Genomic DNA, 72,089 nt, shown 5'->3' with positions numbered 1-72,089 from the left:
GTGCCAACTGGGGGAAAAGGTTTGTGCAGATTCTGTTCTGACTGGTAATGCGCAAATGTCTGTTTACTTGAGGTGGAGAAGTACTTTGGCTCTTGGTGCTTTCAAGACAACTTGGAACTCTGAAAAATAAAAGGTAAAATCATTATGTCAATGATCTTTAGGTCGGAAAGTGGGAGCTCTAGAGCGAGGCCAGAGTTTAGGAGTTGGATGACCATTAAAAACAATTTTTCCCAGTCAGACCTAATTTTTTTCAGAGTTCAGTTGTCTTGAACACTCTGAAGTTGGAGATTTCCGAGTTCCGAGTTTCCAGTTGATTTGAACACGGCATCTCATCGAAGAGAGAAGTTTGTCCAGCAAATCTTAATGACTCAAATGTAAATTGTCTGCCATAGTGAAATTGATTACTTCTATGTGAATTACTGATGAAACTAACAAACCTCAATTCAAACTGTTGTTAAATAAATATTGTTGGAAAATAATTGAAACATAGCCTATTAATAATTAGCAGGCAGCGTGCCTTGGTTTGAGGGCAGCGCGGGTTAACTGTCCTGTTGCGTAACAATCACATTTTGGAACAGTGAGTACATTATGGCATCACATGCATAAAAAACTCATGCTGGGGGGACCATTAGAGATATTTGGAACTAGTGTGTGAAAAGGTTGACCCATGTTTGTGTAATAGGGTTATTTTCAGGAGGCGTGGCCAGGTGGGGGCGTGATTTTCAGCTACTTCTTTTTGGCCAACCGTTAAAAGTAAATGTACATTAGAAATGTAAATGTTTTATTTTCATTCAATATTTTTGCATATTACACATTTTAATATAAATGTAATAACATTATTATTTAAATATTACAACAAAGTGGTAACCATACCAACATTGGGAGATCAGTAGGCTGTTGAGGAACTCAGACTCTTGTGTAAACTTCATAAAGGCTACAAAAGTGTGACGCAGTCTTCTGTGGAGTTTATCTGCGGTTGGCATCCAACGTGTTGCATTATCACCCTCCAAGTGCACTATAGAACAAAGCCATTACACTTTGTGATAAAAATGGTGATTAGAAAAAGTTCAATACATTTTAAATGACCCTACCAACTAACCCTACACTCATTAAAACCCACCACCTTATTCCACTACCAACCCTATCTGATAACTTTGACATGTGATGACAATACAATAGAATATGAACTGGAATGTAATTTACCCTCACGGGTGGCCAAAAATAACTATTTCACACCCACGTACCTACTAAGCCACACCTACAGTCTACGGGTCAGACCAAAATAAAAGCCTAAAACTAGATCCCCTGTATACTGGTCTTGACAAGAGGAAAATAGGGGAGGTTCTCTTCTGCTTTGTTCAACCAATCCATTAAATGTGGAGGAGGAGTTTCCCCTGAGAACTGGAACATCCCGGTGCTGTGGACTCGGCAGAGGTTGATTAACCCAACAACACAACTAAGTGACCCTACTGGCTTGGACAAAATAACCTAACGTGTTCTGTCCAATATGTACCCAAATTGGGTTGTTTTTAACCCAGCATTTTGTTTGTGTACGCTAGGCAAGGCAACTACGCTAGGCAAAGTCTACATCCCAAATGGCACCCTATTCACCATATATAGTCTACTACTTTTTACCAGAGCCCTATGGACCATGTTCAAAAGCAAGGCACTAAATTTGGAATCATGTGCCATTTGGGATGCACACGAAGTCACCTGTTACTGTCTACATGCCCTAACAACAGGACACTATCTACTTACACAAAGAGGTGTTATTAGCTGTCAGCAGTCACCTGGCAAAAACAAGAAGTGAGCTAGGCTAGGAATGCACTGTGAGAAGAACATGACCTTTGGGAAGGTAGGCTTTGTCATGAGGGTTCCCTCTCTCGCTCCTGTGTTTGGAGAGAGATAGAGAGAGAGAGAGAGAGAGAGAGAGAGAGATAGAGAGATATAGAGAGATATAGAGAGAGAGAGATATAGAGAGATAGAGAGATATAGAGAGAGAGAGAGAGAGAGAGAGAGAGAGAGAGAGAGATAGAGAGAGATAGAGAGAGAGATAGAGAGAGATAGAGAGAGAGATAGAGATAGAGAGATAGAGATAGAGAGAGAGATAGAGAGATAGAGAGATAGAGAGAGATAGAGAGAGAAAATGGTGGGGGGAAAGCAGAGGATGTGAACCAGAATAAACTGTTCTTCCAATGCTTTGCAAAACAATCCCTTTTAATTTGACTACAATGTCCCTATATACGTAGATTCAATGTTTATAATCCACTCTGTCAAATAATCCTCTTGCAAGAATAGATAACACGTACACACACACACACATGACATGCGTGCAGGCTTTTCTCTCTCTGAGAATAATACAGTCCATATTGTAAGTAAAAGTAAAGAAGCTTGGCTGACCCGGTGTGTGTCACTAACTAATCCTGTAATACTGAGGGTTTAAACCAGGGTCGACCGATTACCAACCAGTATCACTGGGATAGGGTGTGTGTGTCTCAGCGTGTCGGTGAATAACAGCTTGTATCATTGGGAGTGTGTCCACAGTCACTCACAGTTCCCCGCCCTCAGCCCCAGTCACAATACTGACTGGACACTGATAGGCTGTTGGTCACCAATACATATTAAGATGCGTTATTAGGTTCGTTTTAGATTCCAGGCATCACAGATCTGAATCATTCTTACCAGACTTACACTAGAATAAATGTTTGTCTGTCTGGGTGGATTTGGACATTTGTTCAGCTGGAGCTATTCCAGGAGATGGGAGGAGAGAGGCAGGATGGTGCAGACAGTGAGGTCTGGATGTCATGTTTTCTACAGTCCTTAGTTCCAGCTGCAACTTCTACCTCTACCACACCCCAACCTCCATACTAGTCCTTACCCTAACGCCTATTCCCCTACCTTAGTCCTACAACGCTAACCCCAACCCCCACCTTAATTAAACTTAACCCCTACCCATTGTCTAAACCCTAACACCCACAGGCAATAACTATGCCTTTTGACCTCTGTGTGTTTGATACATGACCGACCTAGCTTGCTGGCTGTTGTAGCTGGATACTTCAGTGGTGGGATGGGGCTGAGTTGGAGAGGCTGGTATTCCCCCTTTCACCAGCAGAGGGCATCTTCAGTCCTCTGAGCTGAGCTGTGCAATATAGTGTATTTGCAGACTGTAATTCGGGGTGTTTCTTGATGTGGGTGTTCCTTTATATCAGGAAACGCCCTTTGATGTCTGCCATTGGTAAGTTCCGGTGTTACGCTACTAATGGTTTCTCAACACAGACGATTTGTTTGCCTAGCAGATTAGGATAACTAACATTTCAGGTTTGGATAATTAACGTGGCAGGTTAGGAGAATGTGGTTAAGGTCATGAAAATGATTAGGGTTAGGCTTAGCTACAATGCTACATGTTGTCCCTGACGCGAAAGAAACATCCACAGACCAATGTTAATCCTCAGTGGGTGTAATTTGACATCGAGAAACATACAGTAGATGTCAGAAAACACCCCTAACTGCGGCCTTCAATTACACCCTTCTCGAGGAGCATTTAGGAGGGGTGCGGCTCCTTACTGAATCAGGTCAATGAGTTTCTTGTTGTGATGAACAGAGCAGTTCTTCTCTTCCAGAGGAAAAGGGACACACACAGAGACATGGACCGGGCACACAGATGCAGGGAGAAACGCATGCATGTGCAAGAATGCACACGCACAGATGCAGGCACACACACGCACAAATGCACGTACGCCTGCACGTCCGTGCGCGCACACACAATTCTCTCATTATTAACATCCCCTGCATTTACAGAGCAGACCCCTCACAGTTCCTAATAGAATCAACACGGCTCTGAATGAGTGTGTAGCCAGAGGGTGTCATGCTACCTTTAGGAATTTATTTTACTGACAGCCAAGTGATCTCGAAGCCCACTGTGTTTTAATACACACACACACACACACACACACACACACACACACACACACACACACACACACACACGGCATACATGCTTGAACGCAGATATGCACACACGCAAAGACACACACACACACACAAAGACACACAGTGATTTGAAGAGAACAAGCAATGCTGCATTGGTGGAAAAACTGCACATCCTCCACGTGAGTGATGGTGGCTCAGTGTAAACGAGTGGGTTTGCGAGGTCCCCAGCCCCCCTGATTCGCTACAGTTAGGGAGAGTGAAAAGGGCTCATACTCTCTCACCATTGACTCTATGTGTTTGATTAAAAAGTGTTGAGGTGGCTCTGTCTGCGCCCCCTTTCCCCCCTACAGACTCCCTCAGGCACAGATTCCAAGTGTGCATGTGAGTGTGTGTGCATGCCGGTGCGTTTGTGCATGCAAGTGTGTATATGTGCATGCTTGCCTGTGTGTGTGCCTCCATGCCTGTGTGAGTCTATGTGGGGTGCGGGCATTTGATCCGGGGTGTCGCCTCCACTCAGCCACGCCAACAGAATTGTGTTACATGATTAAAGAGCTGCTGCTCTGCTCTGGCTACTATGCTGAGGTTGCAGAATGGAGCCGGGTGAAACGGGCCGTGCTGGCCCAGAGTCTGCTACACTATGCTAGCTAATGCTACCACTCTGCTCTACTCTGTGAGGCTCAGTGCAGCAGCAGCCCTGTACTGTACTACAGACTGGCTGAGGCAGCTCAAGATAGTACACTAGGCTATATTACGCAAGGAGTACATTTTATACTGTACAGTCGTGGCCAAACGTTTTGAGAATGACAGAAATATAAATTTTCGCAAAGTTTGCTGCTTCAGTGTGTTTAGATATTTTTGTCAGATGTTACTATGGAATGCTGAAGTATAATTACAAGCATTTCATAAGTGTCAAAGGCTTTTATTGACAATTACATGAAGTTGATGAAAAGAGTCAATATTTGCAGTGTTGACCCTTCTTTTTCAAGACCTCTGCAATCCACCCTGGCATGATGTCAATTAACTTCTGGACCACGTGGCAGCCCATTCTTGCATAATCAATGTTTGGAGTTTGTCAGAATTTGTGGGTTTTTGTTTGTCCACCCACCTCCTGAGGACTGACCACAAGTTCTCAATGGGATTAAGGTCTGGGGAGTTTCCTGGCCATGGACCCAAAATATCAATGTTTTGTTCCCTGAGCCACTTAGTTATCACATTTGCCTTATGGCAAGGTGCTCCATCATGCTGGAAAAGGCATTGTTCATCACCAAACTGTTCCTGGATGGTTGGGAGAAGTTGCTCTCGGAGGATGTGTTGGTACCATTCTTTATTCATGGCTGTGTTCTTAGGCAAAATTGTGAGTGAGCCCACTCCCTTGGCTGAGAAGCAACCCCACACATGAATGGTCTCAGGATGCTTTACTGTTGGCATGACACAGGACTGATGGTAGCGCTCACCTTGTCTTCTCCAGACAAGCCTTTTTCCGGATGCCCCAAACAATCGGAAAGGGGATTCATCAGAGAAAATGACTTTACCCCAGTCCTCAGCAGTCCAATCCCTGTACCTTTTGAAGAATATCAGTCTGTCCCTGATGTTTTTCCTGGAGAGAAGTGGCTTCTTTGCTGCCCTTCTTGACACCAGGCCATCCTCCAAAAGTCTTCGCCTCACTGTGCGTGCAGATGCACTCACACCTGCCTGCTGCCATTCCTGAGCAAGCTCTGTACTGGTGGTGCCCCAATCCCTCAGCTGAATCAACATTAGGAGACAGTCCTGGCGCTTGCTGGACTTTCTTGGGCGCCCTGAAGCCTTTTTCACAACAATTGAACCTCACTCCTTGAAGTTCTTGATGATCCGATAAATGGTTGATTTAGGTGCAATCTTACTGGCAGCAATATCCTTGCCTGTGAAGCCCTTTTTGTGCAAAGCAATGATGACGGCATGCGTTTCCTTGCAGTTAACCATGATTGACAGAGGAAGAACAATGATTCCAAGCACCACCCTCCTTTTGAAGCTTCCAGACTGTTATTCGAACTCAATCAGCATGACAAAGTGATCTCCAGCCTTGTCCTCGTCAACACTCACACCGGTGTTAACGTGAGAATCACTGACATGATGTCGGCTGGTCCTTTTGTGGCAGGGCCGAAATGCAGTGGAAATGTTTTTGGGGGATTCAGTTAATTTGCATGGCAAAGAGGGACTTTGCAATTAATTGCAATTCATCTGATCACTCTTCATAACATTCTGGAGTATATGCAAATGCCATCATACAAATTGGGGCAGCAGACTTTGTGAAAATTAATATTTCTGTCATTCTCAAAACTTTTGGCCACGATTGAACACATGGTGATGGATGACTTACACACGGACATGGATGACGTGCACACATGCAGACGCACACACACGTACAGTAAATGCACAAACATTATGAACGCATGCAAGCACACAGACGTCTGTCCACACACGCACACGCATTACTGATCCCCATTCCACTACAGTCTGCCAGCACATGCCTTAGAGTAGTAATCCAGTAAACATGTCCACGTTGGCACGATGTGGACCCAATGCGGGCTAAAATATCAACAAGTTCTCAAAGTCTCACTGCAGAATTCATCCACGTTCTCCAAACATCATCCACGGTCTCCAAAAGTCATTTACATTCTCCAAACGTCATATTTTTAAGTGTTTTTATTGCTCCTGCTACTCTGTATTGTTCCAAGTTTAGGCACTCATTAAGTTAAGGGTTAAGGTTTGGGATAGGCTTAAAACCAAAAATTAAAAACTAATGCTCACAACTGGGATTAAAAACGCAACCTTCAGAGCCAGAGTCATGAGATTACACCTATCCACCACCTCTGTCCACAACACTACCAAAACCCAAGCCTACTTATTAGTAATAGTGTTCACTGTTGCCCCTAGTGGACGGTTTTCCTTCGGACATGGATAGACGTCCAATTTCGACTTCAATCTTGAACGACCTGGCTGAAAATATTGGCCCCGCGTAGGCCTCCCCCAATGTCTCTATGAAATATGATCTATAATTACTAACAATGTGAGTGAAATAGTTTTCCTTCCAAAATGGTAATTAAGGATTCTGTTTTGGAATGTCGTGGGTGTACCCCAAAAACAGAATGGTGTGGGTGTATACCAGTCATTGAAAATATTCATGTGAGTAGACTGCTGATTGGCCAGCACATCCTCTTCTAGACCGCTGATTGGCCTGCTCATTCTTGTATTTGTAAAGTTAAATTATAAAGTAATTCTCAAAGTGACTTGGATTTGAAAGTAATAGCATCGAGGACTACTGCAAAACATATGAGGTGGCTTGCATACAGCAATTGGTTGAAATTAACCCATGTTAACACCAATCCATTGATTTCTAACTTTAGTAGTACATGTAAGAAGAATCAAGTTAGCAAGCTTTTACCTGTTAGCCAGTGATAGCTAGTGATAGTGATGGACAAACTAGGCCTTCTGAAAATCACCATCTCCTGACAACATTTACCAGTTATATTCAGTAGCATGTAGCTTGAAAACCAAATTTGATTTTTGCCCAGAAAACTAAACATAAATCGTGATGGACTTTATTTTATTTTAGTTAGTTTTGACTGTGTCAAAGATGATATTTCATTATAGTCTTACAAACAGGTTAATTAATTATGATTTTCAGTTAATTATTTTATTACTAAATCATTTTTTCATAATTAGTTTTAATTTACAGTAACTACCAAAACCTTGACACACACACACACACACACACACACACACACACACGTGCTGCTTAATATTAATTCCATAGTTATTCCTCGCTGTTTTCTCTGTGTGCGTGGCGGAGGGGGCTATATTTAGGGTAACTGGGCTAATAAACCAAGATTAGTAGACATAGTTGTGTTGTTATAGATTGAAAAGCGTTAGATGTCAGTGATATGTCAAGAGAGAGCAAGAGAGATTGCGAGCGAGAGTGAGAGAAAGAGAGATCACTTATGTATGGATCACGGCAGTCACCTGCCCTCACCAACCTTTCAGCAGAAAGACAACAGTGAAGTCCATTGTTAAGAATAGCATGCTCATGTTACGCTATGTTTGTGAAATTCTACGCAATCAGACATTTGTGTGAATCATAAAAATTTGCCACAGGAAATCCGGTTTCTAAATGGCCACAGATCTCTATCGTTCTTTGTTGTATGAATCTACGTTTGTGATATTAAATGTCATCAGATGCCTGTGATGACTCATCTAAACCTGCCCACTAGAACTCAGATGCCACAAATCAATCTTTGGCGTAACAGTTTTGTTGTTTGTGGCATAGAAGTCCCATCAGCCTCTCTTTGATCATAATGTTATACTTTATGAATAGAATCTGGAGATGGTGCACAGCAAATTGGCCAGTGTTACCTAATGTTGATTTTTCAGTGTAACATTTCTAGTGTCGATTCAGGTGCTGAATGAAATCTGTAAGTGTTAAATTAAGTCATTGGTGTAAAAGAACCCCAGTGTTGGTGTTAATAACCACGCCTATTAATATCATATTTCCCAGAATGTTCTGTTGCAGCTTGACTTTAATTGTTTGCTTCAATATCTACACTACCGTTCAAAAGTTTGGGGTCACTTAGAAATGTACTTGTTTTTGAAAGAAACATTTTTTTTTGTCCATTAAAATAATATCAAATTGATCAGAAATACAGTGTAGACATTGTTAATGTTGTACAGTTGAAGTCGGAAGTTTACATACACCCAAGCCAAATACATTTAAACTCATTTTTTCACAATTCCTGACATTTAATCCAAGTAAAAATTCCCTGTTTTTTGTCAGTTAGGATCACCACTGTATTTAAAGAATGTGAAATGTCAGAATAATAGTAGAGAGAATGATTTATTTCAGCTTTTATTTCTTTCATCACATTCCCAGTGGGTCAGAAGTTTACGTACACTCAGTTAGTGTTTGGTAGCATTGCCTTTAAATTGTTTAACTTGGGTCAAACGGTTCGGGTAGCTTTCCACAAGCTTCCCACAATAAGTTGGGTGAATTTTGGCCCATTCCTCCTGACAGAGCTGGTGTAACTGAGTCAGGTTTGTAGGCCTCCTTGCTCGCACATGCTTTTTCAGTTCTCCCCACAAATGTTCTATAGGATTGAGGTCAGGGCTTTGTGATGACCACTCCAATACCTTGACTTTGTTGACTTTAAGCCATTTTGTCGCAACATTGGAAGTATGCTTGGGGTCATTGACCATTTTGAAGACCCATTTGTGACCAAGCTTTAACTTCCTCACTGATGTCTTGAGATGTTGCCTCAGTATATCCAAATAATTGTCCTACCTCATGATGCCATCTATTTTGTGATGTGCACCAGTCCCTCCTGCAGCAAAGCACCCCCACAACATGATGCTGCCACCCCCGTGCTTCACGATTGGGATGGTGTTCTTCAGCTTGCAAGCATCCCCCTTTTTCCTCCAAACATAAGGATGGTCATTATGGCCAAACAGTTCTATTTTTGTTTCATCAGACCAGAGGAAATTTCTCCAAAAAGTACAATCTTTGTCCCCATGTGCAGTTGCAAACCGTAGTCTGGCTTTTTTATGGCGGTTTTGGAGCAGTGGCTTCTTCCTTGCTGAGCGGCCTTTCAGGTTAATGTCAAACCCTAATCTAGCACACCTGATTCTAATGATTAGCTAGTTGATAAGATTAATCAGGTTAGTTACAACTGAAGTTGGAGCGAACATAGTTGGAGAGCCTTACTCTAGGCTACATCACTACATTACTCTCATGATCCATTGAATATGCATAGCGTCATCCGGGTTAGGGTTTGAATATGCATATCGTCATCCGGGTTAGGGTTTGGCTGGGGTAGAATGTCATTGTAAATAAGAATGTTAAATAAAGGTTAATTCAAATAAAAAAAGAGCCCTCAAACTCAACTCTGGACCCCTAAGTCAGTTCCACTCCTTTTTTTCAATGTTCCCCTCTAATCAAGGACTGATTTAGTCCTGGGACTACAGGTGGGTGCAACTAATGATCAGGTAGAACAGAAAACCAGCAGGCTCTGGACCTCGTAGGGTAAGAGTTGAATACTCCTGGTATAGAGGTTACTGTAGGGCTTGGGTAGGGGTGTCAAACTCATTCCACATAGGGCAGAGTGTTTGCGGGTTTTGTTTTTTTCTTTCAATTTATCACGTCCTGACCATAATAAGATGTTATTTTCTATGGTAGAGTAGGTCAGGGCGTGACAGGGGGTGTTTTGTGTTTTTTTTCTATGTTTTCTATATCTATGTTTAGTTCTAGTTTTCTATGTTGTTGTTTTTTGCATTGATCTCCAATTGGAGGCAGCTGGTCCTCGTTGTCTCTAATTGGAGATTATATTTAAGTAAGGGGTTTTCTTCCTGGGTTTTGTGGGTTATTATATTTTGAGTAGTGTTTGTTTCTCTCTGCGCCACGGTTTGTTTTGTCGATTCAGTTATTTATGTATTGCGAAGTTTCACGGATTTAATCAAATGTGGAACTACAACCACGCTGTACTTTGGTCCGCTCCTTTCGACAGCCGTGACACAATTAAGGCCTAGATAACCAGGTGAGGGGAGTTCCTTAGTAATTAGTGACCTTAATTCATCAATCAAGTACAAGGGTGGAGCAAAAAACCCATAGGCACTGCCCTATGTGGAATGAGTCTGACACGTGTGGGCTAAGGGGTTCTATTAGGCAAAAACTATATTACCCTATTCGCCTTATGTAGCTCCGTCCACTTGACCCAGTTCCATTTGAGCAAGTTTGTGTTTCAGTTTTACAACTTCTGTCAACGCTACCTAATTACCTCAGAGCGGTGGCTAGCTAATAATAAAAAAACACGCATCATTAACACATCTTATAACAAATAAACAAAAACAAAACATGGCTCACATTTGGGAACACACACAAATAGCTTCAGCAGGAGGAGGGAAAAGGATTGGTATTTTTGAAGGCCGATGTTCAGCCCAGCCAATCAAGCAGCACTTACCACTCTGCATGGGCACTTATATCCAACAACGGATTATGTACCTGCATGTACATAATTACCTCGACACCAGTGCCCCCGCACATTGACTCTGAAGCAGTACCCCTTATATATAGCCCCGCTATTGTTATTTACTGCTGCTCTTTAATTATATGTTTTTCTTATCTTATTTCTTAGATTTAATTTAGAGACAGGTGGATGCACTTGCATCGCTGGCCTTGGAAAGTCATGCAGCCTCAATTTTGTGGCAGGTAGGCTAATAAGCAAAGTCACTTGCATTTCTATGTCTAACATTACTTAACATTACAGCATACAAGTTGCCTACATGTGTTGAGTTCTCAGATGATATCTAGGATCAATCTCCATATTACTTAGTCTTGTAATTGATGTTTATAGCGTTCCAATATCTTAAATATGCGCCTTGTAGCCTGTGAGAAAGACCCAATCATGTGACGGGCATTGGCTAATAGGAATTGAGCTATCTGAGAGAGCCATGTGAGTGAGAGGTGATTCGGAGCATGCAGCTGGGAGAAGGGATTGATAATTATTATATTCAGCCCAAGAGCAGAAAGGCCACTGTTTTTTAGGGGGCATTACAGCCACACAAAGTGGATGCTGCTGGGAAATTCGAGGCATTATCAATTGCTTGTCAAATTGTGAATGAGAGACTGATGAAGGGTGTGCAGCCTGTGCAAATAACGTTTTTTTCAAATCATCATTAGTCTTATCATGCAGCCGTAGAATGTATTAAAAATCCAAACATATAGCCCAATATTTGTATCACAACTAAAGACGCATAAATAACTGATGGCGCCGGAGGGTAGGGCTGCCGTCTTATCGGCTCTCAACCAATCATGCTATTTTGTTTGTTTTTTCGCGTTGTTCATAACTTGTTTTGCACATAATGTTGCTGCTACCGTCTCTTATGACTGAAAAGAGCTTCTGGACATCAGAACTGGGATTATTCACCTCAAATTGGATGAGGCATTCTTCTTCGATGAATTGGACGCGAGGGATATAATGCAGACACCTGACCAGGCCTCGATCCCTGTGATTCGCTGGGTGAAAGAAACTGAGATTTCGAGGCAAAAGATCAGGGTGCCTTGCGAGGATCAGGCGACGAGTGGCTAATCTGCCCTTGCCTTCCGTTCTGCTAGCTAACGTTCAATCAATGGAAAATAAATGGGGCGAACTGAAAGCACGTATATCCTACCAATGGGACATTAAAAACTGTTGTATCTTTTGTTTCACCGAGTCGTGGCTGAATGACGACAAAGAACATACAGCTGGCGGGTTATACATTTTATCGGCAAGACAGAACAGCAGTCTCTGGTAAGACACGGGGCGGAGGCCTATGCATTTATGTAAACAACAGCTGGTGCACGATATCTAAGGAAGTCTCAAGGTTTTGATAGCCTGAGGTAGAGTATCTCATGACAAGCTATAGACCACACTATCTACCTAGAGAGTTTCTGTAATTTTCGTAGCTGTCTACATATCACGGTTGGCATTAAAACCGCACTAAATGAGCTGTATTCCGCAAACATGAAAACGCTCATCCAGAGGCGGCGCTCCTGTTGGCCGGTGACTTTAATGCAGGGAAACTTAAATCAGTTTTACCAAATTTCTATCAGCATGTTAAATGTGCAACCAGAGGGAAAATAATTCTACACCACCTTTACTCCACACACAGAGACGCATACAAAGCTCTCCCTCACCCTCCATTTGGCAAATCTGACCATAACTCTATCCTCCTGATTCCTGCTTACAAGCAAAATTAAAGCAGGAAGAACCAGTGACTCGGGCTATAAAAAAGTGGTCAGATGAAGCAGATGCTAAGCTACAGGACTGTTTTGCTAGTACAGACTGGAATATGTTCCGGGATTCTTCCGATGGCATTGAGGAGTACACCACATAAGTCACTGGCTTAATAATAAGTGCATTGAGGACATCACCCTCACAGTGACTGTACGTACATACCCCAACCAGAAGCCATGGATTACAGGCCACATTCCCACTGAGCTAAAGGGTAGAGCTGCCGCTTTCAAGGAGCTGGACTCTAACACAGAAACATATAAGAAATCCCGCTATGCCCTTCAACAAACCATCAAACAGGCAAAGTGTCAATACAAGACTAAGATCAAATCGTACTACACCGGCTCCGACGCTTGTCAGATGTGACAGGGCTTGCAAACTATTACAGAATACAAAGGGAAGCACAGCCGAAAGCTGCCCAGTGACACAAGCCTACCAGACGAGCTAAATAACTTCTATGCTCGCGTCGAGGCAAGTAACATGCATGACAGCATCAGCTGTTCCGGATGACAGTGTGATCACGCTCTCCGCAGCCGATGTGGGTAAGACCTTTAAACAGGTCAACATTCACAAGGCCGCTGGGCCAGACAGATTACCAGGACGTGTATTCCGAGTATGCGCTGACCAACTGGCAAGTGTAGTCACTAATATTTTCAACCTGTTCCTGTCTGAGTCTGTAATACCAACATGTTTCAAGCAGACCACCATAGTCTCTGTGCCCAAAAACACTAAGGTAACCTGCCTAAATGACTACTGACCCGTAGCACTCACATCTGTACCCATGAAATGCTTTGAAAGGCTGGTCATGGCTCACATCAACACCATTATCCCAGAGACCCTAGACCCACTCCAATTTGCATACCGCGCCAACAGATCCAAAGATAATGCAATCTCTATTGCACTCCACACTGCCCTTTCCCACCTGGATAAAAGGAACACCTATGTGAGAATGCTATTCATTGACTGCAGCTCAGCGTTCAACACCATTTTGCCCTCAAAGCTCATCACTAAGCTAAGGACCCTGGGACAAAACACCTCCCTCTGCAACTAGATCCTAGACTTCCTGATGGGGCACCCCCAGGTGGTAAGGGTAGGTAACAACAAATCCTCCACTCTGATCTTCAACACGGGGGCCCTTCAGGGGTGTGTGCCCAGTCCCCTACTGTACTCCCACACCATCCTTAAGGTCAGAGACCTGACCGTGTGGTGCAAGGACAACAACCTCTTCTTCAACGTGATCAAGACTAAGGAGATGATTGTGGACTACAGGAAAAGGAGGACCAAGCATGCCCCCATTCTCTTCGACGGGGCTGAAGTAGAGCAGGTTGAGAGCTTCAAGTTCCTTGGCGTCCACATCACCAACAAACTAACATGGTCCAAGCACACCATAACAGTCGTGAAGAGGGCACTACAAAAACTATTCCCCCTCAGGAGACTGAAAAGATTTGGCATGTGTCCTCAGATCCTCAAAAGGTTTTACAGCTGCACCATTGAGAGCATCCTGATGGTTACAATTCAAATACAATTACAATAATACAATTATAGTGATGGTGTAAGCTATATTATATGGACTTATTAGACTTTTTGGAGATGTTCCAAAGGTCTGCATCAGTGGCTTGTAGGCTATAAGTGGAAGCCAGGAGATGCTAAATGTGTTTATGTTAGTTAATGTTAAATTACTGTGAGACCAGCAGTTATTTGCTTGACAATCACCCCGCTGACAAAATTTAATGACCGCCACAGCCCTAGTCCCAAAAAGTTTGGTCAGAAACAATCAAAATCAGCTCAAAGCTGATCGAACAACCATGGTGACATTGGTTGATAGCTTCCCACATGCTGTCTCACTCCTCTGCTTTTTCCTCTTCCAGGAAAAGCAAAAAGATGGATACATAATCTTTTAAATGCCATGATCATATTCTTAGAAACATTGTGATAATGAAGATTATGAATTTGTTGCCATTTACCAGATATCATGGTACTGCCCCCTCCCATCCTTTCTCTACCATAGTATCACTCCCGTGCCTGCGTAGCTGCCTGCCTGCGTAGCTGCCTGCGTCAATACTCTGTCTGGCTCTGATGCCACACAGTGAATAGCTGCTTAGGATTGTGGTTGCATCAGGGTTGAAAAAGTATGGATTCCAGGACTTGTAGAAGGAAAGAGAGAGCAGGAGAGAAGAGGCAAAGGATCCATGGAAAGAAGGTGTAGGGGTGGGGCGGACGTGATGATTATGGCGGGGGGGGTGTGTAGGTGGGGCTGGAAGGAGAGCGGGAAAGCCCTGCTGCTGACTTGCATGCCGTGCGTGTGTGTGTACGTGAGGAGACACCACACCCCCAGAAGTGCCCTGCAGAAACACCCGGTGAATACTAAGCAGGAGGGGACTCCTACCACACATACACACCAGTAAAACTAAACTAAGAATCAAATATTAAAGACAGAGAAAAATAGGAAAGAGAGTAAGGAAGAAATGAAAGAAAGACCTTTGAAAAAGAGAGGATGAAAAACGTTCTAGAGGTGTAGGAATTGTGAGCATCAGTACGGATGGGGGCAGTGGTGCAGAGAGCAGAGTAGCGGTGGAAAAACCTGCAGTGCAACACTGAATAATTAATGGGTGTCTGAGTATGGAGCCTCAGACAGAGACAGAGACAGAGAGACAGAGAGACAGAGAGAGAGAGGCAGAAGGAGAAAGAGAGCGCAGCAGCAATCAGACAGAGATGGAAGGAGGTGAAAACAGAGTGAGACACTGCAGCAGCAGACAGACAGAGAGAGAGAAAGAGAGCTAGAGGGAGAGCTTAGAGAGTGAAACAGTACTAGTCTGCAGCAGTCTGAACTCTTTGTCCCCTACTCTCATCACGTTCACACCGTCTCCTTTTCTCTACCGCCCCCCTCCAGAGCATGGCGGGAGACTCTCACCTCAAACGCGCACACACACACACACGCACGCACGCACAGATAGACATGGTGAAGCCATGGAGTCATCACTCCAGAGAACGCGTTTCCACTGCTCCAGAGTCCAATGGCGGGGAGCTTTACACCACTCCAGCCGACACTTGGCATTGCGCATGGTGATCTTAGGCTTGTGTGCGGCTGCTCGGCCATTTCATGAAGCACCCGTCGAACAGTTCTTATGCTGATATGGCTTCCAGAGGCAGTTTGGAACTCGCTAGTGAGTGTATCAACCGAGGACAGAAAATTTTACGCCCTACGTACTTCAGCGGTCCCATTCAGTGAACTTGTGTGGCCTACCTCTTCGTGGCTGAAATGCTGTTGCTCTTAGACATTTCCACTTCACAATAACAGCACTTATAGTTGACCGGGGCAGCTCTAGTAGGGCAGAAATCTGACAAACTGACTTGTTGGAAAGGTGGCATCCTATGATTGTGCCATGTTGAAAGTCACTGAGCTCTTCGGTAAGGCCTTTCTACTGCCAGTGTTTGTCTATGGAGATTGCATGGCTATGTACCTTTATTTTATACACCGGTCAGCAACGGGTGTGGTTGAAATAGCCGAATCCACTAATTTGAAGGTGTGTCCACATACTTTGTATTTATAGTATGTACGAGAAAGAGGTGAGAATTGTGCTATTATCCAGGCCAGGAACCCTCCTCTGCTCTCCTCTATGCTCTGTGACATTGTATCCAGTATGACTCACGAGCACGAAAGTTGTCTTGCTCCATCCCCATTCGGCATGGCGGTCTCACACACGCACGCACACACACACACTGCCTGGTGGTGACAACCTGGCTCTGGTGACAGTTAGCTGGTGAACAGGTCACGTTTACATCCCTCATAGCCAAGAATGGACATGTTCCTTTTCCTCTTCTCTCCTCTCACCCTCCCTCCCCCTCATCTTGGAATGGGAACGGGAACTGAATGAAGTGCCTCAGCTGTGGATGACCAAATATGGTGCTGCCCACATGAAAACATACTATAGTATACTATGGTATAAATAATATAGTATTCACTGTAGTGTTTTGCTAACTTTACTGTAGTATTCACTGCAGTGACTACTCTAGTATTAACTCTAGCATACTGTAGTATTTACAGTTAACTATAGTCTACATACTGTAGTAAAATACAACTGTAGTATATAGAATAGTAATTAATGTAGTGTTTTTGCGGACTGTAGTATATTGCAGTATTTACTGTAGTTTTTTTGCAGACTCTAGTATACTGTAGTATTTACTATAGTGTTTTTGCCGACATTACTGCAGTGTTTACTATAATCCTTTATTATTGTTGACATAGAAGTAGACATTTTCTCATTGAGGAAACCTACTGGAGAAATACTAAAAGAGCTAATTTTCCATAACCTGTAGATTGATCTCAAGGGACATCTCAGGGCTTTATGTCCTGTTCTATCCCTCTTCTCCATGTATCTGTCTGGTGAAGGTCAGGTTTGGCAAGGTACAAGGGGGGGCGTGGAGTTCTCCTTTTTTCTTCCTAAGCTTGATTTGTTAAAACAAACAATAATGGATTCAAAATGTAAAGAACTTAAGTAAAAAATTATAAAATAGTGGAGGAGGGGTTGGGAAGAGGATATGAACTCAGGTACACCAGCAGCTTGTCAGCTACACCAGCAGCTCACAGCCCAGAAGTAACCGGTTTGGATTTTGAATGTAAACGTTATTTCAGAGACGTGCTGTCTATGTGAGATTTAAAGCATGTAATGTCTGGTAGCCTGGTCCCAGATCTGTCGTCATGCAACTCATATGGTCATTGTTATGCCAAACATGTTTGACAATGATCAAAGGAGTTGGCAAGACAGCACAAACAGATCTGGGAATAGGCTATGTATCTGTTGCTATTATGTTTCTCAAGGTGACTGTGTTGAGGTCATTATAAGAATGTGAAGCATAGTGTGTATGCTGTCTGTGTGAGTGCTTCATTCATAAACCCCTTGTTATGTCCCCTCTGTGTCCAAGTGCCTCAGCGTTCCAGGCCATGCAGTACCTGCCTCACCAGCAGCAGGGCTACACTGTACACTGCCACTGACTTCTCAGACAGGTACGTTACACTTGTGTGTCTGTGTCTACTAATGTCTATGCTGTAGGCCTTACAGTTGTGATTGTGGCATATAACGTATAAGAAGGTTTATGTGTAATGGTGCTGGGATGACTTGGTGTACTGACTGTACTACTCACTATTCTCTAGCTCCTCCTGGCAGACAGGGACAGAGAGAGGGACAGGGACAGAGAGCGGGACAGGGACTCAGGAGGGCGGTATGGTGCCGGTGGGATCGTCTCTAGAAGGTAATCTTGGGAGGAGGCGAACTCTTCCTCCAAGTATTCCCACCCTTCACACCACTCAGAGCGAGAGAGAGGGGAGAGGGGCTACAAATGGGATACCGTGGGCTACAGAGACCACGGCAGACTACGTAACTCACACAACCACCGCAGCAGCAGTCGGAGGCGGAGCAGCAGCCACAATCGGGACATCAGCGACAGGGAGAGAGACAGCAACTGCTCCAACAGCTCTGACCCTAGATTCAACTCCAACTCCCACCATTCCTCCAACAGCCTGTCCCCGCCTCTGTCCTCCTCCTACCCCTCCTAGTCCTCCTTTTCCTCTAAAGACCTGCCCTCTCACTCTCCCCATGATCCCTCCGTCTCCTCTCGCCTAGAGCCCTACTCAGTGTACCATGCCCAGACCAGTTGGGCTGGTTCTGGGGAGAGGGGCTCTGGTTCTGATAACAAGGACCCCCCATCCCAACACAACCCTCTGCTTCCCCTGTGGAGAGGGGAGGAAGAATCGCACTGTAGTTGCACCAGCCACTCCCTCCTCCTCCACCTTGCCTCCACACGTCCCTACTACAGACGACCAGACTAGTCTCCATGGAACATGCCAACCTGGGCCTAATGATCCAAGGACTAGACAGGGGGCACACACACACCTGTACAGAGTCAGGTAAGAACATCTCACCCTGTTCTTGGAAATATTGTAGGAATCTGATTGTACTGAAACATCGGTGTATTGTTAGCAGGGATTGTGCAATGATGCAAAGGTGTGTGAAAATCATGAATTCTCTCCTTTCCTTCCTGCAGTCATCCCTTCATTCCTCTGTGGAAGACATTGAGATCTCAGACGAGGATGAGGAACACACCATTACAGCATTGACCAACCATCACGCCTCCTCCCCCTCTTCATCCCAGGCCCTCTCACACATTCACTAAAACATAAGCACAACACATACACACACAACTACACTCACACACACACATTCACGCTACACACGCCATGACTGCCACTATTGGACTTACATTGTTACTGCACAACTATTGCACAATTCAACACTTTAAGCTCTCCATAACCCCCTGGCACGTGTAAATACCCTACTGTAAATGTGTTTGATTAAAGTTGAATCAGGTTAGTTATAACTGGGGTTGGATTGAAAACTTAAAGGACAGTAGCTCTCCTGGAACAGTGTTGGAGAGCCCTGGTGTACACCATGTGTATCTAGGGCTGGACGATATGGCCTAAATATAATATCACTGTATTTTTCAATTTCTTTACGGTATTTGATGTTTCTTAATAATGAAAGTTCTGAATATGCTTTATGGGTAGTGCATGGCCCTATAACGAAGTATTGATTTCATATGCATGGTGCAGCAACGTAGCCAGTAACCAGACCAGTAACATAATTGAACTCAAAATATGCTATTCTATTTATTTTAAAAAAATACATTTTATTAGTCTTATAATATTTCTTAGGACCTGCCTAAACAAACCAATAATGGATTTCTTTGTGATGGTGTGTATTCAATGGATTTATTCAAATAGACGCCCGCCCATATCGACGCATCCCTACTCCTCTTCACCGGTGCCAGCATGCACAAGGAAGGTATAAAAGGCTTATGCCAGCAAGAATGTGGTAAAAATTGGCCTTTTTTAAAAAGGGGTCATATAAACATTGCCCCACTTGCTTTTTACAGGCAACATACCGTAAATCCTATGTTAAAATTGTATTATCTTCCCTGATGTCTTGGAGAACCATGTGTATCTGAGGAGAAGGGGGAGTAATATGCTTAGCCCCCAGCTAGATAGAAGATAAGTTAATAATGACTGAAAAGGAAATTTTTTATCAAAATGCGTTTTTTGGCAGAAATGCCTTCTCTAACATGTGAACTTTTATGTGCCTTCATTACAAACTTGTATACCATCTGTAAATATGAATAAAATTGTGAAATTACAAGCCTTGTTGGTTAAGCCACAGAAAAAGACAGCAATCTTCCCACTAGCCATGATTGGCTGAGATAATGAGTGTGCTTGACATGCCGAGAGATGAGTTCCGATTGGCCTACCACATAGGGGGCTTCTGTCTATTTGAGCTTGTCAGTATGTGTTGGTAATCCTGTTGAAAGCTTATTTTTTTGATGTATTGTGTGGTGGAGCTGCATAAGTGTTGCGCTCCACTTTCTGGAGGATCATGTTTTGAAATCAGTGGAATCACAGTATGACAGCTAAAGAGATGGAGAAAACACTTGTCTCCGGATTACATCTTCAAACTAAGGGCAACTGTGGTATGGCATTCCTGACAGGGAGACGCATCCATCATGCATGATGATGTATGCAGGTAAGATAGTCTAGCGTTAGCTAGCTACATTTTCAGATATTACATGTTTCTATTTTAACAGAAAGTGGATTCATTTCAAGCTAAAGTGTACTGTTAGCTAGCTAGCTAACGTTAGCTGGCTGGCTCCATAGCTGACGTTATTATTCATATCAAATCAAATTTACGGAGTCATCAAGCCAGGTAGTCCTGAGGCATGGTCCTAGGGCTCAGGTCCTCCGAGAGAGAGAAAGAAAGAGAGAAAGAGAGAATTAGAGAGAGCATATTTAAATTCACACAGGACACCGGAAAAGACAAGAGAAATACTCCAGATGTGACAGACTCACCCTAGCCCCCCGACACAAACTACTGCAGCATAAATACTGGAGGCTGAGACAGGAGAGGTCAGGAGACACTGTGGCCCCATCCGATGAAACCCCCGGACAGGGCCAAACAGGTAGGATATAACCCCACCCACTTTGCCAAAGCACAGCCTCCACACCACTGGAGGGATATCTCCAACCACCAACATACCATCCCGGGACAAGGCCGAGTATAGCACACAAAGATCTCCGCCACGGCACAGCCCATGGGGGGGCTTTGGCGGTGGGTCAGTCATGGTGTGGGGTGGCATTTCTTTGTGGGGCCGCACAGCCCTCCATGTGCTCGCCAGAGGTAGCCCGACTGCCATTAGGTACCGAGATGAGATCCTCAGACCCTTTGTGAGACCATATGCTGGTGCGGTTGGCCCTGGGTTCCTCCTAATGCAAGACAATGCTAGACCTCATGTGGCTGGAGTGTGTCAGCAGTTCCTGCAAGAGGAAGGCATTGATGCTATGGACTGGCCCACCCATTCCCCAGACCTGAATCCAATTGAGCACATCATGTCTCGCTCCATCCACCAACGCCACGTTGCACCACAGACTGTCCAGGAGTTGGCGGATGCTTTAGTCCAGGTCTGGGAGGAGATCCCTCAGGAGACCATCCGCCACCTCATCAGGAGCATGCCCAGGCGTTGTAGGGAGGTCATACAGGCACGTGGAGGCCACACACACTACTGAGCCTCATTTTGACTTGTTTTAAGGACATTACATCAAAGTTGGATCAGCCTGAAGTGTGGTTTTCCACTTTAGTTTTGAGTGTGACTCCAAATCCAGACCTCCATGTGTTGATAAATTGGATTTCCATTGATTCTTTTTGTGTGATTTTGTTGTCAGCACATTCAACTATGTAAAGAAAAAAGTATTTAATAAGATTATTTCATTCATTCAGATCTAGGATGTGTTATTTTAGTGTTCCCTTTATTTTTTTGAGCAGTGTATTTAACCACAAGGGTGTACTAATGAGCTATGCGAGATAGAAAAAAATGAATCATAGTAGAGGACTACTGAAAATATATTATTTCAGTGTAGACAAGGGAAGGGCAGGTTCAATAAAAAAATGATAGCCAGACAAGCCAGTGTATGAATCAAATGTATTTGTATATGAATGGAGTGGAAATTAGCTGACTTTGTGATCTGTAAGGTAAGCAACTTTAATGTGTCAAGCAGATTACATGTTTTCTTTGCCATTTCAAAAACATAGCAACGTTTAAGATGTGGATTTAATGATGTAATGTTAACAAGGTACCCAAAAGTAGTTCAAAGTAACGTTTTAATTTATTAGCCAAACAAATCAAATCAAATTGTATTTGTCACATGTGCCGAATACCTCAGTGAAATGCTTACTTAGGAGTGTATTATTTTATACTATGAAGAATACAATTGAACAAAGCTGAATAAAATAGAAAGGACCGCAAATGTGATTATGCATGTAATGCTTTTATTATAAAGGTGCATTTTTATGGTGAAAATGATCTTCCCCAAACTTGAAACTCAAGCGCTGCTTATGTATGCCAGTTAGGGTCTACACCCCTTGTGAAGCAGATTAATGTGCTGAATTTTAAGATGTTATTTGGCCAAACCTCATCAAAACATGTAGGCCTACGGGTTAGGCTAGGTAGCCTAGTGGTTAGAGTGTTGGCCCAGTAACTGAAAGGTTGCTAGATCGAATCTCCGAGCTGACAAGGTAAAAATCTGTTGTTCTGAGCAAGGCAGTTAACCCACTGTTCCTAGGCTGCCATTGTAAATAAGAATTTGTTCTTAATTGACTTGCCTAGTTAAAAAAAAAAAATAGGCTACCTGAGGTGTGTGACTGATTTGAAAAAGTTGAGGGAAAAAAAGGCATTGTTTCTTTCTTATGCTGGGCATCATTCACAAGTGATATTATATAATTCACAAGTGATAGGCTAATATTGTCACCCATCAGACTATTCTTGACATAATCTTGTCTTTACAAATACTAAATAATATATGTGTGAAATTTGTTTTGATTTAGAATGGACTATTATGCACCTGTCTCAAAACAAGGCCAGCGGGAAAAAATACATGTCATCTATGCACTTAAATTGTGAATGGAGGATGCTTTTCCAATGGTTCAATTTCATGCCAGCCAGGTAGGCTATACTCCTGCTGTAAAGATAAGGAGTGTGCTTAATATTAAGAAAGTTTAGAAATAAATCTAGTAGGCTTAGCCTATAGAAAGCTGATGGGATCCTCCTCTTTTTAGTGGAGGCCATCACTCTGTTTTCTCACCCAATTGCATAGCCTATAGAAATGTTGCGCAACATGAGCTCATTGGCTATCACGAAGTGTTTGATTCGATTTTTTATTACATTTGCATTGACGTCAGAGTGATTAGAGGGACAGTAGAGTGCTGAGTCCCAGGTAGTTAGCAAGTTTGTTAGGCTACTAATTACCATCAGTATAATCAGAGCTTGGTCACGTGGAATTTCACTGCCTTCATGACTCGTGACCGCTGGTGTGACGGTAATATAGTCAGCGCAACAGCCCTAGTTAGAGCTTGCAAGAAAGGCATTTCACTGTACTTGTGCATGTTACAAAACTTGAAACACTGACCCCGAAACTCAGTTCCTGCAGCAGCTCATCCAAAGTGCAAAACAAATCCATCTTGTTATCCAAAAGGAGGAAAGAGAGAAAAAAACGAATTCATTAAATCTTGCTTACTTAATATTTACTTCTGACACTAGCAACCACTCAGCGCACAATCACCAGTGGTGGAAAAAGTACCCAATTTTCATACTTGAGTAAAAGTAAAGATACCTTAAAAGAAAATGACTCATTAAAAGTGAAAGTCACCCAGTAAAATACTACTTGAGTAAAAGTCTAAAAGTATTTGGTTTTAAATGTACTTAAGTATCAAAAGTAAAAGTATAAATCATTTAAAATGCCTTATATTTAAGCAAAACAGATGACACAATTTTCTTTTTTTCACGGATAGCCAGGGGCACAGTTCAACACTCAGACACAATTTACAAACAAATAATTTGTGTTTAGTGAGTGTGCCAGATCAGAGGCAAGTAGGGATGACCAGGGATGTTCTTGATAAGTGCGTGAATTAGACCATTTTCTTGTCCTGCTAAGCATTCAAAATGTAACGAGTATTTTGGGTGTCAGGAAAAATGTAAGGAGTAAAAAGTACATTATTTTCTTTAGGAATGTGGTGGAGTAAAAGTTACCCCAAAAAACTACTTAAGAAGTACTTTAAAGTATTTTTACTTTACACCACTGACAATCCCAACACACACGCACACACGCATATCTGACCCTAGCACTCACGAACACTTTGAGAACAATCCTAATCCAAACAACCCAGAGTAAGGCGAAGGAAAAGTAGAAAAGCTACAGTACCTTATCTAACACATAGCACACACTGTGCACTTCAAGCCCGTAACACACACACACACACACACACACACAGTGCAAATCAAGCCCATGGCACACACAACTGTACACTAATAATCCCTGGCTGTACACTTTTATCCTGTCAACAATAGATATATTCACCTCATCCAACCTATAACACACACTGTACATAACACTTGGATCCTTACTTTTCTGGCTTCTATCCCTTTATATCCATAACCCAGATTGTGGTCACCCTGGATGACTGGAGTATTGCATCAAAGAGATATGAAAAGTAGAGAGAAGATACAATCTATTGCTGCTAGATGCGGAAACTGCTGGAAATTATGTATAGTTCCAGTAGAGTTTGTAGTCACAGAACTGAGCTGCGCTTCTCTCCTTGTTTGACCTTGCAGTCCAGATCAGACCGGTGGGAACACACGCACACAAATGTTTACGATCACGATGCCCTGGCATCACCCCACAGACACACTTCCATCAATCCTATGGAGGAAGCTTTGCGCACACACACACACACAGACAGACCCATGCACTCTTGCTAGTGTTCTGCTGCCTCGCCACGTCGCCATATCCCAGCCTCATCATCGCCATCACCAGAGCACCACTCAGTTCAGGCTGTATCCTGCCACACACACACACACTGCTTCCTGCTAGATCCATCCATCACATCCCTCCATCTCACAGATTGATTCCCCATATTGATTGTGGCCACTCTATATGCACCCTTCCTTTCCTCTGCTGCAATGGGGCTATCATCTACTGCTGCTCCACAGATGGATTTAAAGGGCCTGCCAGTACTATGAGTGAAATCAGAATGGGTTGTTAGCTGTGTGGGGAAATTTTATGTTTTGAAGTGAGGTGAGTGATTCAAACATAATTGTTGATATTATAACCTATTATATTATAACCTGCAGTGGTAGTTTGGCCTTTCTTTTCTATTTGTGAAGAGAAACTGTGTCCTTTTATTTTGGTCCATATATAGGAATCTCCATGGAGGAGTTTCCATAGTATACAGTGCATTCGGAAAGTATTCAGACCACTTGACTTTTTCCACATTTTATTACGTTACAGCCTTATTCTAAAATTGATTAAATCGTTTTTTCCCTCAAAAACCTACACACAATACCCCATAATGACAAAGCAAAACAGGTTGTGATATATTTTTAATAAAGTTGCGAAAATGTAACACTGAAATATCATATTTACATAAGTATTCAGACCCTTTACTCAGTACTTAGTTGAAGCACCTTTGGCAACAATTATAGCCTTGAGTATTCTTCGCTATGATGCTACAGATCCTCTCAAGCTCTGTCAGGTTGGATGGGGAATGTCGCTTCACAGCTATTTTCAGGTCTCTCCAGAGATGTTCGATCGGATTCAAGTCCGGGCTCTGGCTGGGCCACTCAAGGACATTGAGAAACTTGTCCTGAAGCCATTCCTGCGTTGTCTTGGCTGTGTGCTTAGGGTCGTTGTCCTGTTGGAAGGTGAACCTTCACCCCAGTCTGAGGTCCAGAGTGCTCTGGAGCAGGTTTTCATCAAAGATCTCTCTGTACATTGCTCCGTTCATCTTTCCCTCGATCCTGACTAGTAACTCAGTCCCTGCTGTTAAAAAACATCCCCACAGCATTATGCTGCCACCACCATGTTTCAGCGTAGGGATGGTGCCACGTTTCCTCCAGACGTGGCGCTTGGCATTCAGGCCAAAGAGTTCAATCTTGGTTTCAACAGACCAGCGAATCTGGTTTCTCATGGTCTGAGAGTCCTTTAGGTGCCTTTTGGCAAACACCAAGCGGGCTGTCATGTGCCTTTTACTGAGGAGTGGCTTCCGTCTGGCCACTCTACCATAAAGGCCTGATTGGTGGAGTGCTGCAGAGATGGTTGTCCTTCTGGAAGGTTTTCCCATCTCCACAGATGAACTTTGGAGCTCTGTCAGAATAACCATCAGGTTCTTGGTCACCTCCCTGACCAAGGCCCTTACCCCCCGATTGCTCAGTTTGGCTAGGTGGCCAGCTCTAGGAAGTGTCTTAGTGGTTCCAAACTTCTTCCATTTAAGAATGATGGAGGCCACTGTGTTCTTGGGGACCTTCAATGCTGCAGACTTTTTTTGGTACCCTTCGCCAGATATGTCTCAGAGCTCTACGGACAATTCCTTCAACCTCACGGCTTGGTTTTTGCTCTAACATGCACTGTCAACTGTGGGAACTTATATAGACAGATGTGTGCCTTTCCAAATCATGTCCAATCAATTGAATTTACCACAGGTGGACACGAATCAAATTGTAGAAACAGCTCAATGATGATCAATGGAAACAGGATGCACCTGAGCTAAATTTTGAGTCTCATAGCAAAGGGTCTGAATACTTATGTAAATAATGTGTCTGTTTCTACTTTATTTTTATTTGCAAAAAAACAACTGTTTTTGCTTTGTCATTATGGGGTATTGTGTGTAGACTGAAAATATATGTAATCCATTATGGAATTTATTTTCTTTATTTAAATTGGAAAGTCATTTTAAGAGCAAATTCTTATTTACAATGACGGCCTACAAATAAGGCTGTAACGTAACAAAATGTGAAAAAACTCACAGGATCTGAATACATTCCGAATGCACTGTATGTACATGTATGTGCAATTACCTAACAGAACTCCCTCTATGTATAGCTAAGTATCTAGTCTAGATGAAAGACAATCCTGAAGGTTGAAGACATTCTCTAGCTCTCTCTGTCTCTCTCACACACACACACACACACACACACACACACACAGCCTCTCACACGAGGACCACAGAGCACAGAAGCAGCGTTTACAATGTCGGACAGAAAAAGGGACATTAGCCGCTCCATCCAAATACGGGTCTATAAACACAGGGACTCCGGTTGCCCTGAAGCACATTTATTGCAAATCTGACACAGCGGTTGCATTAAGGAGAAGTATATCTATAATTCTTTCAATAACTGTTGTAAATTTTATCAACGTTTATGATGAGTATTTTTGTAAATTGATGTGCACATTCACCGGAGTTTTGGTGGGAATACATTTTCTGAACATCACGCGCCAATGTAAAATGGGGGTTTTGGATATAAATATGTACTTTATTCGAGCAAAACATACATGTATTGTGTAACATGAAGTCCTATGAGTGCCATCTGATGAAGATCATCAAAGGTTAGTGAATATTGTAGCTGTATTTTTGGTTTTTGTGATGCATGTCCCTGCTTGGAAAATGGCTGTGTGGTTTTTCTTGTGAAGTTTATGTCCTAACATAATCTAATTTTATGCTTTCGCCGTAAAGCCTTTTTGAAATCGGACAATGTGGTTAGATTAACGAGAAGTTTATCTTTAAAATGGTGTAAAATAGTTGATTGTTTGAGAAAATGAAATTGAGATTTTTGCTGTTTTGTATTTCGCGCCATGCTATTTCACTGGCTGTTGAATAGTGTGTCCCGCAGTTGGGACGGTCACGTCCCACCTAGCCCATAGAAGTTAAACGTCTGTGGAACTGCGTGTACAGTGTCAACCACTACTCAAATTCATCATAAATTGACTCATTTACTTGTGGAACGGAGGATATATTGCAACATGAAATAGATGACAGCAATACACTCTATCAAGTCACAACAAGGCCGACTTCAAATGCTGATACCAATGTGAAAGTAACAGGTGCATAAAACAGCTGACTATGCCAGATAAATTCTACACATTAATTGAAATAAAAAGCAAAGCCTATATCAAAGGACTTACTTAGGCCTACAATCGACAAGGACGCAAGAAGACAAACAAACAAGACCAAAGAATGCTGAAAAATTACGAAGTACAAAAGGAAAATCTTCACATCCCTTTTTTTACCCATTTTTCTCCCCAATTTCGTGGTATCCAATTGGTAGTTACAGTCTTATCGCTGCAAGTCCAGTAAGGACTCGGGAGAGGCGATGGTCGAGAACCGTGCATCCTCCAAAACACAACCCAACCAAGCCGCACTGCTTCTTGAAACAATGCCCACTTAACCCAGAAGCCAGCTGCACCAATGTGTCGGAGGAAACACCGTACACCTGGCGACCGTGTCAGCATGCACTGCGCCCGGCCCGCCACAGGAGTAGTTAGTGCGCGATGGGACAAGGACATCCCTGCCAGCCAAACCCTCCCCTAACCCTGACGACGCTGGGCCAATTGTGCGCCGCCCCATGGGTCTCCTGGTCGCGGCCGGCTGCGACAGAGCCTGGACTCAAACCCAGAATCTCTAGTGGCACAGCTAGCGCTGTGATGCAGTGCCTTAGACCACTGCGCCACTCGGGAGGCACCACATCCCTTTTTAAAGGGAGCTAAGACCGAGCCTATGATTCAGAACTGTTGAATGGACAGGGCCTCGGTAGCCTACAGCAGGGTTTACCAAACTCAGTCCTGGGACTCCCCCTCGGTACACCTTTTGGTTTTTGCCCTAGCACTACACAGCTGATTCAAATATCAAAGCTTGATGATGAGTTGGTTATTTGAATCAGCTGTATAGTGAGGGGAAAAAAATCTAAACGTGCACCTAGGGAGGGCCCAAGGACCGAGTTTGGGAAACCCTGGCCTACAGGTAGGCATAGTGGGGCTCTGTGTTGTGGTGCTGAATGGACAGTGCCTCTGTCTAGTAGCCAGCTATAGATTTATTTTGTTTGTTGGCAGTTAGAAATGTTTTCGGCACAGTTAGATAGCCTACAATATATGATTGATTATAATGGCTCCGACAGAGATGGTCACCTCGCTTCGCATTCTTAGGAAACTATGCAGTATTTACATTTTTTTATATATTATTTCTTACATTGTTACCCAGGAAATCTTAAGTCTTATTACATACAGCCGGGAAGAACTATTGGATATAAGAGCAATGTCAACTTACCAACATTACGACCAGGAATACGACTTTCCCAAAGGGGATCCTCTGTTTGGACCACCACCCAGGACAATGGATCTGATCCCAGTAGCCGACCCAAAACAACGACGCCACTGAAGGGGCAGACGGAGCAGCCTTCTGGTCAGGCTCCGTAGACGTGCACATCGTGCATATACCCCCGTAGACGTGCATATACCCCCCCGAGTATACTACTCGCCAATGTTCAGTCTCTTAACAACAAGGCAGGCAAAATTCGAGCAAGGGTTTCCTTCCTGAGAGATATCAGAGATTGTAACATTCTCTGTTTCACGGAAACATGGCTCTCTCAGGATATGTTGTCGGAATCGGTTCAGCCATGCATCGCGCCGACAGAGATAAACACCTCATGGTGTAATCATAACAACATACAGGAACTCAAGTTCTTCTGCTCACCCGACCTAGAATTCCTTACAATCAAATGCTGGCCATTTTACCTACCAAGAGAATTCTCGTCAGTTATAGTCACAGCTGTGTACATTCTCCCTCAAGCGAACACCAAGACGGCCCTCAAGGAACTTCACTGGACTCTATGTAAACTGGAAACTATATATCCAGAGGCTGCAATCATTGTCGCTGGGGATTTTAACAAAGCAAATTTGAGAACGAGGCCACCTAAATTTTATCAGCATATTGATTGCACATCACACAGGGCTAATACTATACTATCACGGTGACTATCACGGTCAGCTTCAGATAACATGCGCAGACCAGCTGGCTGGTGTGTTTACAGACATATTAAATCACTCCATCACTCCCTATCCTAGTCTGTTGTCCCCACATGCTTCAAGATGGCTCCCATTGTTCCTGTACCCAAGAAGGCAAAGCTAACTGAACTAAATGACTACCGCCCCGTAGCACTCACTTCTGTCATGAAGTGCTTTGAGAGACTAGTCAAGTATCATATCACCGCCACCAACAGCAATCACTAACTCAGAGAGGCTGCTGTCTACATTGAGGCTCAATCACTGGACACTTTAATAAATGGATCACTAGTCCCTTTAAATAATGCCACTTTAAGAATGTATACATATCTTACATTACTCATATCACATGTATATACTGTATTTTATACCATCTAATGCACCTTGCCTATGCCGCTCGGCCAATGCTCATCCATATACTTATATGTACATATTCTCATTCATCCCTTTAGATTTGTGTGTATTAGGTATTTGCTGGAGAATTGTTCGATTAAGTGTTAGATATTACTGCACTGTCGGGACTAGAAGCACAAGCATTTCGCTACACTCGCATTAACATCTGCTAACCATGTGTATGTGTGTAACGGCCGTCGTTGAAGAGAGTAGACCAAGGCGCAGCGTGGTTAGTGCTCATCATGAATTTATTAAAGATAGAACACTTTAAACAAAAACAAAAAAACTGACAGCCAAACAGTTCTGTCAGGTATAACAAAACACTAAACAGAAATTAACTACCCACAAACCCCAAAGGAAAACAGGCTGCCTAAGTATGACTCCCAATCAGCGACAATGATGTACAGCTGTCCCTGATTGAGAGCCATACCAGGCCAAAACAAAGAAATACAAAGCATAGAAAAAAGGACATAGAATGCCCACCCAAATCACACCCTGACCAAAACCTAAATAGAGACATATAAAAGGCTCTCAGGTCAGGGCGTGACAATGTGACCAATAAAATTTGATTTGCAAATCATAACTGTTTACGCAGATCTTTAGAAATTGTAGGTTGAATTGTAAATTGGCACTCCACATGAGAAAGGTTGCCGACCACCTGCTATAGGCTATATGAAGCCACCCTTGTGGAACGGTACATACAGTGTACTATGACAGTGTCATTGTCTCCTGCTCTTCCCGCTAATGTTTGCATTTGCCTGTCTGCATTATTTTCCAGGGAAGGGAAATATTCTGTAAATATGGAAGCATCATATCAACAAGGTGGCTCTGAGAATATTGAAACATATCAACGAATGAAGCGGCTTGGAGAACATTGAAACATTTTGTATCAACAAGGCGGCTCCGAGAATTTTGATTGCAACATAGTAGCCAACGAAGGGTGGCTCGCACATTTTTCCCTGGGCCAGCTTGTCTCTGTCTTTTATTATTGTGTTGCTTACACAGTAGTTGCACTACCTGGGGGATTATTATATATATTTTAAACAGCGCTAGCAATATTTAATGACATTTTGCCAGCAATATTGATCTGTAAGAATATGGACAAGCAAGACTGATTGAGAGGTGGAAATTAATTATCCCAGAGGCAGGTAGGCAACAGGTAGGGATTAGGGATGCAGACAGAGGATGACGATGTAGGCCTACAGTATTATTATTTTTGTATTTATTATATTACACTTATATATTTGTTTTGTATATATATATATATATATATATATATATATATATATATATATATATATAAATAAATAAAAATATATAAAATATTTTTTCATTTATTATTTTCCCCCAACCCTACCACCCCTCCCCTAATTGAAGTAAACTAACAACACTTAGGCTTTTACTTCCAGCTTATACATACTATATACATTTTACGGACACAGTATATTTTACAATAGTTATCTTTTGTTTGTTATTAGTCCCATCCTTCAGCTCCGCTCAACCCCTTCCATCTACCTCTGAACACCATACCGTTTTGATTTCTATTTGCCATACATTTTTCAACCGTGCTGTGATGTTTCACAAAAGTTATGAAACTTTCAATTCTCATAGTTTCTACATATTGTAAATTAAAGAAAAAATGTTGCTAAGTGTATTATTATATTATTGATCGATTGACTGACTTTTTAAAAATCAACCAGCAGTGCTATTTCCAGAGTTAGCTCCAGGTAAATGTGTTACATCTTCTCCTACCACGCCCTCTACTTCTCATCCTGTGTCTCCCTAACCTGCCGCCACTCTCTCCCTCTTCATCTCTCTCTCTGTGTGTGTGTGTGTGTGTGTGTGTGTGTGTGTGTGTGTGTGTGTGTGTGTGTGTGTGTGTGTGTGTGTGTGTGTGGGCGGAGACAGGTGTGCTGGAGACAGAGCAGATCCCCACCAGCTGCCATCTGTTCCATAATCAAGACCTCTACAAATACTCAGCCCTGCCACTTCCACGCTGCCAGATCGTAAACTCTGCTCAGTCTGTCTGCGGTTTTAGCCATTTTGTTCCTGCTTAGATCCTGTTTTCGTGTTATGCTTGTTTTCCCTTGCTTGACTCGGTTTTCCTCTCCGCTACAGTTCTGCCCGCTCTGACTTTGGCCCCTGTCTCCAGTCCCACATCTCGTCAGTCCTGCTACCCTGTCCTGGACCCTCCACTGCGTCCTTGGATTCCTCTCCGAACCTACTTACCTAGTCTCAACTCCCCTTACTCAAGCCTCAGCCTCCGCACCTGGCTTCCTGAGCCTCCCCTGGCCTGCACCCCATCTTCCCGCTGTGTTTCAATAAATACCTTGGTTACCTCATCCCAGTCGCCTCGTCTGAGTCTGCTCTTGGGTTCACCTGTTCCGCTCCACGTGACAACATGTTGCAATTCTTCAGCCATTCCTGGACCTGCGACCAAAAACAAGCTACATATGGACAGTTCCAAAACAAATGATCGAATGATTCTGTCTCTTCGCAGCAAAATCTGCAGAGCTGGGAAGTTAAAGTTAGACTAAGCAAGTAAACGTGAATGATTTGAATTCTCATTCTGTCACTGCATGAAAATTTACATTTGTTATAGCCTACACTTGTTACTGTCGTTGCGTTTTTTTCTGTTGCATTTTATCGAGATTGGAATGATTTTAATCTACTTTTTTTGCCTACTTTAAATTGTGGGTCTTGAGCTAGACTATGGCAACTGCCATACCCAACAGATGCCCCTGGGAAGGGGAGCCCTTGTGTTTCTACTGTTTCAGTCCCACATGCTGGATGGAAAATATAAACACTAACACATGCTTATGTGTTCCCAGAGAGAGAGGCCAGGCAATATGGATTAAATTAACCCTATTATCCTAATCATAATCTCTACATGACAGCCTGTGCTGGGGGACCACAGAGGGCAGAGGGGAAGGAGAGAAAGGAGGACGAGAGGAAATGAAGAGGGGGGAAAATAAGGGGGGATGGAGGAAGAGAGAAGTAAAGCAGCGAGAGTGGTTTGCTATCAATCAACAAAGGACTTATTATCAATCAACTTTGATGCATAAGAAATCAATTTCTTGATTCCTCATATCTCAGTCCCCCTGAAGAAGCTACTCAGGAGGGAGAGGATCTCCCTTCAAGGAACACACCCCTCAGGGTATGCGTGCGTGCCTGCGTGTGTGTATGTGTGTGTCAAGTGCATGTGGCATGCATCAGTTGGGAGGTGAATATAATGAGGGGTGTGTTCCTAGAAGGGAGGCGGCAGGCCTTGGCACATGGGATCCTTTTTACCGCGAAAGAAAAGCAGGGAAAGAATGAAGAAAAGGGAAAATCCCCAATGGACCCTGAGGAGATGGGGAGGGGTTGGGGGAGAGGGGGTCAGGAGTCGGAACAGATGGCAGGCCAAGTAGCCTCCTCCTCCCCCTCCTGGCAACTCAGAGATGTTGAGCAGGGGCAATTAGTGGCAGAAAGGGCAGGGGAGGGGGAGGCACACATACAGTACACACACAATGACACATTAGCAGCAGGCATTACAATCACAGAGGGCCACTCCATCATCCCTCCTCCAGGGGGATAAAGAGCACCTCCCTTCCCCTCCCCGTCTCCACCCATTGGTGCTCACAGCTCCATTAGCAAGGTGTCACCTGTCACTCAAACCTCCTCCGCCTTCCTCACCCTGTAGCACTTCTTATCCTTCACTCACTGCCCTCCCCTCTAACTCACCCTCGTCATGACGTTGGCCTGTGGGTAAGGTTTATGACCCCCCCCATAAATACCTTTCTCCCTTCCCCTCTCTTTCTGACCCTACTGAAGGACTGCTGTCCTGAAGGACTGCTGTCCTGTTAAATATAGAGAGTCTGGGAACATCAAACAAATGGGGAAAGGAACCATATTTTGGTAATAAAACCAGTTGGAAATATGCTTTGGAACGTAATGAGTATGGATGTCAGTTCGGTTGTCATCTGAGACATTATGACTGATGACAGGACGACATAAACTGTACCTGGGAAAGTATACATCCTCTAGTTATCAGAGCCACATGGAATTGTTATGCAATTGAAATGTTTGATATTGAAATTGTTTGTTAGGAGATTAAATGTAATTTTAGCTTCCAAATGAGAGAATTGGGTTTTCATAAGGAAAGTGCCCTGCTTGATCAGTGGCCCACCCCTGTGAAGAGACAGGGGTTATAAACGATGAAACACATCCTTCCCCCTCTCCACTATATTAGCCTTTGACGAAAAGATAACCACATGTTCCAGTACGTGAGGTCTGCAGCCTCTACGTTAGAAGGACACACGTCAAGTACAGAACTAAGCCAACCTCGGCGTGAGCTTTGGTGGCGAATGGTATGAACTTTGAACTAGTGATACTTCCTAGCCGTTGAGTTAACAGCGGCCGCTGTAGACGGGGGCTAGGAAAGGACGGACGACGGATCCAGTCTAACAGACAGACGAAGATACCACCACGTATCCAATTTACCACCAGAGACATTCTTCCGAGGACAGGAAGATCTGTTGGCCAACCCGGCCAGCATCTACGACCAATCTACCGAAGCGCAGCTCAGAGTAAATATTTATTGCATTTTCCTTTTCCAAATGGGCGGTAATTTAGAATGCATAAGATAATGTATTTACGATAGCATAGCTGCTGTTTCTTTGTTCCTAAGTCTTCCCGCTCTTTCATTCAAGCCCAACCCCCTTTCCTTTGTGTAACCAGCCATCATGTGTGACATCATTTGTATTCGGTGTATTTGTAATTCTGTGTGATTAGTTTAGGTATTTAGTAAATAAATAATTAAACCCAATTTTGTATTGCTGATTCAACTTGTTAGCCAGGGTTCGTGAAGATAACCAAGAATTTACAACTTTCATTATGAGACTGAAAATAAGATAAGGGTTAATATTGACTGCTATCGATGTAAAATATTACAAAGTATTTTAAGAGTTTATTCGGAAGATAACGGCTCTATAAACGTTTTTCCGTGGTGCCCCGACTTTCTTACATTTACATGATTAGCTTAATCAGGTAATGTTAATTACAGAGAAAGGATTTTATAGGTTAGCATGTCATATCACTTAATCCGGCATAGCCAAAGACACGACACCCCCCTTCTGTCACCCTGATGATGACAAGACGCAGCCCTCAATATCCTCCTATATACTCTACTAGTGACAGGAGAGGAGAGGAATATGCAATAGTGTGAATATTGGAACATAGCTCTAAAGCCACATAAAGCCACATAACAGCTGCAGCAGCACAACAGCTGAAGGTGAGTATTGTATATTACTATAAACCCAAACAGAACACCCTCCTCCTCCTCCTCCGTCTCCATCCCATGATGGTTCAACCCCTAGTTTCCACAGCAATTACCAGTTATCCATCAGCAAGCAGGCATTAATGGCCCTGCCCCACGGCCCCATGGGAGTTGTAGGATAATTACAAAACATTTCCCCAGAGGGACTACTACTGAAATATCCAATGCCCAGAGGTGTCCCCGGGGTCCTGCTCCTCGTAAAGTCCAAGGGCCACGGGGCCACAACGTCCAAAAGGTGACAGGCGAATGAGGGTATGACAATCAAAAGGAGGAGGGAAAAGGGTTTTACAATCAACCACGATCACAGCTGCTTTGATGGCCAAATGATGTTCATATTTTCGTCAATTATGTATATAGAAAAAGGTGCTATCTAGAACCTAAAAGGGTTCTTTGGCTGTCCCCATCAAATAACCCTTTGAAGAATGCTTTTTGGTTCCAGGTAGAAAGAACCCTTTTGGTTTCATGTAGAACCCGTTCCACAGAGGGTTCTACATGGAACCCAAAAGGGTTCTACCTGAATAACCCTTTTGGAACCCTTTTTTCTAAAAGTGTATATGGCTATAAAGAAGTATCTGAGCCATATGTGTCTCCATATACAGGAATACTTCCTCTAAGGCCACCTATTCATAATCACACCCAGCTTCCAAATGGCCATTTTTTTTTCAATCAACTCGTTTCTTCTCTTTTTTCTCCACTTATCTTCTCTTCTCCTCTTTCTCTCTTTCCACCTCTCCCCATCTCCTTCTGCCCTCTTTCTCGCTCTCCATCAAATGTGTGTGTTGGTGCAGTAGCCTAGCAGTGTGTGCTGGCACGGAATGCCATTGTGCTGCCTGTGCTGGGAGGGCTCACAGAGCTGTGTGAAGCTGTGCCAAGCCCAGCACCAAGGCACCAGGCAGTCATTATCACCCTGGGTCTGATGATAACCATAGGGCTTATGGAGAGCTGGCACAGGGTCTGGGTTGCATCACAAATGGCACCCTCTTCCCTGTATAGTGCACTACTTTTGACCAGAGCTCAGCCCTGATGATAACGATGGAGCTTATGGAGAGTTTGCTGGCAGAGAGCTAGCTCTGGTACCCATTACACGCCCAGCTAGGCCCCAGCCAAAGACTTCTTATATCCAGCTTGTCTTATAACTCAGTGGGGGGCTACTCTGCCCGCTGTCAGCCCCCCTCAGCAGCATAATCACCTCATATTATACCGCCTCTTATCCTCTTTCTTACCACCGGCACACACACACATGCATAGTTGCGCTCACACGCATTCAAATACACATTGAAACATACACAGACAGACCCCCCCCACACACACACACACACAGTAACCTCCTCAGTCAAAGTCTTACTACCTTCTGCTAGAGAAAAGCTAACCTTTTTATGTTGGCCCAGGGTTTGGTTTTTAATTATCAGCTTATTTATCCCCTCAGTCAGCCCACTGAGTCAGTCAGTCAAATCTTCAGTGATTGACTAATAAATGCCAGGTCACACGCATGCTGATCAATAAAAGGCCATGAAAGAACGTGGCCCCTCTCGGCAGCTGACGTCAGTGGAGCTCAGCATTGTGGCCACAGCGACCCCTGACATTTGTGTAACCCCGGTACATGCCACATACTCCTGACCCCTGAGCTGTGTTTGTTGTCACGTTAGCCATGTGAACGCACAATGACAACTAGCAACCTTCGTTTCCCCTCACTGCCCCCCTGCTACTTTCCCCACTGCCTCCCTCATGTATGTGATAAAATGGTACATGTTAGCTGTTCCCATTACATAACCTGGCACATTTAGCCCTATGCTAACCTAACCAGGTGGTAGTGATTAATTCCTGGAACGAATGGCATTACTTAAAATAGGTCAACTTGGCCACCAGAGGGATATTTTAAACCTCCAAATTCAAGAATAAATTTGTTTCCCTTCACTTCAAAAGGCTGGTTTTAACATGTGACAAAATCACACGTTTTTGCTTTTTCGTTTCACACACATCCGTGTTTTTAATGAGAAAAGATAAATGAGATCCTTACAACATGTAAGTTTATCATACATCGTAAAAAAAAGTCTAAGAACCTTGTAAACTAGTAAAATAACTTTTAAGTGCAGTTTTCACCATAATGCTAGGTGGCAAACAACACTAAAGCAGTTAACTTGAAATCAACAGGGTATATTAACCATTGGTTTTTCAGTAATTATTATTCAACTCATCCTCACCTAGTATATGAACCCATAATCTCCCAGTTCACAGCATTCCAATCTTTCTTTCTATGCCACCACATCAGTCATAATAGCTGATTTCACCTGTATTCCTACACTTTGGAATGAATCTCACCTTTGTTTAAAATAAACAAAAACATATTTATTTTTTATCATAGTGATTCAGGAACACTAAAACAGAATAAAATACCCCACCTACATTAGACAATTTTACAGAAACCCCCAAAATTGCTTAAATAAGTCAATTAAATCTATGGTGAAAGAATAGTCAGATTAATTGATAACTAAAATAGCAGTGCAGAGATGTAATATAGTAATAAATCTGTATGGGAATGTCATAGACTTTGTGGCACAGCAGGAAGAATCGTGCACCTCTAAATCTGGAGGTTGTGAGTTTAAATTCCAGGTGGGGTTATATTTTAGCTGAACAGCGTACCACTAACTTTAAAACCACCATTACTTTACTTATAATACTTTGGGATGCTTTGAGACTATCTGCGACCCCTATCACGTGACGTCCTGACGACTGATAAAAGGACAGCTGATTTATGTTAATACATGTTCCAAGTAATATGTACGAACCTGGTGGCACTGCGGAAACATTGCGGAAACACATGCATTCAACCAAGAGGTTGCAAATTCAAATCCCCCAAAATGTTATGTACAGTATACTCTATGTTAAATGCACTGCTAGTTTTACATTGATGTACCTTTGATGATAACTGGACAATTATTTACTTGATTCTGGGCAACTTTTAGCAAAGTGCAGGAACGTATTCTTGCCAATACGTCTGTAACCATATCTCTTTCATGCTATCCACTGAGGACACACACACACTGATCTGGCTGCACTGTTTACATGGGGATGACTCAGAGGTTTCCTTTGTCTGGATATACAGTAATAGGATTTACCTGTGGGCCAACTCACTTAATGTTGTGTTGTGGTTTATTGACTGAGTGCCTCACATTAAGTAAGACAGTAAGACAAAGGTTTCTCGGCTTGTGTGGAGCATTCCCATCCCTGTCAACACCACCCCAATACACCTTCTCCCCCACTGCCTCATGCCTTCTCAACCCTCCCAGTTCCTCCAATCCCAATAAGCTTGTCAACGCTCTTCATCCAACACCTCACCCCTTCAGCCCTCCTCACCTCTTCCTCACCCTTTCAGCCCTTATCCCTTTCTCCTCTCACCCTCTCCTCACCCCTTCAGCCCTAATCACCCTCGTTTTACCTCTTTAGCCCTAACCCCTTCAGCTCCCCCTACCCATTCAGCCATCCTCATCCTTTCCTCAAACCTTCACCCCTGCCCTAATTTCCCCATCTGTTGAATTCCTGCTGTGACATCAATGTCTCCACTCAGCAACATGAGTGACAACCCACTATACTATCAGCTATCTATCTCCTTGTTTGTTTGATTGTTTTCGCGTACAGCTCTCCTGTTAGCGCTAGCGGTTAGCATCAGAACAGATTCCAGAATTTGTCTGGAACAACATGACAGGGGTCAGAATGCCTGGAATGCTGAAAAACACAGATTTGCTCATCCCTGTTCTGTTGTCTCTGGACTGAAGTGGATGGGCTTGTGATTCCGAACTCTATTGTGTGATGCTCAGGGCTTAGGACATTAGTCATGGCCAAACTCAGGGCCCGGACTGTTGGGCCACAGGCCCTAAACCCTAGACACTAAACCGTAGACCAGGGGTTCTTAAACTTTTTCAGCCTGGGACCCAAATGAGAAATTCTGTGTTTTCCTGGGACCCAAGATTAGGAAAATATGCAGCTACACATAAATATCGGTCCATTTCATTGCCCTTATGCCAAAAAACAAATGCAATATAGACAAAAACAAATCACAATGAAATTAAATATCCATATAAATATATATTAATGTTTATTTTCCACATTAAAAACACTCTTACATATCTGTCTAGGTTGGAACGTTGCTGTTAAAATACAATAAATAATTTTCATTCTGAATTGGAATAAAAAGATGCATCACATCACACAGATGAATAACACAACACACACACAGGCTTTTTGATAGCGCAACCCTAAGTCACACTACAGATGAAAAATGATCTTACTTTAGAAATTATTGTTGAAAGAAAGTCTAGGTTGGAATTGTTGCTGTTAAAATACAATACATATTTTTCATTTTGAACTGGAATAAACTTGATTGGTCACATCACACAGATGTAGACCAGAAAACACACACACAGTCCTAATGAGAGCATGTCTATTCTGGGTTCTGTTTTTGACAGCGCAACACTGAGTTCATGCTCAGCCTTGAAACTGTTTCTGTTCTTGTTTTTTAAGTATGTCAGGGTTGAGAACCCTGACTCGCATAGGTATGTGGTGCCAAACAACCAGAACATCTACTGCTTTCTCAGTCAGGCAGGAAACAGCTTCCTGCTGTAAATGAGCAGCCCAGAACTGTGTGTTTGCCTCAAAAAGCATCATGCTTCAATCAATTTATTCCAGTTAAGAATAACAATTATTATTGTATTTGAATAGCAACAGTTCCAAACTAGACTAGTTTTCAACAATAATTTCTACAGTAAGATGTACAGTAGGCCTGATCATTTTTCATCTTCATCTGTACTGTTACTAGGGTTGCACATCAGTAGCTAGCTTGCTTTGGCTAATGTTAGCTAATAGCTGTGTACAAGGCCAGTCGATTGTTTGAAAGATAAACTCACATCTAATGTTACTACTATGAGTTATTTAGTACTCCCTTATTTCTGCTTATCATCACCTGTTATAAAATGACAACAATGCCTTGCTACTTTTCCACTGTCGAAGCACTGTTTCCTGAAGCATTCTGCCCTGTTCTGAAAGAACTCCCTGGGTTTACCTTCATGCTGTGGATGTTTAGTCAGGATGTGTCGTTTTACTAATTTGTTCGTTATGAGAGACTCATTACTAAGCACTTCCACACACAAAACACATTGTGGGTGCTCCTCGAGAGAGAAATTCATCGACGTATATGAGTTTCATGACAATTGAGCTCAGTCAGAACTTGTGGCTAGCATGAGTCCATTTGATGACAGCTGTGAGTAATGGCGAGTGGGAATGACAAGTCAGTGGCAGACAGCGCATCATCTGCTACCTGAACGACAGCGCTGCATCGTGTGTGTCGTGGAGTGACCTTCAAGAAAACTGCAGAAAAAAAAAATCTGGTAAACCGAAGCACACAGGCATCTCCCTCTCACATTCGCGCAGCTGCCAAACCGAGCAGAGACCTCTGCTTAAGCAGAGAGAGCAGATGCACTTGGCCAAATCAATTCCAGTAATTCATTAAATGATTAGAACATTTACTCTGACACGTCGCGACCCACCATTACCAGGTCCGACCCATACTTTAAGAAAGGCTGCCGTAGGCCATTGACTGTATCCCAAACATAGTGTTCATTTCAATATGTAGAGTTTCTTTGGGGATTAGGACATCATGGCCAATTGAGGGCCCACACCCACTAAACCCTAAATACAAAACACTAAACCCTGAACTCTGCCCACTGACCAGCCTCAATCCAAACAATATTTCAATATGTAAAGTGTGTCTTCTTGTCATCTGACTAAACCCAGAAAGATGATTCAATGACTACATGTCAATAGTCTTAAGTGCCTTCCTGTCTTTGATTACTATTCCATGACATATTAGTTGTTCCAGCCTGTACGTTTCCATTTAATTAACCATTGACATGTGCTATACAAACATAAATGGCTGGAAGAGAATTTTTTACACAAAAAAACAGAAGGCATAGCATTTGTGTACCATTTTCTCCCTGTCAAATTGTAATCAACACTGCCACCTTGTGGTAGATCTTTGCAGTTGTAAGACAATTGTAACTATTCTCATAGCCTATAGATACCACCATTTATTAATAAACAGACAAAATTGTCAAAATCTCTATTATGACTTCACTCAAGTATATCCTTTATCTATCCACAACTTTTTAAGGGTGTTGGGAAAATGTAAACTGTTTGCAAGTTTCCTTGCTGAAACCTTTCACTACTGTGTTTCACATTTCACTGACATATGAAGCACCAGGTATCCTAGTGGATAGAGCGTTGGGCCAGTAACCGGAAGGTTGCGGGATTGAATCTCTGAGTTGACAAAATAAAAATATGTCGTTCTGCCCCTGAGCAAGGCAGTTTACCCACTGTTCCCCGGATGCCGTAGATGTCGATTAAGGCAGCCCCCCCACCTCTCTGATTCAGAGACTGACTAGGTATCCCCCCTTTCCCAGTATAATCTTCTAGACGCTAATGAATCTCTCTCTCCCCTTATTTTACATTTGACCCTTCCTGTTCCTGAAAGTACAGGTAACAAACATAAGCTGAAAATGTAGTCAGCTTCCTCCTCTGCAACGAATGAATGGTTATTCTTATGCTTCCACATATAGTATGCTAGGCCTACTGTCTATCTTATCTCTGATACCGTTCTAATCATCACGGAATCATTCATTCAGTAACTTAAATTTAAACTCTGTTATCATTGATAAGTCACTGACATTGCAATCTGTCAATGTATTTCCCAATCACATGAGAAGTCATTTCTTACCATCAGACATTGAGAATCTATGGCCGATTAGAGGGGGCTGTAAGGAGTGCGCTAAGAGTCGGGAAGCAAGCTCAGGGAGGGAGTGTTTAAATAAATAAACGTAACTTAATACAAAACAAGAACAACGCACAGACATGAAACTTAAACAGAAACAATAACGCCTGGGGAAGGAACCAAAGGAAGTGACATACAAGTGATGGAGTCCAGGTGAGTCTGATGATGTGCAGGTGTGCGTAATGACGGTGTCAGGTGTGCGCCATAACGAGCAGCCTGGTGACCTAGAGGCCGGAGAGGGCGCACACGTGACAGGGGCACGTACGTCTGTGAGTCAAAACAAATCAGGTGCATTTTCATTTTACTTATTTCCTGATAATCTCTTACATGCTGAAGTGATCTGTGTTTGCATGTTGATTCAAGAAATAATGTATTTTTTTTTGTTGTATCTACCTTACCAGACTGTTATTGCAACACAGTCTCACTATCAATTCGTGCATATATGCACATAATGCATTTCAGCAAATTTCGTGTGTTTTTGTGCGTTTTGGTGTGTCTTAATTCGTGAGAAAAGACACGAATTTTATGTGCTTGTTAATTCGTGCGAAAAGACACGAATTTAACCAGTAGGCGACACAAGCCTTTTGCAACAACCATATAGACGCGATAGTTTATATTTAATTTGTGTTCTTCTTAATGGCTAATTCAACGTTATGAATATACAGAAATGTTGTCTTTGTTTAACCCTGTTTTAAAACGTGTCGTTGTATGCCTATATGCACTGTTTTAGACTTTCTGAACAGAATTTGAGAAAAGACGCACATTTACGTGCGACTTAATTCGTGGGAAAATGTGTTTTATTAATGCCAATTGCAGTTTTCTGTGCTTGATTTCGCTTAATACTTTGGATACTGGTGCACTTGTAATCAGAAGGCCTTTTTGTCATGTAGGCAACAGTACACGATTTTCTTAATAACCCATTTCATATTTCGTGGAGCCTAAATCACACAATTTTCTTCATAATGCATGTATTACATGTTAAACAGGTGAATGTAAAATAATGAATTATGTTGGCTTACACTTATGGCACTTCCAAGGCCTTTCCATTATGGTTATTACGGTAATGTCACTCATGTTATATACTTAGGCTACTGTAACGCGTTCAACCAGTTAGCAAGTCAGAAATGTCCGTTTCCTAGTACCGACTGGCACTTGAATGCAGTATTATGCTGCCTTCACCTTCTCGTGGGAAACGGGAAAATGGGTAGTTGTTACTCCGACATGATTGTGTTCAAGTGCTTTTGAAGTCTGAACAATTCTTAAACCAATAAGATTGGCCACACAATTTTCTAATTTCACACTTATAATTCCTATTTGGAGGGTCATTCAAGTGAAACTTCGCAGGCGGAACTAGGCATTCCCGAGAACTCCGATTGTACCTGAACGAGGCATTAGTATGTGTAATAGCAGCCTACATACATAGCCTACATCTGTCTTCAGATTTATTTTATGGGTGATTTTTCCATTGAAGGAAATATATTTAATCTTCCACTCCACTCCACTCTTCCGATACATTTATTTGCTGCAGACAAGATGATATTCAACAGGTAGGCATTTTGAAACCGTTCAGAGATTACTTCAAGTAATGGCACTCTTTGGGATCTTTGCCAGGGAACATTTAAATACATTATCAATGGCAAATAGTGTTTTCTATGCTTGATTTCACTTAATATTTTTGGGTGTTGCGCTCATTGCAGTCAGAAAACATGTTGGCCGATCAAAACCCTTGCCGGTGATGTTGCTTTCTCTCCCCAAGTCGTATGAGAAAATAACGGAAAACTGACCCAAGATCAGTACTGTACATATGCAACTTCAACCCAATGTAATGCGGAGCGCGTTCCAGCTCGTCAACACAATCGGCTGCAGGGGAGGTTACTTTCCGTGTTGTTCAGTTTATATAAGAATATCAAATTAAATGAATCTTAGAAACGCTTTTCCAGGCAGTTCGAATGTATATTCTTATTCTGTGTAGATTCTGTGTAATTTGACCTACAACACAAATGCGCATTATGACTTCAACAAAGAAGGCAGCTTGGAACGTACCCGATCCTCCCATGCGATCATTCTCTTTCCCGGTAAGTGAAGTATGCAAATAAAACATGGGGTTGTAATCGTTAGTATATAATGTTACGGAGATTGATTTATTGCTTTTTACGACATTTCTCAAACCACTATGCATTTTCACTGATCTGTCAAGGTTTTCAATCAAAATCTTAGCTATAGGCCTACTCAACAGTTTCAGCTAGCTAGCTAGCTTTAGCTAGGCTACGGTCTGGTGTTTCATGGTGGGTGCAGGGTTTTGTTCTGGGCAACATCTACACACCTGATTAAACTAGTTTGAGTGGTTAATTACTTTAATCCACATGAGTCAAACTCCTACCATGGGAGGTCCGAGTGTTTGCAGGTTTTTGCTCCACCCTTGATTGATAAATGAAGGTCACAAATGACTAAGGAACTCCCCTCACCTGGTTAGGTTGTCCAGGTGTTGATTGAAATGAAAAACCAAAAACCAGCAGAGACACTTGGCCCTCTGTGGAATGAGTTTGACACCCCTCCTTAATAGATCTAGTTCAACTTGTCTTTGCAAAGCCTTTCTAAAGACAGTTTTAGATCTTGTGGAGAAAACAATTCCAAACAATGGATGAATTGGGACCACCAGACAGCAATGCTCCCATCCACAGTGAATGTGTATCTATCCAATGGTCATCTTGTTATCCATCATTCACATTCTTTACATTTTTGTACACCACCTGTAGTTTTTGTGATGTAATCCACTTACAAATTAAGTACATTTAAATCCTCAGTTACATTTGATTAAAATAAGTGTCCTACATATACAGCTGTGAAATACAATTCTAAACTTGTTCTATTCTCTTTACTTTGCAGCTCCAAATAAAGACCCTTCACACCTACCACCCTTCTCTTCAGACCACTCAGACCCACACCTACCACCCTTCTCTTCAGACCACTCAGACCCACACCTACCACCCTTCTCTTCAGACCCACACCTACCACCCTTCTCTTCAGACCCACACATACCACCCTTCTCTTCAGACCACTCAGACCTACACCTACCACCCTTCTCTTCAGACCACTCAGACCCACACCTACCACCCTTCTATTCAGACCATTCAGACCCACACCTACCACCCTTCCATTCAGACCCACACCTACCACCCTTCTCTTCAGACCACTCAGACCCACACCTACCACCCTTCTCTTCAGACCACTCAGACCCACACCCACCACCCTTCTCTTCAGACCACTCAGACCCACGGCTGACACCTTTAGTCTCTCTCTCTCTTTCTTTCTATCCATCCTCTTGATACAGATCTCTTGATCCATCCTCTGGCTGCATTTTAAGTAAGTGGAGACTTTTTCTATTTTAATTCAGCTTTCTTCCCATTTCTTGTGTTTTCAAAAACAAACCAGGTTGTAGTTTTAAAATGCAAACCAACTGGAGGGGATGATTCAAAAATGGTATCTTAAAATAAGTAACCAAATCCCACTGGCCCAGGTAGTGTTTAATCTGTCAACTAATGCCACTCATTGCACTGTGCACCTGAGGCTATGGCAGGTAGCCTACATCTAGGTTACAATAGTAGTCAACAGTTAGTATGACACATTACGTTACAGTGTGGCAGGTTAAAGCCTCAGGCTTAGTTTTATTACTAGACAAGGTCCATTATCAGATCTGACCCATATGATTGAGTCATTGAAACCCATGTCACCTTCAAACACACACCCACAGCACTTCTTTAGTGGGTTTGAGAATGGTCAGGGCTTGATGTTTAATGCGAGCTCAACGTTAGCTGCTTAGTTCTGTGGTGCAACAATCCAGCTAAAGGTTAGTTGGCCAAACTCTCTTTATTAATTGCTATTGTTAGTATAGTTTTTAATCTCACAGTCTCTAGTTCTCCTTGTCAATTCAAGCCCATTGCCAGAGTGGACCTCCCTGGTGCATTCCATCAGTCAAAGTTGTGTATAGGGCTATTCTTTCTGACACTTTTGTATCCACCTTTCATGCAGAATGGCTCCTGGCTCCAGCCGTAAGCTGTGTCCTAGTTGTAACACATCAATAAGAGGAGCATCAAAGAAGAGCCAGTTCTGTGGTGCAACAATCCAGCTAAAGGTCAAGTTAGAGGCCCAAAAAAGGAAGGCTACAGATGAATGGGCAAATAAGACAATGAAACATGGAAGATATGCAACCTTGGTTAATGCAGCAAACAAGCTGGTAAGCTTTATGTTTTCCTCTAAAAACATTTCTGCATTTCTAGCTTAGGGATATGATAGGCCCTATGCAATTATTTGTTGTCTCATTGTGTTATTTAAGAGTGTAAATCTAAATGTCATTATTTGACTGATATTTGTTGTGTTTCTGGAAGTTATTTTGTCATTAATGATTCCAGGTACATAGGTTCCACAAGGTAGGAGGGAACCCCCTGCTACTCCTCAGCAAGAGGAAAAAGGATAACATTTTGTCGTCGACTGCACTGTGTCCTCACAGTGGTATGATGAGTCAGACCTCAATGGCAGCAATCCAAAGGTTGTATGAGGCAATTGTGAAAGGTATTTGGACAGAAATATGTATGTTTGTCTACCTTAAGACCCTATCCCTCAACCACCACAACCGTTAGACTGTAAAAAACAAATTATTCCACTTCAAATTCGCCAAAGTCAGCCCCTCCCTCTCCTGTCCTGCGGGACAAAACTCTCATCCATGCTTTCTTCTTCTCCTGAATAGACTATTGCAACTCACTACTCCCTGGCACTAACACAGACTCCCTCGATAAGCTCCAAATGGTTCAAAACTCAGCAGCCCATCTTCTAACCCACACTAAATCATCCTGGCAGCATATCACCCCCATCCTCTGTGAACTCCACTGGCTCCCTGTCTCCCTCCGCATTAATTACAAGATCCTCCTGACCTAAAAAAGCTCTCCACCACCTTACCTTCTTCTCTCCTACCAGCCCTCGTGCTCTTTCCGCTCAACCACAGTTGGCCAACTTGTCATTGGGGCGGCAGCGTAGCCTAGTGGTTAGAGCGTTGGACTAGTAACCGAAAGGTTGCAAGATCAAATCCCTGATCTGACAAGGTACAAATCTGTTGTTCTGCCCCTGAACAAGGCAGTTAACCCACTGTTCCTAGCCCATCATTGAAAATAAGAATTTGTTCTTAACTGACTTGCCTAGTTAAATAAAAATAAATAAAAAATCCCCAGGTCCAAGCTCCAGAGTTTCAGTGACAGGGCCTTCTCCAGGGTTGCTCCTAGGCTCTGAAACTCCCTTCCTCCAGCCATCCGTGACTCTAAGTCCATCATCATCTTTCAGTCCTGCCTAAAAACCCACCTCTTCACCATGGCCTACCTCCCCCTCCACCATTCCCACACACACCTTTTCTGTTTCACACATGAGCAACACCTGCTCACTCACCTGCTATCTCACTCACACATCACACCCTTTCCTTGGGCCCTTCTTACCTCTATTTAGCCCCGTTTATACCTGGTTCTAACATGCATTACATGTCCTGATCTTGTCCACAGTCTGATTGTTCCCAGATTTTCAGACAGGTGTAGATGATTAAAAGAAGCATTTTGATCAGATCTTCCTGACCACATCTGGAGTTGACAGTAAAACCATTTAAATCATCCTGCCTTCTAAAATCATTGACAGGTGGCACCATTGACTTATGGAATATATATGTGTCTTAAAATAAATAAATAAGTATTCTTTTGAAAGAATATCTGTCAAAGAATTAGCATACAAGGCGGGACCAGTAAATCTGTTCACAATGCGGACACAGTGGACTGATAAGACCATGTGTAGACGCATTTCTAAAAATGTGGGTACAATCAGAATGTGGACAAGATCAGGACAAAGGATGCATGTTTGCACCAAAGTACACTGCTCAAAAAAATAAAGGGAACACTTAAACAACACAATGTAACTCCAAGTCAATCACACTTCTGTGAAATCAAACTGTCCACTTAGGAAGCAACACTGATTGATAATACATTTCACATGCTGTTGTGCAAATGGAATAGACAACAGGTGGAAATTATAGGCAATTAGCAAGACACCCCCAATAAAGGAGTGGTTCTGCAGGTGGGGACCACAGACCACTTCTCAGTTCCTATGCTTCCTGGCTGATGTTTTGGTCACTTTTCAATGCTGTCGGTGCTTTCACTCTAGTGGTAGCATGAGACAGAGTCTACAACCCACACAAGTGGCTCAGGTAGTGCAGCTCATCCAGGATGGCACATCAATGCGAGCTGTGGCAAGAAGGTTTGCTGTGTCTGTCAGCGTAGTGTCCAGAGCATGGAGGCGCTACCAGGAGACAGGCCAGTACATCAGGAGACGTGGAGGAGGCCGTAGGAGGGCAACAACCCAGCAGCAGGACCGCTACCTCTGCCTTTGTGCAAGGAGGAGCAGGAGAAGCACTGCCAGAGCCCTGCAAAATGACCTCCAGCAGGCCACAAATGTGCATGTGTCTGCTCAAACGGTCAGAAACAGACTCCATGAGGGTGGTATGAGGGCCCGACGTCCACAGGTGGGGGTTGTGCTTACAGCCCAACACCGTGCAGGACGTTTGGCATTTGTCAGAGAACACCAAGATTGGCAAATTTGCCACTGGCGCCCTGTGCTCTTCACAGATGAAAGCAGGTTCACACTGAGCACGTGACAGACGTGACAGAGTCTGGAGACGCCGTGGAGAACGTTCTGCTGCCTGCAACATCCTCCAGCATGACCTGTTTGGCGGTGGGTCAGTCATGGTGTGGGGTGGCATTTCTTTGGGGGGCCGCACAGCCCTCCATGTGCTCGCCAGAGGTAGCCTGACTGCCATTAGGTACCGAGATGAGATCCTCAGACCCCTTGTGAGACCATATGCTGGTGCGGTTGGCCCTGGGTTCCTCCTAATGCAAGACAATGCTACACCTCATATGGCTGGAGTGTGTCAGCAGTTCCTGCAAGAGGAAGGCATTGATGCTATGGACTGGCCCGCCCATTCCCCAGACCTGAATCCAATTGAGCACATCTGGGACATCATGTCTCGCTCCATCCACCAACGCCACGTTGCACCACAGACTGTCCAGGAGTTGGCGGATGCTTTAGTCCAGGTCTGGGAGGAGATCCCTCAGGAGACCATCTGCCACCTCATCAGGAGCATGCCCAGGCATTGTAGGGAGGTCATACAGGCACGTGGAGGCCACACACACTACTGAGCCTCATTTTGACTTGTTTTAAGGACATTACATCAAAGTTGTATCAGCCTGTAGTGTGGTTTTCCACTTTAATTTTGAGTGTGACTCCAAATCCAGACCTCCATGGGTTGATAAATTGGATTTCCATTGATTATTTTTGTGTGATTTTGTTGTCAGCACATTCAACTATGTAAAGAAAAAAGTATTTAATAAGATTATTTCTTTCATTCAGATCTAGGATGTGTTGTTTAAGTGTTCCCTTTATTTTTTTGAGCAGTATATTTTGTTTAATGTTTTTCTTCCTTTTGTTTAGTCTGCTGTTGTTTAGTTAGATTATTGATTGTTTGTTAGTTTCTACAATTGTAAAGCTATGTATGTTTCATGTATAATTACTGTTATTATTAAAGTAGAGGAGTTAGTTCAGGCAAGCAACATTTCAACACATTCTTTTCACATATCCTGTGTATAAGTTTATTTATAAACTGGGTGGTTCCAGCCCTGAATGCTGATTGTCTGAATGCCTTGGTATATCAGACCCTATGACAAAACATTTATTTTTACTGCTCTAATTACATTGGTAGCCAGTTTATAATAGCAATAAGGCACCTCGGGGGTTTGTGGTATATGGCCAATATACCACGGTTAAGGGCTGTGTCCAGGCACTCTGCGTTGCGTCATGCATAAGAACAGCCCTTAGCCGTGGTATATTGCCATATACCACACCTCCTCGGGCCTTATTGCTTAAATATACATGCTCACCTCTGCCAATTGGAAACTGTTGTCCACTTGTCTGTCCCATTTCCTTAATATGTTCTATATCGCAGTGGCAATCAACACCCATACCCCCACACTATAACCTTCCAACCCTCCTCCTGTTGCTGCCCAAGAACTGTCTGATACAGTTGCCCCCCAGGAGACCAGCTACACCCCCATCCTCAACCAGGTTGAACCCCGATATCCCCCACCACCCAGGATGCCAGCACCCATCCCCAATCAGGTTGACCCATACCCCACCGCCCAGGAGACCAGCTACACCCATCCCCAACCAGGTTGAACCCCGATATCCCCCACCACCCAGGAGACCAGCTACACCCCCATCCTCAACCAGGTTGAACCCCCGATATCCCCCACCACCCAGGAGACCAGCTACACCCCCATCCTCAACCAGGTTGAACACCCGATATCCCCCACCACCCAGGATGCCAGCTACACCCCCATCCTCAACCAGGTTGAACCCCGATATCCCCCACCACCCAGGATACCAGCTACACCCCATCCTCAACCAGGTTGAACCCCCGATATCCCCCACCACCCAGGATACCAGCTACACCCCCATCCTCAACCAGGTTGAACCCCCGATATCCCCCACCACCCAGGATACCAGCTACACCCCCATCCTCAACCAGGTTGAACCCCCGATATCCCCCACCACCCAGGATACCAGCTACACCCCCATCCTCAACCAGGTTGAACCCCCGATATCCCCCACCACCCAGGAGACCAGCTACACCCACACCAAACCAAAGAAGACAGAGAGAAAGTCCTGTCGCCCTCAAAAAACCCTCCAACTCGCTGAGCATGACAGTTCACCCCATCCAATCCCATTCAACCCCATCCAACCCCATCCAACCGTATCCTACCCCATTCTACCCCATCCAACCGTTTCCAACCCCATCAAACCCCATTCTACCCCATCCAAGCCCGACCAAGGAAGAGGAAATATGACTACATGCAAAAAGGTAAATTAGAATCTAACTTATATTGTTTATTCATAAATGTTAATGATGTCAATAACTTCAATTATGCTTTTAATAAATGTATAAAACAATTCCAGTGATTGATAGTCTCCTAATTTTCAGGAGGCAGGCATACTATACTGTACACTCTTAGAAAGAAGGGTTCCAAAAGGGTTCTTCGGCTGTCCCTAAAGGAGAACCCTTTTTGGTTCCAGGTAGAACTCTATTGGGTTTTACATGGAACCAAAAGGGGTTCTTCTATGGTGACAGCCAAATAACAATTTCTAAGAGTGTAGTCTAAGGCAGGCATAGATGGCAAATGAATAATGCAATTGACTGTCTTGCTAACTTTATTCATGTTCTGGTGGGTGGTGATTAAATATATACATGCATTTGTTTCAGAGTGTCCAGTGCATCCGGGGCAAATGATTTTCCCTATTCTCAAGATTTTTGCCAATAGAACTTCAAAGGGGGTAAATCTGTAGAACATTGAAATTCCTGTGACTGTATTTACAGGCTAATCCTAGTGCAACACCAATTGTAGTTAACTTGCAGTGCATAGGCCTTGTAGTTAAAGTGGCAATATGTAACTTTCTGGGTGGCCCGACCAAATGCACATAGAAATGTTAGTTACAGATCATCATTCTACTTGAAAGCAAGTCTAAGAAGCAGTAGATCTGTTCTACAGTGTGCCTTATTTCTATGCTTCCCGTTCTTAAGTTTTGTTATTGAGTCTATTACTTTGGTTTTGTACAACAGCTTCAAACAGCTCATATTAGCTACCATGACATTGCGGAGCGATTTCAGCATAGTGTAGCTTTAAAATAAAACAGACATTTGTATTTGTTGCATAATAAAGGGTCAGGAGCAGAAAGTGAGGTGGAAGCTCTGAATGGTATGTTTACTTCATCTAATCTAGAATGAATAGAGGATATACTGAACACTCAACACCATATGTATTGATGATATACTGAACACAACACCATATGTATTTGGACTGTGAAGCTAAAATGTACAATTTCACTCTAAACTCCGGCATTTTGGATTTGAAATCAAATGTTTCATATGAGGCGATAGTACAGGTCACCTTTTTACAATTTAGAAATAAAATAACTTAATGTATATAGTCCCCCCAATTTGAAGAAGCCATAAGTATTTGGACAAATTCACTTAGTGTATTAAAGTTATAGTAAATTAAACCTTTTATTTAAAATACTAAATTCTGGAGTATAGATCCAAATTTCACATGTTATCTTCATTCTCCAAATACATATGGTTTTGGCTGTACCTTGGTATTGGATGTTACAGTGCCTTGCAAAAGTAGTCAGACCCCTTGGAAACGCCTTTGACAGTCATTACAGCTGTGAGTCTTTTAGAGCTTAACACACCAGGATTGTGCAAAATTAGCCCATTATTCTTTTTATAATTCTTCAAGCTCTGTCAATATGTTGGGGATCATGTCTAGACAACAATTTAAAAGTCTTGCAATAGATTTCCAATCAGATTTAAGTCCAAACTTGAACTTGGCAACTCAGGAACATTCACTGTCTTCTTGGTAAGTAACTCCAGTGTAGATTTGTCCTTGTGTTGTAGGTTATTGTACTTCTGAAAGGTGGATTCCTCTCCCAGTGTCTGGTGGAAAACAGGCTTTGCATTTAGGCCAGAAAGTATATTCCTTTGCAGTTTTTTTCACTATTAACTCCAGTGCCTTGTTGCATACAAGATGCATGATTAGATTTTTTTCTCTTCTGTATATTTGTATTCTTTTCACTGTAGTTTAAGTCATTATTGTGGCGTTACTACAATGTTGATCCATCCTCAGGTTTTCTACCATGACAGCCTGTAACTGTAAAATCACCAATGGCCTCATGGTAACACCCCTGAGCAGTTGCATTCATGTCCTGCAGCTCAGTTCAGAAGAACGACTATCTTTGATGTGTCTGGGTGGTTTAATACATAATCCACACCATCATTATTAACTTGACCATGCTTAAAGAGATATGCAATGTCTGATTTGATATTGTGACCCATCTACCAATCACTGCCCTTTATGAGGCTTTCGAAAAGCTCCCTGGTCTTTGTTGCTTGAAATTCAATACCTGACTGAGGGACCATACAGATGTTCTATGTATGGGGTACAGAGGTATGGGTAGTTATTCAAAAATAATGTTAACCCCTATTGAGTCCATATAACGTATTATGTGATTTGTTAAGCCAAATTTAACTTGTCAACTAATTTACACTTGCCTTTATAAAAAATCTAAATTTTCTTCCACTTTGACATTAGAGTACACATTTTACATTTTAGTCATTTAGCAGACGCTCTTATCCAGAGCGACTTACAGTAGTGAATGCATACATTTCATGCATAAAAAAATAATAAAAATAAAAAATTGTACTGGCCCCCCGTGGGGGGGATTGCTTGTTGACAAAAAAAATATAAATTAAATACATTTCAATCCAACATTGTAACACAATACAATGTGGCGAAATCCAAGGGGTATGAATACTTTTGCAAGGTACTATATGTAGTTGAAATATTATATTTGAGAGGAGAAGAAGGCACTTGGCCAACATCCAATAACCAAAAATCATAAAACCCTTTGAAAGGAATAGGTGCAACCCTTGCTCACGATTACATATTGAATGATTTATTTTCTATTTCTGCTTAAAAACATAACATTCCTTATGTTTTCTTTCTTGTCTTACAGTGGCAAGAAATGGGACGATGACTGGATCAAGGCCGAGGACCGCGTTTCTCCAGTTTAACCTACTTTATGCACGAATGTATTCCTCACTCTCCCTTCACATGTATCACTGTCAATCATAAATGGTTGGCCAAATTCACCATGATTTACCATTGAAACATTCATGGAGCGTCAGCATGCCAACCATTTCATCTCAATCAGTTTCATGAGAATATGCATTTAGATATTCTTCATATAAAGTGAGCTACAAACATATTGCAACAGTGACACATTTTTTGTTGTTTTGGATCTGTACTCCAGAACGTTGTATTTTAAATTATACAATGACTATGAGGTTAAAGTGCAGACTATCAGCTTTAATTTGAGTGTATTTTCATCCATATCTGGTGAACCGTTTAGAAATTACAGCACATTGTGTACATATCCACCCCGTTTTGGGGGACCAAAAGTCTTGTGATAAATTCACTTATGTGTATTACAGTAGTCAGAAGTTTAGTATTTTTGTCTTTTATGTTTGTATTGATTCATTTTACTATGTTATTAAATATATATGTTTAATTTCACTCTCATTTTTTACCTTTAGTCTGCCTATTTCTATAACACAATGCACATAGCTGATTATCTTATGGAGTAGATACAATTATATTTACTAAAGACAGTTAATTTGCAAGTTTAATAGTCTATTTTTCTCCAGATCAAACGTGTTGGTCTTTCAGCCAAAGCACCCCATACAGAAGTTGATATAATAAAGAACAAACATAAAAAATCAAGCTATATGAATCAGACACTAGTAGGTCAGATGGTTATTGAAAAGCCAATGTTTACAGTAGGCAAACATAATATTGTGGTCTTCGTTTTTGTTGTTAGTGACTCCCCACTGCCGTGTTTCTGAACTCGCCACGACATACCCTGCATTTCTGCCGCACTAGCTAACAGTAGCTGTCCGTGGTCCTGAAATAAAACGCCGGCGCACTATTAGAAAAGGTGCGCAGGTTAACATGTACGGTTCTTCATTTTACGTGGGCCTTTTCCAAAAAGTAAAGCTACAACATTCTGTTTGGAACAAATTAATGCAAATCTGAGATTTAAATGTTCAGTTGTTTTCTTCTGGAAGAGTGTTAGTTCAATGGATAAAGGTACTGGATAATTTCTTTCCAAATGACACCCTATTACCTTGAAAGTGCACTAATTTTGACCAGAGGCCTAGGCACATTGTACTATGTGCCTAGGCCTAACATTGCACTATGTTGATACATTAGTTATGAGCAGTGGATTGGGCTGATCAACTGTAGTACTTAGTGAATGTCTCAGTAATGAGAAAAGAATCATCAAAAGTGATGAGAATGTTGAATTTTGGGAAAGCATTTTGGCTGACTGACGTTGAACTTCGCAATTCATATCCAAGTTTATTATAGACCCATAGGCTAGACGCAGCTGGGCTATATATTATAATACATAGGCCTACGTGTAAATCAACATAGATTACATATTTAAAGATTATATATACAGTATACATAATGCTATTACATATATTACTTTACCTGCATTAAATATGTTAGATATCGGCCTACCCCTGAGTGATATTGGCATGCAACATGTTTTGCGCATAGAGGCAGACCGTCTATCTGCTTGGTCTCTAGGTTAGTTGTCCACGGAAAATATCAAATCAAATCAAATGTATTTATATAGCCTTTCTTACATCAGCTGATATCTCAAAGTGCTGTACAGAAACCCAGCCTAAAACCCCAAACAGCAAGCAATGCAGGTGTAGAAGCACGGTGGCTAGGAAAAACTCCCTAGAAAGGCCAAAACCTAGGAAGAAACCTAGAGAGGAACCAGGCTATGAGGGGTGGCCAGTCCTATTCTGGCTGTGCCGGGTGGAGATTATAACAGAACATGGCCAAGATGTTCAAATGTTCATAAATGACCAGCATGGTCAAATAATAATAATCACAGTAGTTGTCGAGGGTGCAACAAGTCAGCACCTCAAAAGTAAATGTCAGTTGGCTTTTCATAGTCGATCATTGAGAGTATCTCTACCGCTCCTGCTGTCTCTAAAGAGTTGAAAACAGCAGGTCTGGGACAGGTAGCATGTCCGGTGAACAGGTCAGGGTTCCATAGCCGCAGGCAGAACAGTTGAAACTGGAGCAGCAGCACGGACAAGTGGACTGGGGACAGCAAGGAGTCATTATGCCAGGTAGTCCTGAGGCATGGTCCTAGGGCTCAGGTCCTCCAAGAGAGAGAGAAAGAAAGAGAGAATTAGAGAGAGCATACTTAAATTCACACAGGAAAATATTTAATGAAGGTGAAAGACAAATAATTTCACAACTGCTTTTTTTGAATAGGCAGTGAGAATTAATTTTCATCATTGTTGCTTATCAGGAATATGATGTGCCGAAGGACCATGGCAATAGAGGTGCGGTTATGCGGCCATGTGGGTCATGGCTATAGGGGTTGAAAGGCCACATATAGACTGTTGAATGTCTATTTTTGAACTTCTAGAAGCGTCAATATCGATGTAACAATGTTTATATAAGCATTTCTATACATACACTTGTTTTCTGCCATGAACCTTTATACACCCCTAGGAAACCTTTGTAAGAGTTCAACTCTCGTTTTTTTGTTGTAGCTTAGTCTTATGGCTTGGCACAAATAATCCTGTGCATGAATTAAACTTAGTTATGTAATCCCATACCCCTGGTGGCCATGGGGTGCTCATTAGCGCCACCAACAGTTGACTTTTCCCCAAACGTATGATTTTTTTAAATCAAGAATAGATTAACATATCCGAACGTTATTTGACATGAAGGTTTAGTAAGGGGTCCTTATTAAATAAAAACGTCAAACTTAAATAGTTTTGACGAAAAACACATTTCAGAAAGTGCACAACTTCAGACATTGAATTGGCATGTGCTGATGCAGTACAGCGTTATGTATGTCCTAATGAATGTACAGATCATTCTACACATCAATTAGAATGATATGGGCGAAGATATTGATAAAAAACAAACCGGTTAGGGTAAGTAAAGAACTACAAAATGGCGCCACCTTTGTAGTTCACAACTTTTCCGGTTTCTGTAACTTAAGATTTTATCTGTTACATCAATTATTTAATAGAATCCGACAATGTTTACGAGATTCAAATGAAAGTAACATTGCGCAAGAATAATTCATGAATAGAAAATTTAGAAACATAGTCTATTACGTCACGGGCATTGCGACGAACATAACCAAAACAACCTCTGACCGAACGACCAAACCGAAGACATGGCCAAACGCTGTGACAACACAGATATATATATATATATATATACGTGGATGTTCACAATTCTCCCACTCATTTTTTTTCAGCTAATTTTAATAATAATACAGTGTTGCTAATAGTAGCGTTAAGAGTATGTTACTTGCAACTGGCCTGTTCAGGATGGGACAACCCCCATTTCAATAGGAACATTTCCAAGTTTACAGCTTAACACACAAGGGCTATCTATGCCTTACTCATCCCAAAATATGTCATAGGTCATAATTGGGTCAGCATAATAAAATACAATAATCACCTCAATCATTCTGTGTCCATACTTTTGATGATTCATTGCGAATGCCTGTAGATCCTAGGCAACATTTTTCAACTAACCGGTTTCATCTGCAGCTGATGGGAGTCAGTTCTTGTACTCAAGTACAAGTAAAGTAGCCCTCTCGAAAACTCCTTGAGAGTAAAGAAGTAACTGGTCAAAGTACTCAGTACTAGTTAAGCATTTGTACATCTCATACATACATAAGGAATCGTTGACTTAAAAGCCCATGACTAATGCAGCTCCATCAGTATGCAAACGATTACTTGAAGACAAGGATTACCTTTTTTAGTTTTTTATTAACTAAACTAATTAGCACACACAAGCACAGTACATTACAGTTTAACAATGTTTAAATCGGAAATCACCAGGTGAAACAATAAATCTTTCTCCCCGCCAATGGTTCTGTGAAAAGCAGAGGGATGGGGCTGGAGAAATGTAACCATAGTTTAAACAATGTTTCCAGGCTATAGTCCAGTGGTGTCAATCTCATTCCACGGAGGGCCTAGTTTCTGCTGGTTTTTGGTTTTTCCTTTCAATTAAGACCTAGATAACCAGGTGAGGGGAATTATTTACTAATTAGTGACCTTAATTCATCAATCATTTGAGGAGCAAAAACCCGCAGACACTCGGCTCACCCGTGGAATGAGTTTGACACATGCTAGTGTATGTTTACATTTACTTTGTTTACAAACATTGGAGTAGAAAAAAATATATATTTTGGGATCTGATGGGGTACGGCAGTTGAACTATGTTCATGAGGCATTTATAAATTATATTCTTCAAGAATCCAAAAGTGGATGTAGCAACTGCAGATTGGCCATTTAAAGGGGTGCATCGGACCTGGTCATGTAACCGGGCAAAAGCAGTAATAGACGAGCGCCCTTCTCAAATCTGTGCCACATGATCACATTGTCAACAAGGAAGAAACAAAAGGTTTTTTTCCATAAAATGTTCAAACTATTTTTCCTTAGGAAGGCAGATAAAGCACATATGCAAAACAAATGGAATCACTTTTCAACCAGTGCAAACTGCACCCACCCAAACGAACACCTTCAGTCTGTGATAGATTCCTCGTCATCAAAGCTGTAGTGGATGCGGTCATAGATGTCATCTAGGTCCTCTTCCAGGAGGTCATCTATGAAGTTATTTTCTAGGAGGGAGGTGTCTTGGCCCATAGCTTTGCTGTATATCAGTTTGACAGAGTCCTGGTGTCTTCTGAGGCTGCTGACTCTCCTCTGAAGCATGGAGAAGAGACCTCTGCTCCCAGCTTCTAACTGATTCAATGATTTTTGAATCTGAGAATTATGACAAAAACAAAACAGAAAAATCAATTGTTTTAAAATAAATTAAATGCATAGATATAATACTTCTAAAATAAATGTATTGATCCACACAATACACCTTCAAGTATCTTCTGGACAATACTCTGTGCAGGTTGTTCTTATTCCTTCTGTTCCACCCCATGGCCTGGATGGTTAGCATGTCTGTTCTTGCTAGAAAAGCCAAATAGAAGTCCTTATTCCAGATAAGTATTAACATAGCTGAATAGAACAACCTTAAAATGTCCTTTGGACATTTGCTTGGAACAGATTGCAGCCCTCGACAAGAAGCTGTTCCCTTGTTCCACTTCCTCCCCCAGAGTTGTGCCAGCTCATTCCTGATTCCGTCCTCCCCACTTAATCTTAATTTACATAAAAAAATATATTGACTTAATATTGCAATTATGTGAATAACCAACATCTACATGGGAAGCCTTGTAAAGGACTGAAGCTGGAAATTCTCTTAGAACAGTTTAATAAAGAAAAACTTACCTGGCATTTCAAACGATGTGCCTTTGCATGCATGACGGAAAGAAGTGGCTTCATGTCTAGAAGAGTGGCGAGCTCTGGACAATGAAGGGCAACTTTGGTCAGGTATGGCCAACATTTGCAGATCACATCTGTACACATGAATTGTATGTTCCTGCTGCCAGACAATTCCTTCTGCAAGAACAGTGGGTACGCAAATATCTCTCCACGCATCATGTTGAGGCTCCTTAGAAGTATTCCGTGGCGGCAGACGGCAACTTCGAGTCCCTCTTCATCAAGTTGTCGTTTGTTTTCCTTGACGACTCTTTAGCTGCTGTCCACTGGGATGCTCCACATACCCCTTTTCCATAACGCTAGACAAGGAAGTAGAAGAGTATAGGTAGAAAAAATGTTTTGGGGGGGAAGTGTTAACGGGACAGTGGTTAGGTTTTTAAAATCTAGCCGAGGGCGCTGAGCTACCCCCTATGTTCGCTACAATGGAGATCAGAAGTTGGAGATCGACTATCAAAAAGAAGCACTTCTAAAGTGTGTTGCATTTCTGAACAGAGGGACTAGTGTAACGACAAATGGACTTGAAGAGAGAGGACTACCATCTCTCCAAAATAATATGTTTTTATTGGAATAGTGTATAACGAGTCTGCCTTTGAGTCAGATGGCCCGAGGCCAGTCCTATTTCACATATTAGAAGATACACAGGAAACGTACATGTTAAGTCTTTGTATGGACATAGTTCACAAAGTCAGACACATCCTCATCCTTGCAGATAAACACGCCATCAAAGAATCCTTTGTCATCAGTCCTTGAAAGGATACGTGAAATACATTAAATATATTACATATGAAATAGCAATCAACCTCAGTAACTGATTGTGGACACTTGACAATGTTGATAATTAATTTCATTACAAACGCAAAACATTTAAGCTAAAATGAACTCAACTGCATTTGAAAACGTTCACACTGGACAAAGAAAAGGCAAACCTTGTTTGGATTGTTTAAATGATATAGAGTACGGTGTTATTTAATCAATTATGAATAGTTTTACATATCCTTTTTTGAATCGATACAGCTTCTTGTTCCCGTCCACTGACACTGCAAGCATGCTGGGTGAACAGGCTGGGCAGTCAAAGTACTGTATATCACAGACCTGATCAATTTCAGAGCGGCAGTACGTCCACTCAAAGAAGCTTTTTTGGAAAGTGTCCCCACAGATCATTTCATTCTGGTAAGGGAAAAATACATATAGAACATATATGAAATAACTTACAACAATAGTATAAACAAAACATACTATAATTCACTATGGCTGACTGGATTTGAGTTAAAGCAGGGCCAGTACATAGTGTTGACAGCAAAGCAGGTGAAAGCCAATGCAAAAGTAGGACGAGTACTTATGTTGTAAAGAGCAGGAAATATTGGATGCAAGAGGGGCACAGATAAGGGGCATGGCAGGACAGTGGTGCAGGAGGCTAACACATACTGTAGCAAGAGACCTGAAGTTTTAACGTAGTTGTAGTACTGGAAATAAAGTTATGTTACACAAAGTGTTGTAACAAAATGTAACATAGTTAACCTGAAGTCATACATTGGTAAAGCTGAGTATAATTTATTGTTACCCTGCCAAAGAAGTCAGTTCGCTGCTCCAAAATCCGCATAAACGCTAGACGGGACATTCCTGGGGCTGACACTTTCAGCTCCTCAAAAGAGCTGAAGACATCTACCTGGTATATGGTGTCACAGTTGACAGTGGCAGGCCAGTACCCATTCTTTATCAGATCTGCCAAGTTTGCTGTCCAGGTGCTGAGACAGGTTGTGCAGGTCAGCACAGGCACTGTAACATTGTAGAGACCTTGAGGAAATACATGTAGTCTGAATTAATGTTGTTTTACATTGCATTGCGACATCACTGTTTGGTTCTTGTAGATATTGCACATACCATTTATTCCTATGAGGATGATATGTTTCCCAGGGCCAACATGGAAGGTGCTAGTCAGGCAACCACATATCACCTCTGGTACGTCCAATGGTAAGAAACAATCTAGGGACAATATTTATATACAACAATAAACAAGAATACATTTGAACTTTGATATAATACATTCAGCCGCAAAAAAATAAAACACACCCTGTTCATGAAGTGCATATTTGCCATCACTGTGGAGAGATATGGCTGTAGTTGGAGGAAGGGGCGTGTAGAATCCCTCGATCATGGACTGTCTGTTGTGCAGGGGGAACTTTGCATGTATAGAGAGATCGCAGTCTTCGCAGTAAAGCTGTTTCGGCAGACAGTCTCTACATCGCAGAATAGCCATTTTCACATTGCATGACTGACAGATCTTCTGAGAAGCATGCTCTGCAGCCAGCAGAGAATCTACAATCTCAGGCCTGGACTCCCTCCACCTATCCTGTGAGAGTTCCTTCCTCACACTCCAACTGTGTGATGCACCAGGCACAGCAGGATTTGAACACTCAGGGTCTTTTAAGTCAGCTAGGAGGATGTTAATTTTTCGATGAAGTATTGCTTTTTTGAAAACACAAAAATGGGAAAAGGATTACATTAAGAATATTATATAATTCATCTATTAAAACACACATAGGGATGTAAGTAGGTGACAGCAAATATATCTCTGCACAATCTATGGTGTGACAAGCCAAAAATCTCAGCTTTGATTCTACGGTAAATTAAATTACAGGGCAGACCAAAATATTGAGTAAAGTCTAAATTGGAATATCAAACAATAGAACTTGATCCCATCGTCGAATAGAAATTCTGAATGTTCTTAAAACAGCAAAAACACACTGAGTGTACAAAACATTCTCTTTCTCTGACAAACTGACCAGGTGAAAGCTATGATCCCTTATTGATGTCACCTGTTAAATCCACTTCAGTGTAGATAAAGAGGAGGAGACAGATTAAAGGAGGATGTTTAAGCCTTGAGACATGGATTGTGTATATGTGCCATTCAGAGGGTGAATGGGCAAGACAAAATATTTAAGTGCCTTTAAAAGGGGTATGGTAGTAGGTGCAAGGTCCAACGGTTTGTGTCAAGAACTGCAACGCTGCTGGGTTTTTCACGATCCACATTTACCCGTGTGTATCGAGAATGGTCCACCACCCAAAGGACATCCAGCCAACTTGACACAACTGTGGGAAGCATTTGAGTCAACACTGGCCAGCATCCCTGTGGAACGCTTTCGACACCTTGTAGAGTCCATGCCCTGACGAATTGAGGCTGTTCTGAGGGCAAAAGGGAGTGCAACTCAATATTAGGAATATTCTGTACACTCAGTGTATTTTGACTACAGAATAAACTCTCCTCAAAGGCAAATGCTTCCAGCTTTCACAATTACAGACAGCGGTTGCAAAAGGAACGACACTGTGTAAACATTCCAATAGTGGATTTGAATGAATTCAACTAAGACTAATTCCATAATGTGGAATGGCAGATTGCATCATATTAAAGGAAATGTGCAGGAAAAAGCTCTGCCAGGATTTTGTTATTGCACTCCCCTACAGAAATATTTGGACAGTGATGCTAAAATGTTGAACTTGTCTCTATACTCCAGTATTTTGAATTGCTTTGTCGAGAAGCTACCTGCAAGTAAGCATTTCGTTGGATGGGGTTACCATCAGTATCCTGTACATACGACTAATAAAACTTGCAACTAGACATATAAAGTGCTTTAATTTCGAAACGGTAAATCAGAAAAGTCTGAAAATACCCTGAAATAAAAGGAGAAATTCTGTACTGTAACCTCATATCAAACATTTGATCTCAAATCCGACATTCTGGAGACTTGAGCCACATTTAAAAATGTTGCATCACTGTCAAAATAAAGATGTAGTGCAGTATAATTCAGTAACACCAAGATGACCCCAATTTTGAAAGTAAAACAATTTAAACATACCTATTTCTTCATCAATGTTTAAAACTGGAGTGGATTCCAATCCACTGGTCCTTGTCTCTAAAATAAGATATGCAAAAAAGGATTAGACTTAAAGGGGCATTCAGAAGTTGATAAAGCCATTTTTGCCCATTGATTCTAGAAGATTATAACTTATTAATGCCTCATGAGTGTAATTCAACTGTCATAACCCATCAGAATCCAAACTATAAGCTTGTTTTAGTCAATGTTTGCAAACAAAGTAAATGTAAAAAAAACACTGGTTAAAAACATGGTTAAAACTATTATTTTAATAACATTGATGGTAAGTTATTGCAATAATAGCTCTGTCAATAAATTGAAAGTGGTTACATTTCGCCAAACCCCATCACTCAGCTTTTAACCAAAACAGGGGAGGGGAGTGTGCTTTGTTATTGTTTCAACTACCGATTACAGATTTAATAAAAATACAATACATTCTTTACAAGGCCACTGAATAACAAGGAATTGTATAGATAAATACCTAATTCTTCCTCCTCAGTGACTAGCCCAAAATGTTGCACTAGTCTGGCTCTAGATGTACTGGCCCTTGGAGCTGAAAAAAATTGGTAATAAAAAGGTTTTTAATTCAAAAGATTTTCTGGGGTACTGACTCTCCTTTCGTTAAATATGTATTTTCATCAGAGACAGACAACAGTTAGAGACCGGGAAAGGTGGGATCAGACCTGCATGTAATGTATTATGTGCTGTGGGTAGATGGCACTAGACCGGCCTATGGCACGTCAACAACCGTTTGATATGCTATGATACAGTATGTTTGAAAGGAAAAAGTCAGATCAGGGACCAATAAAATTAAACACCTAGACGGGATGAAACTTACCAACAGAAGTGGATGTAGTTGCCTTCCTGGTTTGAGGAACAATCTGTCCTTTCTCATCCCTTTGTCTCCATCTGAACCTAATCCCTGGAGGCTTGTTTCTCTTTTTCTTCTTATTTTCCTAAAAAGTGCATTTCAATTATCATGGCTGGCCCACTAATAAAAGTATCCAAGAAGCATGGCTTGCTTGTGCACATATGGAGCACAAGCAATACTTTTATTTTCACATAAGGTGAAGTGATTTGTCAGCTGAGGAAAGACACCTGCAGTAGACCCACGTTCTGGCTCACTCACACAGCTAACATGTGTAGAAGTTCACAAGGATGCTAACAAGTGCACCCTTGTGCCTCATGCTCAATGGTCAATATCATTGATGCCCGTGTTCAGGTCATATCACGGAGTCTACGTTTAAATTCACATTTGTGCCATGTGGGGTCTACTTTGACAAACAAAAAGCAATGATAAATCATAACACTGTGGTGCTGGGGTTGTGCTGGGAATATTTGTCCACGTATGGGAGCTATAGGGGTTACATTACCGGTAATGTACGACTTGTTACATTACCCGTTCTGGGTTGAGCTCCTCAGCCAGCCTTTTTGGCCTCGTCCAGTTGGGCTTGTGGGTCCTTCTCTGGGTTGAGCTCTTCAGCAAGGCGTTCTGCCTTTTTAATAGCCTCATCCAGTTGGTCTTGTGGGTCCTCAGAGGCCATACCATCTCAAAAGAAACATAGAGACAACTTCCAATCCTAACACATTCCTTCACATAGTAACCTCCCGTCTATGAGAAAAGCTGCATGTCATTGATAGCGTGTGTGTTTAACTATGTCCTGCACGTCACTAAAGGTCTTCATCCTCCTCCACACGCAGACTGACTGATCTACAAATCACTTTGAATAACAAATACATATCTATTATTACTTGCAGATCAGTCAGTCTGTCTCTATTTACCAACAATGCACTATTAGTCTGTCACTTCCTTGTTCATGTTGTTCTATGACATATGTGCAACTCCAGTCCTTAAAGGCTACAGTGTCTACAGGTTTTGATCAATTTAGATCATTGACTAGTTAGGACCTCCTCTCACCTGATTGTCTGTCTTAACAGGATTTCATCAACTCCTTTACATCCCTCCTAGGGTCCCTCTCTCCTTCCAAGGAGAAGTCACAAGATGAATACAGATTGAGTGGCAATGTGTATTTCTTTGAAGATGCAAAGAGGAACAAAAGGGGAATATATAGCCTAATGTATAGGTGGCTCAAATAATACGTGAGAATGATATCCAAATATATGTAAGTAATGCACCAAAAATATCCACACATTCTATGTTGTGTATGCAACTTTATTCACCTTAGTTACGTAACCTTCATTACTGGTTTAACACGTTTAAATTAAAAAAAAAAAAAACACTTTAACAAACACAAAACAAATGTGTATGTTTGCTTTATTTCTGACAACAAGGGACGAACTGGCTATCTACCTGTTATCTGTCCAGGGTCTCTAGACGTCTGCTGTGGGCGAACAATCTATAAACAACAAATGTCACATGACCGGATGAGGTAACCATTCTTGTTCTTCTTGTAACTTTCCGGTAGCCGAGAAGCTTTCCGGTGTTTTGCTGCTCGTCACAGGTCGACGCAGGTATTGCACTTGATTTATCGTTCTCATCACCGTAGGTGCAGCCAAGTGGAAATACGAAAGCTTTCTAGCTATTTCGCACTGACGGTCATTTGAACACAAGAAGGTTTCTAGTGAAAAGGTGCTTACACTCAGAGCCATGTATTTACACTCAGCCAGCTCATTGTACAATTCCACCCTAGCCTTAGTAAGGGTTAACGTTTTGGTCATTTTGGTTGGCTAACAAAATTTAAGACTACATTGACTGCATACGTTTACCAAAATTTTGTACGAAAAAAAAAATGTGTTTTGGTATTGGACAACGGCAAGGCTGCTATTGTATTTTCAGTTACATTCTGGTCAATAAAAATGGTTTACACGTTTGTTTTTTGTAAGAAATACATGGAACTACAACCGAATAAAACACAATTCGCCATCATGTATTGCTTACATTCATTCTATACTGAAAAGTCTGTTCCAAAAAATCGAAAACAGTACATATAGGCATACAACTACAATGTTCTAATAGGGATAAAAAAATACAAAATATCTATATATTCATAACGTAAAATAAATAAATAATGAAATACAGGCTATCGCGTCTATGGTTGTTGCAAATGCTTGTGTGTCGCCTACTGGTTAAATTCGTGTCTTTTCGCACGATTTGAACCACACAAAAATGCACAAAAACGCACGAAATCTGCTGAAATACATTTTGTACATAAATGCGCGAATTGAATGTGAGGTTGGCCTGCCCCTATTCATCTAAAGCAAATATACTTAGGTTTTTACTTTCAGCCGTGTCTGGTGTCAGCTAGCAACTGACTAGCTCAGTCTTCAGCCAGCATGGAACAAAAGCGGGAGAAGGGTTGCCCAAAACTCAGATACAGTTGTCATACAATTACACATGCCAAAAGGGAGATTCATCCAAACTTCTTGACTATCACTAATAGTCATGATATATGGACTAAGCCTGACTCACCGGACAGTTTTTTTTGGTACACACATCTGGTACCAGGTCAGACCACTTTGCCTCCAGAACAGCCTGAATTATTTGGGGCATGGATTCTACAAGGTGTCAGAAATGTTCCACGGGGATGTTGGTCCATGCTGACGCGATAGCACCACGCAGTTGCTGCAGATTGGACGGCGGTACATTCATGCTGCGAACAGCCCATTCCATCTCATCCCAAAGATGCTATATTGAGCTTGGTCAGCAACAATGTTTAGATACGCTATTGCGTTCAATCGTTGCTCAATTGGTTTCATGGGACCTAATATGTGCCAGGAAAACACACACCAGTACACCACCAGCCTGTACCGTTGACACAAGGCAGGATAGGTCCATAGACTCATGCTGCTTACGCCAAATTCTGACTCAACAGGAACTGGGATTCGTCGGACCAGAGAATCTTTTTTCACTCCTCAATTGTCCAGTGTTGGTGATCGCGTGCCCACTGGAGCCGCTTCTTGTTTTTAGCTAATAGGAGTGGAACTTGGTGTGGTCATATGTTGTAATAGCCTATCCTTCACGAGGATCGACGAGTTGTGCTCTCCGAGATGCCGTTCTGCACACCACTGTTGTAATGCGCCTTTATTTGTCTGTGGCCCGCATGTACGATTCTTGCCATTCTCCTTTGACCACTCATCAACGAGCTGTTTTCGCCCACAAGACTACCGCTCCTCAGTGTCCGTAGGAGCATTTTTTGTGAAACCATGTACCATTGCTTTGTGTATCAGCAAATTTGCTTGAGATAATCTCACCGCAACACTGCGTCCATGTTGCTTGACATAGGCTTTTTCCAAGAAATGTCAGTCAAGGTGAGCTCCCTGCCCACTCAGCCTATTACCTCCCTGCCCACTCAGTGTGTCTTTTCAGGCTTCCTGGTTGTTTGACATGAGATAAAAAGTACTTTTACTCAGATAAGTGTTCTTGGAAAACTAATAGTGTGTGATGTTTTAGTCACTCAAAAGGCTATTTTACATGGGAATCAGAATGATTGTTCAGGACCTTAAATTATGTTTTGTATGTTGTTTTCTACATATTTTTGTGTTTTTTTTTGGGGGGGGGATTTCTAGGAATGAGGGTTTCAAAGAAAGTGATCACACTTGTAAAGTGTGGCAATGGGATATGCAGTATTGTATTTATTATCCCAAAGTGTCCAGAAAGACTGACTAACATGTACTGTAATATAACTTAAGTTGTAACACATTTAGGGGTTGTTCGTACTTAACTGTGTGGTATGAATACATAGTTAAATGTGTTTCCTACTAGATGAATGTGAAGAAAGATTGAAGACTGTGCCTCCCACACCTGGTAGTTTGGAAGGAAAAAAGATGAGTTATACTGGAATTAATACATTGCTGAAGGCAGTGGACCTTTTGACATTAAGTATTTGTACATTTGCTAGAGTAGAACAATAGAGTAAACAGAGGGTATCAAATGAAAAGTGCATTTTGACATTATTACTTTGAATCAGGAGATATATTTAACCTAGCCTGGTAGCAGATTCGTATGTTCTTTATCCAACTCCTCTGTCAGTCATTGTATGCCATAAACTGTTGCTTACACGGCAGGTTGGTTATAAAGCACAAACTGGGCTGTTACCAGGCTATATTTGCCTCTCCTGTTGCTGTATATTTTAGTAGTCTACCAATTTCTGTTGTTTTGTTCCAAATTCTCTCAAACCCACACTCATCCATGTAACTGAAAATGAATGGGATTAGAATTGAGGCCATTCCGTGGTGATGGGAAGATTGAAGAATGTCTGTGTATTTTTATGAACAAGGAACAAAAAGGACCATGGTGAAACGCTGAACACTTATTGCTACAAATTTTGACTAATCTAATTTCTTCTACCCCTTTATTTTGTAAACTAGAGGATACTTAAACATTTACAAATATTATTATTTGACTTATGATATGTATTTATATGCAATGACGACTTTGGGGAAAAGTTTTACCATGTGTTTTTTTTTCAGAGAATAAAAACGATGTTTTGTGTTGAAGTGTTCACATACATGTGTCTTGTCCTCTAACAATGCAAGATACTTATATTGGGACCCAAGACCGTTAGCAGCCCTGGCCAGAAATCAAGTTCCAGAAAGGATTACATTTCAGTTCTAAAAAATTGGTCACATACACATGGTTAGCAGATGTTAACGCGAGTGTAGCGAAATGCTTGCGCTTTTAGTTCTGACAGTGCAGTAATATCTAACAAGTAATCTAACAAATTGACAACGACTACCTTATATATATATACACACACACACAAAATGTAAGGGGATGGAATAAGAATATGTACATATAAATATATGGATGCGCGATAGCCATGTGGCATAGGCAAGATGCAATAGATTCTCCACTACTGTCCCGTCGATGTGGATTGGGGGGGGGGGGTGATCCCTCTGCTGTTTCCTGAAGCCCACGATAATCTCCTTTGTTTTGTTGACATTGAGTGAGAGGTTATTTTCCTGACACCATACTCCAAGGGCCCTCACCTCCTCCCTGTAGAATGTCTCGTCGTTGTTGGTAATCAAGCCTACCACTGTTGTGTCGTCTGCAAATTTGATAATTGAGTTGAAGGCGTGCATGGCCACGCACTCATGGGTGAACAGGGAGTACAGAAGAGGGCTGAGAACGCACCCTTGTTGGGCCCCAGTGTTGAGGATCAGCAGGGTGGAGATTTTTAATACCTTCACCATCTGGGGGCGGCCCGTCAGAAAGTCCAGGACCCAGTTGCACAGGGCTGGGTCGAGACCCAGGGTCTCAAGTTTAATGATGAGTTTGGAGGGTACTATGGTGTTGAATGCTGAGCTGTAGTCAATGAACAGCATTCTTACATAGGTATTCCTCTTCTCCAGATGAGATAAGGCAGTGTGATGGCGATTGCATCATCTGTGGACCTATTGGGGTGGGTCTATGGTGACAGGTAGGGTGGAGGTGATATGATCAAAGCACTTCATGATGACAGAAGTGAGTGCTACGGGCAATAGTCATTTAGTTCAGTTACCTTAGCTTTCTTGGGAACAGGAACAATGGTGGCCATCTTGAAGCATGTGGGGACAGCAGACTGGGATAGGGATTGATTGAATATGTCCGTAAACACACCAGCCAGCTGGTCTGCGCATGCTCTGAGGACGCGGCTAGGGATGCTGTCTGGGCGGGCAGGCAGCCTTGCGAGGGTTAAAACGTTTAAATATTTTACTCATGTTGGCCATGGAGAAGGGGAGCCCAGTCTTTGATAGCAGGCCGTGTCGGTGGTGCTGTATTGTCCTCAAAGCGCGCAAAGAAGTTGTTTAATTTGTCTGGGAGCAAGACGTCAATGTTCGCGATGGGGCTGGTTTTCTTTTTGTAATCCGTGATGTCTGTAGACCCTGCGACATACGTCTCGTGTTTGAGCCGTTGAATTGCGACTCTACTTTGTCTCTATACTGACGCTTTGCTTGTTGGATTGCCTTGCGGAGGGAATAACTACATTGTTGGTATTCGGTCACGTTTCCAGTCGCCTTGCCATGATGAAATGTGGTGGTTCGCGCTTTCAGTTTCGCAGAATGCTGCCATCAATCCACAGTTTCTGGCTAGGGAAGATTACCCGGAACATATTCCAGTCCACATGATCGAATCAATCTTGAAGTGTGGAATCCGATAGGTCTATCCAACGCCGGTCTGACTAAAGCACGGTGCTTCCTGTTTTAGTTTCTGCCTATAGTTGGGGAGCAACAAGATGGAGTCATGGTCAGATTTGCCGAAGGGCGGGGGAGGATCTCGTATGCGTCGCAGAAGATAACCACTGCTGCTCTAAGTGTTTTGCTCGAGCGGGTACAACAATCAATGTGCTGGTAGAATTTAGGTAGCCTTGTTCTCAAATTAGCCTTGTTAAAATCCCCAGCTACAATAAATGCAGCCTCAGGATATATGGTTTCAAGGTCACATAACCAGTGAAGTTCTATCAGGGCCATCGAGGTATTCGTACAATATGTTACGAATACTGTTAGCAGGGAGGCTAACGTTAGCTAGGCTAGTGGTTAAGAGTTTGGTAAGGGGAAGGGTTAGTAGTTGTAAAGTAGCAAGTAGTTGCTAATTAGCTCAAATGCTAACGTTGTCTGTGATGAGATTCGAACACACAACCTTTGGATTGCTAGATGTTCATGTTTTACACACATTCATCCGCCCCACTTTCATTTTTGCCATTGGCATGGTTACAAATCATACTATTTTGAGTGTCCCAGATTTACATTTGCTGTTATGTCTACTCTATGAGACCAGGCGATGCACTGGCAGGATTGACTCTCTGTAATCTGTAAAATAAAGTGATTTGATGTGTAGTAAGCCTAGTAGTAGTATTGCTATTTCATTCATTCTCACTCTCCGTGAATAACTAGAGCACCTGAGTGAATGAGAAATACTACACAGGCTGCCTGAATGGAGGGTAACACTATCTCCTCTCTAATGGCATTTCCTGACGGCACACAGCGTGACTCCCCCTCTTCATCTGTGATGTGATTATTCTACTATTGGCGTGACAAAGACCTGAGAAGACACACTGCATGAGAGAATCATGACTAACATGAAGCACTTGTATTAAAACAACTCTGGCAGTCAGATGAAATGGGTGCATATAGGTCTAGGCTACAACTCCAGTAGGCTTAGATAAAAATGTCTCTTTTAATCTTTATACATGATGCAATAGAGTACTATAAATGTTAAATTAATGGCAAGTTAATATTTAATATTTTTACTTTATTTTGAATGTTACAAAAAAAAAATAAGTGCTCAAGTTGGTGATGACAACCACCTACACTACATGACCAAAAGTATGTGGACACCTGCTCATCAAACATCTCATTCCACAATCATGGGCATTAATATGGAGTTGGTCCCCCCTTTGCTGCGATAACAGCCTCCACTCTTCTGTGAAGGCTTTCCACTAGATGTTGGAACATTGCTGCAGGGACTTGCTTCCATTCAGCCACAAGAGCATTAGTGAGGTCGGGCACTGAATTTGGGGCGATTAGGCCTGGCTCGCAGTCGGTGTTCCAATTTATCCCAAAGGTGTTCGATGGGGTTCTTCCACACCGATCTCGACAATCAATTTCCTTACGGACTTCGCTTTGTGCACGGGGGCATTGTCATGCTGAAACAGGAAAGGGCCGTTGCCACAAAGTTGGAAACACAGAATCATCTAGAATATCATTGTATGGTGAAGCGTTAAGATTTTCCTTCACTTGAATTAAGGGGGCTAGCCTGAACCACGATAAAACAGCCACAGACCATTATTCCTCCACCAAACTTTAAAGTTGGCACTATGCATTGGTGCAGGTAGCATTCTCCTGGAATCGCCCAAACTCAGATTCGTCTGTTGGACTGCCAGATGGTCCAGAGTCCAAAGGCGGCGAACTTTACACCACTCCAGCCGACGCTTGGCATTGCGCCTGGTGATCTTAGGTTTGTGTGTGGCTGCTCGGCCATGGAAACCCATTTCATGAAGCTCCCAACGAAGAGTT

At 42.3% G+C, this 72,089-nt stretch overlaps 2 protein-coding genes and 1 long non-coding RNA gene across 13 annotated transcripts; 2 read left to right on the top strand and 1 right to left on the bottom strand.

Moving 5' to 3' along the window:
- The first annotated feature begins 43,222 nt into the window (after positions 1-43,222).
- LOC123743773 (uncharacterized) lies at positions 43,223-50,328 on the top strand. Of its 2 annotated transcripts, XR_006770627.1 has the most exons (5): positions 43,223-44,254; positions 45,066-45,542; positions 46,209-46,413; positions 46,589-46,748; positions 50,206-50,328. It is a non-coding gene; the product is annotated as an uncharacterized lncRNA (long non-coding RNA). The 2 variants fall into 2 exon arrangements; XR_006770626.1 differs by lacking the exon at positions 50,206-50,328 and having other exon boundaries at positions 46,589-48,124.
- Positions 50,329-50,354: 26 nt separating this feature from the next.
- LOC106609104 (non-classical arabinogalactan protein 31) lies at positions 50,355-54,371 on the top strand. Its single transcript, XM_045722509.1, has 5 exons — positions 50,355-50,378; positions 50,460-50,609; positions 50,668-51,120; positions 51,520-51,590; positions 53,829-54,371. The coding sequence occupies exons 1-4, from the start codon at positions 50,355-50,357 to the stop codon at positions 51,544-51,546; spliced, it is 654 nt and encodes a 217-aa protein (XP_045578465.1). The 3' UTR covers positions 51,547-51,590; positions 53,829-54,371.
- A 3,305-nt stretch (positions 54,372-57,676) lies between these two features.
- LOC106609103 (uncharacterized) lies at positions 57,677-68,838 on the bottom strand. Of its 10 annotated transcripts, none has more exons than XM_014207519.2 (14): positions 65,446-68,838; positions 65,053-65,115; positions 64,534-64,683; positions 63,973-64,090; positions 63,616-63,687; positions 63,117-63,173; positions 62,297-62,445; positions 61,333-61,728; positions 61,144-61,245; positions 60,824-61,056; positions 59,914-60,429; positions 59,212-59,561; positions 58,802-58,893; positions 57,677-58,695 (listed from the first exon to the last, which is right to left on the bottom strand). In XM_014207519.2, the coding sequence occupies exons 7-11, from the start codon at positions 62,421-62,423 to the stop codon at positions 60,229-60,231; spliced, it is 1,059 nt and encodes a 352-aa protein (XP_014062994.1). In that variant the 5' UTR covers positions 62,424-62,445; positions 63,117-63,173; positions 63,616-63,687; positions 63,973-64,090; positions 64,534-64,683; positions 65,053-65,115; positions 65,446-68,838; the 3' UTR covers positions 57,677-58,695; positions 58,802-58,893; positions 59,212-59,561; positions 59,914-60,228. The 10 variants fall into 10 exon arrangements, with proteins under 10 accessions (XP_014062994.1, XP_045577843.1, XP_045577842.1 ...); XM_045721887.1 differs by lacking the exon at positions 62,297-62,445 and having other exon boundaries at positions 59,914-60,007; positions 60,355-60,429; positions 60,929-61,056; positions 65,446-68,832; XM_045721886.1 differs by lacking the exon at positions 62,297-62,445 and having other exon boundaries at positions 59,914-60,007; positions 60,355-60,429; positions 65,446-68,831.
- Positions 68,839-72,089: the final 3,251 nt, after the last annotated feature.

Source organism: Salmo salar, chromosome ssa07 (assembly GCF_905237065.1).
Source record: "Salmo salar chromosome ssa07, Ssal_v3.1, whole genome shotgun sequence".
Classification (NCBI taxonomy): Eukaryota; Metazoa; Chordata; class Actinopteri; order Salmoniformes; family Salmonidae; genus Salmo; species Salmo salar.
Note: the sequence above shows the minus strand (reverse complement) of the source record. Positions and strands in the feature narration are given on the sequence as shown.

Coding starts and splice junctions, on each gene's coding strand:
- LOC106609104 (XM_045722509.1), top strand. CDS start 50,355: ATGCCAGCACCCATCCCCAATCAG. Junction 50,379..50,459: donor CAGCACCCATCCCCAATCAG/GTTGACCCATAC, acceptor CCCACCACCCAG/GAGACCAGCTACACCCCCAT. Junction 51,121..51,519: donor ATATGACTACATGCAAAAAG/GTAAATTAGAAT, acceptor CATTTGTTTCAG/AGTGTCCAGTGCATCCGGGG.
- LOC106609103 (XM_045721884.1), bottom strand. CDS start 64,683: ATGGTATGGCCTCTGAGGACCCACAAGACCAACTGGATGAGGCTATTA. Junction 63,688..63,972: donor AACTACATCCACTTCTGTTG/GTAAGTTTCATC, acceptor AATTTTTTTCAG/CTCCAAGGGCCAGTACATCT. Junction 61,729..63,116: donor AAACATTGATGAAGAAATAG/GTATGTTTAAAT, acceptor TTTTCAAAAAAG/CAATACTTCATCGAAAAATT.